The sequence below is a fragment of the Sorex araneus genome, chromosome 2, assembly GCF_027595985.1.
Source record: "Sorex araneus isolate mSorAra2 chromosome 2, mSorAra2.pri, whole genome shotgun sequence".
NCBI lineage: Eukaryota > Metazoa > Chordata > Mammalia > Eulipotyphla > Soricidae > Sorex > Sorex araneus.
Genome location: NC_073303.1, coordinates 343,137,206 through 343,209,294, shown reverse-complemented (window position 1 = coordinate 343,209,294; position 72,089 = coordinate 343,137,206). Strand labels below are relative to the sequence as shown.

Here is a 72,089-nt window from a genome sequence, read left to right as displayed (position 1 = left end):
CTCCTTATATGGGGGAACCCAAACCAAATTTAATTACAGCAATTAAAGGGGGCCACAAAATTTGTACAATTTTGTTTTGTTTTGGGGGCCACACTCAGCACTGCTCAGGGCTTACTCCTGGCTCTGTTGTCACACCTAAAGTTTCTCTGGGAACTCCTATGCACAGGACCAAATGCAAGACAAGTACCTATCCACTGTTCTAAATCTGTGGTCCCCATACAATATTTTTGGAAAATGACATCTCTTAAATGACATCTCTTAAATGTCAAGATAATCTAGAAAAATCCCTATGAAAGCAATTTCTTGGGGAGAGGACGGTTGACCCACATCCTGTGGTGCTTGGTGGCTCCATTCTGCTCTGGGCTTCGGGTTGTTCTGGGTGGTGCCAGGAATGGAACAGAGGTTGGCTGCATATAAGGCAAGCACCTTAACCCTGGTACTGTCTCTTGGTCCTATAAAATAGGTACGACCTAGGATTTAGTTCGAAAATAAATCATGAGTTTGAATAGGTTATAATTTTTTTAAAAAATAGCTTAGCATAATAATCATTGACTAGAAGAGCAATCGTTAACTAAAGTATCATGCTTAACTGAACAAAAGGAAATCAGGTTGGAGTCACTGAAACTTAGAAACTCAGGGGAGGGGAGTGGAACGTGACCTCTGGGGAGGGGCGCTGCCAACTGGGACCACTATCTCTGTGGTTGAGGCGCAGTGACCATGAAGTTGGCTCTGCAAATGTTGGGAAAGCTGCCAGCTGGAATCAGATGCTACTGGAGGCAGGAACTGCAGCTGCCATGGTACAGAGAACAGATAGTCTCTAAAAGGTCCAGTGCTTTCTCCTTCTTACAGTTCATCTAGCTCCCCCTGTTGGCGTATGTGTGGTTTACAGAGTCCTGTGGCTTATAAATAAAAGTGATGGAATTGAAACAGCGTTCATGCAGGAGCAAGGAAGAGCAGCTAACATTTGATACCTAGTAGAGACTCAGTAAGTCAGAAGCCAGGAAAGGTCAGCCAGTGGAGAGCAGAATATCCTGCTCGCAGCTCCCTACATCTGAAGGTGAGTTAGCACCAGGCAACAGACACAGTTAAAAAGCTAACGCTTTAGAAAAGACTGTAAGTTTTTTAAAATCTAGGTTATAACAATGAATAGATATTACCCACACAGATTACAATAATCTATTCAATCTTCACTATTCAGAAAAAAATGGGGAGTAAAAATGATGAAGCCATTTGGCTTGGAATTTGGCTCCCTGCTAATATTTGAAAATGAAGCACAGCTGAAAAATAAGACTGTGGCTGCATTAATTCATTAATGTGACTGCAGCTGACTCTCCGTGTTCTAAAGAAGCTCAACCTCACCTCTGCAATTTGTTCTTAATAAGCACAAAACTCTTTGTGAGCCAGAGAGTCACTTTTCCAGATAAAGTTCAATTAACAGCTGCAAATACATTGGCTATGCCTCAAACACCTTCAATGGTTTCCTGAAGTCCATGATGGCATCAAAAGCCATCTTCAAAGTTGGTGTCTTGGAGCATTTTAGTCCTACAAATCGAAATGCAACAAGCAAAAGCACGGACATTAGTATTCCAATGTGCTTAAAGCCAAATTCTAAATCTGCCTTCCCATTCCTAGAAGAAAACACAGTAAAGTCTCCTGACAGCACAGAAGTTCAATGTTTGGTTTCTTAAGACACTTTTCTAGTTCAGTGTCAGACTCTAAGATTACTGAGCTGTTAGTGTTGGTACCACTAATACATGTGGTTTACATTAATGCTATTCATGATGTTTATCTTAACTCTGCAGGAAGCAGCTCACCATATGGTATTCATGTTTGTGTGTTGCTAAAATACAACAGAATCCCCATTCTAAAGAAGAATTCATCAATTACAATGTAAATAAAGCACATGTCTCTGATTTTGTTATTGCAAAGACCATTTCCAGAGGAGAAATACTACAATACTGCTGGCAGAATTAGATATTAAAAATTAAACAATCCAAGCCTGCTCCATGAGTTGGGAATCTGATCATACCTGCAAAACAAAACAGATGCTTAGAAAGGGGAATTTCACACGAGTGAGAGTTTGGTGGCTTCAAGGAAGAGAGCGAGTGATTCGGTGCAAAAAGGGTAAATTTCCCCAGCACCTTCCTAACGGAGGACATTGTGCTCATCTCAGGCGGATACTAAGTGGTGCAGTAAAGCAGCAAATTAGAAGAATGTAAATTCTTTAGTAGGAATTGCACGCAGGGGAAAAATGCCTCCTAATGCTCATATTTGTTTTCATGTAAATAATGTACACTCTTCCTAAAATCAGACTGGCACAGGCCTAAATAAGATGTCAAAATCGACCATAGATAATACACTGGACTTCAAACTGTCAGGGACACAGTTATCTTCCTTCATGGGTGCATTTCTCCCTGGCAAATGAGCAATATCTCTACCCAGTGTTGAAATCCAGCAGTTTCGCTCTTTTGCTTCCTCTCATTCTTGGTAGGCATATGTGTTCTTGTTCTCATTCTCTCTTTTTCTCCCTCTCTCTGATTTCTTATTACACTAAATTGTATGCTAATTGGTTGAGTGATCCCAGATGATATCATTTCTATTTTAATTGGTGTAACTGCTATTGTTATTCCTTCCTCATCACTCTGTGTGTTGCCCTTTGCATACATCTGATGATGCCCAGAACTCTCTGGGAGGTAAATCAGAGTCCCGCTGTCCCGCCAAGTCTGGTCCAGACCTAGCCCAGTGTGTGAATCTGAGTGGCCGGTATTTGCACCATCAATCAGAACCAAGAGAATCAGGACTAGAATTCAGAGCCTCATCTCCAAAATGTCTTTAATCAGCCTCCTATTAACCTCGCCTTCATTTTTTGACACACTATACCTGAACTCCAGTCAGACTGGAGCGATAGCACAGTGGGTAGGGTGTTTGCCTTGCATGTGGCTAACCAGGGTTTGATTCCTCTGTTCCTCTCAGAGAGCCTGGCAAGCTACCTAGAGTATCCCGCCTGCACAGCAGAGCCTGGCAAGCTACCTGTGGTGTATTCAATATGCCAAAAATAGTAACAACAAGTCTCACAATGGAGACGTTACTGGTGCCCACTCGAGCAAATTGATGAACAACGGGACAATAGTGCGACAGTGCTATACCTGAACATTTAGCACCTAATTGTAATGTGACTTGTACTTTCCACTAGAGACATCTTCTCAGGTAGGGTTAGTGCTTTCACCTTCCAAGAAAACTTCTCAAGGATAAGAGTTGTGCATGGTTGCTTCCTGATTGCTCCTGGCAACAAAGATGATCCAGTCTCACCTCTAGGGGAGCTCACAAGATGGGGACCAAGACAAAGGATTTAATATGGACTTACAATGCACTGCTTAGAAAGCAGTTTAGCCCAGATCCCAGATAGGATGCTTAGGACAGTACCTGGTGTGTTTGGGGAGTCCAGAGTTTCCTGTATAAGATAGAGTGAAAAAGGTCAGCGTGTAGGGGGAGATATCTTTAGAGCACAGGGGATCCCAAAATGATAAAACAAAACAAAAACATCCAGAGAGATAGTACAGTGGGTAGGGTACTTACTTTGCATGTAATGGATCAGATTTCATTCCCTGCATCTCATATAGAGGCCTGAGCACTGCCAGGAATAAGCCCTGAGCAGTCAGTTGTTCCCTCAACCACCACCATGAAAGAAAGAAAGAAGGAATGGGAGAAAGAAAGAAAGAAAGAAAGAAAGAAAGAAAGAAAGAAAGAAAGAAAGAAAGAAAGAAAGAAAGAAAGAAAGAAAGAAAGAAAGAAAGGAAGGAAGGAAGGAAGGAAGGAAGGAAGGAAGGAAGGAAGGAAGGAAGGAAGGAAGGAAGGAAGGAAGGAAGAAAGAAAGAAAGAAAGAAAGAAAGAAAGAAAGAAAGAAAGAAAGAAAGAAAGAAAGAAAGAAAGAAAGAAAGAAAGAAAGAAAGAAAGAAAGAAAGAAAGAAAGAGAAAAATGAAGAACAGCATATATTCAAAGCCTACATGCTTGGGTTGAATTATAGGAAATCAACTCTCAATAAAAATTTTCTGAAATTAAAAAAATATATCATTGTATTTTCCAGGCAAGCTTTCTATAATTTATTCTTTTATCCCAATATAGGGATCAAACTCAGAAGCTCACACATGAAACTCATGTGCTCTACCACTGAACTACCTCTCTGGGTCCTAATTGGCTTTAAAATTCTCCTTGATAGGTAGTAATTGTTCGGTAGCTTTCATCTCACCAGAGAGAAGAAGTTCAGTGGCCTGACTGAGAATGTAATTCTAGGGGACAGTTAGATTTTGAAAGTCTCTAATGGAATCTTTACCCTCCCCATGAGATTCTAAACACACTTCAGCTATCTTGATGGCTGATCAACTCTAGAGATTTTCTTTGTTAGAGCAAGGGATGTGAGAAATGATTTTTCACTGGTGAAATGACTGGTGATCAAGATGCGTGTACTGACCGAAATATTGTGCAAGCATTCTCACTCATGCATGCTCGGGGCTGGAGAATCCAGTGAGCCCAATAGCCTATGCAATTAGAAGTGGTGCCTGAGGCCAGATTCAGAAATTGTCCTGGGTCCAGCTGCTGACTCAGAGGATTCTTCTTGTCTGAATCTGGCTGGAATGTTAGCTGAATCCTGCTGCTAAATTACTGCCTCTCTGCCTCTAGCGAACCAGCCATGCAAGGAGCTACTGGAGTCCTCAATCCACCCAGCACCAGGACTCTCTCAAGTTCAGGAACAGGGAATACGACTCTCTTTGTGTTTCCTGACTGAAAACGTTAGTCTGTGAAGTATAATTAAATCTGAGTCTTGCTGTTATTAAACCTGACATCATGGAATCCCACCACCCTTCAGCTTTTGAAGGCTATTGATATTTCTCCAAAAAGTTTAACCAGCATGATCAAATTGTTTTAAATCAGTCCACAATATCCCTCTAGTAGCTCTCCTAGCATAGTCAGAGGGAGGAAGTGGGTAGACAACCAAGGTTGTTAGTTAAATCAAGCTCTGGGAGATATGGCTCCTTGGTAAAGTATATGCTTTGCATGTATGAGACTCTGGGTATGATCACAGGCATCACCCCACACTCACGAATATGATTTTTCAGTGCAACATTCTCCAATCCAGCATCCCAACAAGAAAAGTAAAAGAAGAGTCATGGCCCCATGCTCAGAATGAGTTCTAGCTCTGAGCAGGTATAACACTATGGAATTCTATCCTATTCTTCATATTTAAATTCCATTAATGGGCCCTTGGGTACTTATGGTGGAAGAGCTTCCATAGGGAAGACACACCCCTTTTCAGAGGACCCCTTAGTTAATAGAGAGGCAAAGTTCCTCTCATCTCACTGATGATTTGTGACAATTTGCACTGTGATACAGGTTTTTGAGTGCCAGTAAGGTGTTTACTTTCATATTTGTCAGACATCACAATTCTCTGGAGAGCTTGTTGAAACACAAAACACTGGTAAATCCTCAGAATGTCTGGTTCAAAAGACCTGGGATGGGACCTAAGAATCTGCATTCCTAAAAAACTTTCCAGGTAAAAGTGATGCTGTAGATACAAGACTACTCTGAATGTGCGTAGCTAGATTCCTTTCTTTCTCCTTCATCATCATCATCCAAATATGGAAACTAAACCTATGCACCACTTTAGCACCCAACTTCTCATGGTGAAGTTGGAAGCTGTGCATTCTTATCACAGATTCAATCAACAGATAAATTTTCAGTTATCCTAAAGCATATTCTTTTCCTTGAGAAATATCTGGCAATGAGTAAAGCAAGCTGCATTTGAGAAAGCTTTCCAAGGGCAGATCACATTTTGTCTAGAATACTACGTTCGGGAACAAGACAAACTAATTAGTCTCAATTTCAGCACGTTTCCCTTTATAAGAAACCTCTCAGCCCCAGGCAAACAGGATAGTGGTTCCCCCCCTATAAAATCTGTAGTTGGTAATTTTAGATAATAACATCCAGTGCCTCCCCTTTTGACGCTACTGAGATGCTACCCTGCTTTATTGGATACCAGGCTCAGGGAGACAAAATAATATACACTCCAAATTGTCACAGTATCTGAGGGACAATAATAAGTATCCAACACATTTTCTTCTTATATATGCCCTTCAATTGAAGGTGTTTCTATATCAGACTTAGAAGAACAAGAAATTGCTTTGTAAGAATTAGGTGACTGAGAGAGATTGGGAAATAAGAAAACAGGTCAGTTCCAATGAAATATCTGCATAATAAGGACTGCTAAATATGTTCATAAGTAAAATGACAAAGAAAAAACACAGAAGAAAGTAAATAGTTCTCAATTGGGCTGGATGGTAATAAAACAGAGATGGCAGAATTCCCCAGAGAGGTTGCGTTTGAATTACCCTTCCATTTCTCATGGCAACCTTCCTTGAGAGGGAACACTGTGGAAATCATCAGGAAGCAAGAGGGGCAAAAGTGTGAAAGCGAGTGAGAATGATTGATAGAGATGGCCTCTGCGTGTCAAAAGAATCGAACGGCAGAGCTAGAGAGGACAGCCTTGGGTAAGGAGAAAACTTCGTTTTCCTCAGAGATCAGAAGGCCTCTGTGTCTCTGAAGACCCTAATCTCCCTGTGGGAAGCCCATCAAGGTTCTCATTCTTCTCTCTTTCCCTGAAATCCAGATGTATCCCATGGAACCCTGCAATCATCTCATTTCTCTGAGTCACCATTGACCTAGTTATAAAATGGAGATAGTAATGCTTACCTAAGTAAGACTCCTTTGAAAATTAAATGAGAAAAGTCTCAGAAATAGTATCTAATATGTAAGAGTCACTATTCAAACAACTTTCATTCACACCTTCCCCTTCCATGAAAAAATCCTATGATAGAAGCCTTCTTTCCTTTATTATTTCAGAATCCCTATTAGTATTTTAAAAAAAAAATCCTCAGACTGGAGTGATAATACTCCAGTATAAGGCAGGGCACTTGCCTTATACATGGCCAATGTGGGTTCAATCCCTGGAACTGCATATGCTGCATGTGGTCCTCTGAGCCTGCCAGGAGTGAGAAGTAAGAGGAAGAAGTAAGCCCTGAGCACAGCCAGATGTAAATCAAAACAAAATCCTTCTAACTGCACTATCTGCATATTACCTCTCTAGAAAATTCTAATCAATTTTGCATACAATTTTAGGGGGTTGGCTGATGATTTAGAACCCATCCATGGATTTTTCTAGATAAGACCCTCAATGGACTGGAGCAATAGCACCGTGGGTAGGGCGCTTGCCTTGCACACGGCCGACCTGAGTTTGATTCCTCTATCCCTCTTGGAGAGCCTGGCAAGATACTGAGAGTATCCAGCCCACACGGCAGAGCCTGGCAAGCTTCCCGTGGCCTATTCGATATGTCAAAAACAGTAACAATAAGTTTCACAATGGAGACATTACTGGTGCCTACTTGAGCAAATTGATTAACAAGATGACAGTGCTACTGGAGTGCATTGCAGTTCTAACACCGCAATATTTTATGATTATTTTTTATTATAATTTAGGTAAATAGTTACAATAGTGTTACTATTTAGGTTCAAAGTTACTGCACTCTCATCAATGTGCCCAACATTTTCTACAACTGTCCCTTTGTCACCTCTAATCACCTCTTCCTTTCCTTCATCCTTCCCACCTCTGCTTAGAAATCTGAGTTAAGATTTTCAATTTTAAGGCAAGAGTCCATGAAGTAGAATATGCCATATATGCCATCCAATTCACTGAGATTTTAGGAAACTGTACAGACCATGTATATATATATATATATATATATATGTATATGTATATATATATCACTGTCATCTGGTTGTTTGTTGATTCTCAAGTGGGCACCAGTAATATCTCTATTCTTCTCAGCCCTGAGATTTTAGTAGCCTCTCCTTACTCGTCTTTCCCAACTATTGGAGGCTCTTTCAGGGTCAGGGGAATGAAACCTATCATTACTGTTTTAGGCATATTGAATACGCTACGGGTAGCTTGCCAGGCTCTGGCCGTGTGGATGGGATACTCTTGGTAGCTTTCCAGGCTTTCCGAGAGGTATGTATATACTGTCATCCCGTTGATCAGCGATTTGCTCAAGCAGGCCCAGTAACATTGCCATTCATCTTAGCCCTGAGATTTTAGCAGCATTATATTCTTTTAAATTATTCTGAATTATGTTCAGAAATAAGTTTGTTCTATTTCCAAGGCAGGTTAGTCTTTAGTCTAAGGACTAAGTCTTTAGTCCATATACCCTTTTATGTCTTATAAGGTCTTCCTACTATAGCTTGTATGTGGGAACATAAACTCTTTGTGAGTTCCAAGAAATGTTTCACTAAATGTTACTAAGCATTATTTATCTAATTATGTAAATTTCCTTCCATGTGTATATAGTTCAGCAGTAGTCAAGGTTCTACAGTAAATCCTATGAGGACCTGAGTTCCTTAGTGTGCATATACATATATATATGTATACATACATATACACATACATACACACAAATACACACTTAAGTTTTCATTGTGACTTGTGTATTAGTATATGCTATATTTCTCAACCCTTTTCTGACCATGACTCCCTTTCTATCTTAGTTCCTTCCTGTGACCACTCCCCATCCTACTAGTTGGTCCCCTAACTGTGTCACTCTCATTTAGATGATTTTTACCAGTGACCCCTTTGGTATATCCTAAGGGGCCCACTGCAGTCATATGAACTCAATCATTAGAAACAGTGCTCTAATACAAGTAACATTGGAACAACTGTGTATGATATTTTAACATTAAGATGGTGATGAGATAGTACAGGGGGCAAAGCAACTGAGTTGCATGGAACCAACTCTGGTTTGATCCCTGACATCCAGTTAGTCCCCTGGGCACCGCCAGAAGTGGCCCCTAAGAACCACTGAGTGTGGTGAAAAAAATAGAAAACAATGGAAAAAATAGACATATTCGGGTTCCTTAAAAAATAATTTAAAATCACAGCCCACTCAGAGGAAACTCACATTTTAAACTAAGATTTAAATAATAAAAGAATATAATTAAATTTTAGAGTGACCTGTACATGAGGAACACTGGCAGACAGGAAGGATTTGAGGCTTCTCTGCTTGTCTTTGTGGTATCCCTGAAGGCACCCCCATGAGACTGCTGCCTGCTTTTTTTTTCCTCTCTCAGCAAAGCCCTGGGAGGAAGGAAGAGAATGATTAGTATTATCCAATCCCACAAAGACAAAGAGAGAAGAATTATTGCTGCTCATCACTTAGGACCTCTCTACCCTGCCATCATCCATTCCCCTTTAAACAAATGCTGGTTGTCATCAAAATGATTATTATGACTATGCAGGCCAGATCCTCTGATGAATCAAAGCAGATGAACACTCCTCTCAAGTAAGGAGACTAAACTATTCCCAGGTGGCCTGATTTATTCCCTGGAAGTTGTGGTTTCCCAACTGGAACCATAATCGCTGAAAAGCATTCCCTCGTTGCATTTGCATGGAAAGTTAACCCTGAAGAGTACGTATCTCTGGAGCAAAAATGCAGGATGCATACAGGTGCACGTGCAGGTGAGCAGAAAAGAATGTGATGCTTTCCCATGAGTATCCCTGCAGCAACAGGAATAAACTTAAGCATCTACTGGAGAGCCCCATGACTTGTTTCTTGGCTCTGATGCCCAGGGATTTGTATATCCTAGTAGACCCTATGGATTTGCATTTGTAACAAGCTCCCCAGGAAGGCTAGACTTCTGGAGCAGCCATCACTCTCTGAGTGACAGCTGGCACCCTGATCAGACACCCCAATCAGTGTGACTTCAACTGCCCCACTCTTTTGTTATCACTCCTACCTTGCTCTCTGCTTCCGCTTCCTTACTATGCTATCTGCTGGAATGATCTTTCTGAAAGCAGCACATCATTCTCTTAATGAAAATAATGTTAGCAGTGCATTCCAATTCATTCTCCAGTACAAATACATAGCATTGTAGACCAAACTGGCTATTTCTTGTTTTACTTTTAACTCCCAATATTGGATCTGCAATATACAATTTTTTTAAACATTTATTTCACTTGAAGCACTGATATTTACAATACTATTATCTATAGCTTTTCATGCATATAGGGTCCCAACAGCACACCCTCCCCCAGGTGTCCTCCATTCTTGTTCCCACTGTCTTGGGGTCCCTCCCAACCACTCTCCCCCCACCCAACCCTACACCCTTTGACTTACATAATTGAACTGACAGTGAACTCAGATTTTTCTCTTTTGGCATTTTTGCCCCTCCTGTCAGAGAAAATTTGTAGAAGTTCAAGACTTCGCTAAGTCATATGAGATCAATACTGTTACACTCACTAACCAGCTCTGAATCCTGGATTCTCCTTCATTAAGACACTTCCCATGGGCATACAGCCATCTTATTTTTCAGTCTGTAGACATCAGTATCTTTGCACTAGGACCCTGTTAATAGTCCTATTGTGCTGGGAGGAGGGGAGATTTAATCATTCTAATTTGTGGAGAGCAACAATCCACTATAAAATAGTCTACCACCATGAGGAATTTGACCAAAAGGAATTCTGTCCAAAGATTTATTTGGGTAATCACCAACACAACTGAGAGAAGGGAGAGAAAGAGAGAAGGCTGGCTGGTTTGTTGGTTTGTTGGTTGGTTGGTTGGTTGGTTTGTTGGTTGGTTGGTTTGTTGGTTGGTTGGTTGGTTGGTTGGTTGGTTGGTTGGTTGGTTGGTTGGTTTGTTGGTTGGTTGATTGGTTGGTTTGTTGGTTGATTGGTTGGTTTTTAAAAGAAAATTCAAGGACCAGAGAGATAAATGCAGGGGTTAAATCTCTTGCCTTGCATGCAGTCAACTCCATTCAATCCCCAGCACCCAAAAGATTGCCAGGAATGATCCCTGAGTACAGAGGCAGAAGTAAATCCTGAAAACTTCCAGGTTGACCCCAAATCAAAAAGCAAACCTATAGTATAAAAAATTAGATCCCCCAGATGAAAGCATCAGAAATTCTAAGATATCCTTCACCTGGAAAGTGTGGCAGGCAAAGGTATCCAGGTCTTCTCATGCATTCTCAAAGTTGGGATGGCAGCAGTCATATCCACAGAGCGCCTTTAGCACCATGTATGTGCACCTGCACAATTAACCTGCCAAAAATTTAGGCTATTGGTTCAAGCAGTAAGTGAAACCTCTGGATAAGAACTGAGTACTGGGGCTGGAGAGATAGCACAGCGGGTAGGGCGTTTGCCTTGCACGCGGCCGACCCGGGTTCAAATCCCAGCATCCCATATGGTCCCCTGAGCACGGCCACGGGTAATTCCTGAGTGCAGAGCCAGGAGTAACCCCTGTGCATCGCCAGGTGTGACCAAAAAAGAAAAAAAAAAAACTGAGTACTGAAAGTAGGTAGAGGGGCAAATACGATAACCTTTCAGTACCTGTATTGCAAACGAACCATGATGCCCAAAAGTAAAGAAAGAAGAAGAGAGCGAGAGCGAGTGAGAGCGAGCGAGCAAGTGAGAGAGAGAAAGAGAGAGAGAGAGAGAAGGGAGAAAAGTGTCTGCCATGAAGGTGGACGGGGAGAAGGAGACTAGGGATTTGGTAATGGTAAATGTACACTGGTAAAGGGATGGTGTGAAACATTGTATGGCTGAAACCCAATCATGAACAACTACTTTGTAACTGTGCTTCTCACAGTTATTCAATAAAATAATATATTTTTAAAAGTAGGGCAGAATCCTGAAATTCCAACATCCTACTTTCAGCTCTGCCTCCACATTCTGGTCCCTCTCCTGATAATCCAAAAATCACAATTTTCAGGAAATTTTTTTTTTGCTTTTTGGGTCACACCTGGTGATGCACAGGGGTTACTCCTGGCTCTGCACTCAGGAATTATCCCTGGTGGTGCTCAGGGGACCATATGGGATGCTGGGAATTGAACCCGGGTCAGCCACATGCAAGGCAAATGCCCTACCCGCTGTACTATTGCTCTAGCCCCTCAGGAAAATTATTTATTAAGCTTTAGAACTTCTTTTTCCCATGAAATTGTGGATAGATATTTCTTGCCCAGTTGATCACTTTGAAACTTAAGTTTATAGCAGGATTTAATTATTTATTTATGTAACTAATTATTTAATGTTAAATTAAGTTAAATAGTGCTTGACAATACAAAAACAGCTGGTGTTGGCGTGGATGTGGGGAGAAAGGAACTCTCCTTCACTGCTGGTGGTAATGCTGACGGTTCAGCCCTTTTGGAAAACAATATGGACGATTCTCGAAAAACTGGAAATTTAGCTCCCATTTGGCCCAGCAATACTACTCCTGGGAATATACCCCGGAGAGGCAAAAAGGTATAGTAGAAATGACATCTGTATTTCTATGTTCATTGCAGCACTATTTACAATAGTCAAAATCTGGAAAAAAAAAAAAAAAGGGTGCCCAAAAACAGATGACTGGTTAAAGAAACTTTGGTACATCTACACAATGGAATACTATGTAGCTGTTAGAAAAGATGAAGTCATGAAATTTGCCTTTAATAAGCAGATCAACATGGAGAGTGTCATGTTGAGTGAAATGACTCAGAAAGAAAGAGATAGACATAGAATGATCGCACTCATATGTGGAATATAAAGTAGCAGAATGAGACACTAACACCCAAGGGTAGTAGAGATTAGAACCAGGAGGTCTGCCCCACAGATTGGAAACTGGCCACACATGCTGGGGGAAAAGGCAGCAGAGACAGAAGGGAACACCTAGTAGAGAATATTGGGAGGACCCACTTGGTTTGAAAGCCGAGTACCAATAGTGGACTATAGACCAAACATGATGCCCACTCTTTTGCAAACTACAACATCCAACAGGAGAGAGAACAAAAGGGAATGCCCTGCCACAGAGGCAGGGTGGGGAGTTGGGGGTTGGGGTGGGGGTGGTGGGAGGGATACTGGGAACATTGGTGGGGGACAATGGGCACTGGTGGAAGGATGTAAAGCAAATACAAACATGAAAGTTCATAAATTGGTAACTGTACCCCAGTGATTTACTAATAAAAATTTTTTTAAATAGTGCTTAACAATAGATATTAAAGCTGTTCCCTCAACACATATGCATATTAATACATAGAAATAAGTAGCTACACACAGAGGAAATTTAATTCGCTGCTAAGAAATCATACGTATATTTCTATATACAGATACACATGCAGGAAACTTAATTCACTTGCTACTTTAACAATCTCTTTGGTACTCTCTTATCTTTCAAGAATGGTATGGTCCACTGCCTTTATGGCCTCATTTAGCATCTCAAAAGGGGCCCTTCTTTGTTGAGTCGGGTTACAGCATGACTCAGCCACTTAGTTAATCTGACTAATTAGCATTTGGTTGCTCATTAACAAAGTTAAAAACAAGGACTGGGGCTCTACACACATTTCAGATTTTCAAACAGACCTTTTCAATGTCAAGGACATTTGTTGGCTCTCTAACCTTGGGGAATGTTTGGCCTAATACCTCAGGAGCAACGCTCCTACTGCCCTTAATAGAGAAGGCATCATTTTAAATGGTCCCCTAAATTGTACCATCTTTTCAGAAGTACAATTCCAGATTAAAATTCTGTGTCAGAAGAAAAACATTTACCAAACTATAACCGTTCTTGTGAGCCTCATTTAACTCAGGTGCATAAAGTTGAGAAGGAAGATTTACCTAAAGCTAGTTTTAAGTTTTGATGTATTTTTGAGCAGGAGAGGGGATTAAATATATTCAGAACTATAGCTAAAATTTAGGTATAAAATTACAAAATTAAAATTTAGCATTTGCTCCAAGGAAATGAGGAGAAGGAAAAGGGGGGGGGGGGGGAAAGTAGGCAGTAAAAGGGAAAGCAAGTAGCATATAGATTTCACATGATGCAAAATTATTAGTTCTTTCTACATTCGAAAGACTTACATAGCAGTGTCATTGAATAAAGCGATATTTAAATTACTTGTGAATCAATGTGGTTTTAAGTATTCTTGAATCCTCATTTATTTTTGACATAACTTTGCTGTAAAAATGTGGGGAATGGAGGCTCGAACCATAGTATGCTTTTCTTGCACACAGCTGACCATGTTCAAACCCCGACACCCAGCACCTACCAGGCATGATCCCTGAGCACAGAGCCAGAAGTAAACCCTGAGCACAGCTGAGATGAACCCCTCTTCAAAAAAATGAACTGTGAGTCACTGTCATGTTGCTCATTGATTTGCTCGAACGGGCACCAGTAACATCTCCATTGTGAGATTTATTGTTACTGTATTTGGCATATCGGATGGGTAGCTTGCCAGGCTCTGCCATGTGGGTGAGATACTCTCGGTAGCTTGCCGAGCTCTCCCAGAGGGGTGGAGGAATCAAACCCGGGTAGGCTTCATGTAAGGCAAACGCCCTACCGATGTGCGTAAGGAAGTACACTTACTTCAAAAAAAATATACAAAATAATGAGCAACATTACAGCGGGCAGAGCTCTTGCTTTGCATGTAGTTGACCCTCAGTTCTACCTTGGGCATCTCATATGGTCCCGTGAGCCCCGCAAAGTGACTCCTGAGTACAGAGGCATTGCCAGGTGTGGCCCCCAAACCAAACAAAACAAAACAAAAATTCAGGGGAGGGAAGGAGTGTTGAGTCACTGTACTGCTGACAGGGCTTGTTCATTTAATAAGTATGCTTGTATAGTTTGCCCTGCTTTCATACTGATTATTTAGAAAAAGATTTAGACATGATCACTGACATATAGAACTCTCATCAAGGGGAAACAATCAAGAGAGACATAACATAATGGAAGTAGGTAGACAAAGAGAAGGCAAGGGGGCTTGGTCAGGAAATGTGTTCCAAAAGAAATGACTAAGGAAATGAACTTGGGATTTTCCTCTCCACTTCCTTTAGTGCCCTACAAGTTTTATTCTCATCTAGGACATTTATCTAATAGTAACTAGGTCAAGGGATTGGGCTAAATATGCTCTGTTTTATTTTGTTTTGTTTAAAATTGTTTTTCCCAAGTATATATGCAAAAATTTTAATATAAACCTCTTTGTTATGAATTAGATTCATATATTAAAATTTCTACCAAATTCATATATATCGAAGCCCTAAATCCAAATACCTCAGACTGTGACAATAATTTGAGTGAGATAGGACCTTTTAAGAGGTAATTGAGTTAAAATAGGTTATTAGAGTGGGTGCTGATCTCAGACAGTCAGTGTACTTATAAGAAGTAATTAGAAGCATAAGGAAAATAGCTCAAAGGCTGAAGTGCATGGATTTTTTTGTGGGAACCCCTTGTTCCAGCCCTGGCACCATATGTTCTCCTGAACACCACTGGGAGTAACCCCGAAGAACTGCACCAAGAGTAATCCCCAGAACTGCCAATGTGTAACCTCAAAACAAAACAAAACAAAAACAGAAGTGCTTAAGACATAGGGCATGTATACAGAACGATGTCCATGTGAGGACACAGCAAAAGATGGTCATTTGTCCGTGAAGTAAAGAGAAGCTTCAGAATAAACCAAATCTGCCAACTCATTGATGTTATAGATGCAGTCTCCTGAACTGTGGGAAATAAATCTCTGTTGTTTAAGTCACTACTCAGTCTGTGCTACTTTGTTATGGCAGCCAGGAAAACTAATATGCATTCATGAAATTCATTTTAAGAAATAGCTGTCTGTGTCACTGGGAAGATAGGGCCAGTGTGATATTGTAACTGGCAGAGTACTGGGTTCGATCCCTCACAAAGTCATCACTTGAATATTCCTGGGAGCAAAAATCATCACCACCAGGTGTGCCCTCCCAAAAAAATGTTAACCAAAATTTAGAGAAAAGCTGGGGCTGTCTGATATGGGCTTGCATCTATTTTTGCTATATATGAGGAGAAATTTTTCTTTATTGGATAGGAAAATCTTCTCTCTTTTTAAATCTTTCAGCTGATTAGATCAGGTCCACCGAGAATGCATAAGAAGGTTCTCCCCATGTGAAGTAAACATCATAGATTTTAGTCACATCTACAAAATGCCTCCACAGAAATAATAAATTAGTGTTTAAGTTGAGTAAGTGGCTGTAACCTAGCCAAGTTGACACATATAATTGACCATCTCATCATGGTTTATGTCATGAGTACATCTTCTTCTTGCCCTTGTACTGATGTGCTTTAAAATGACAAAAAGTTCAAGAGAGTTCAGTAGGACCCCAAAGTACCTTAGAATGATTTTGAAAACCATAAATTATAATTGTGTGATATTAATGTGTGAAATAAAACATAATTTTAATGTGGAATATGAAACCTGTTAGTATAATTACTCAATAGCTTTAATAATCCACAGAGATGACAATAGTATATTTAAAAATGTTTGCCATAAATTTCACATTTACTCTTAGCAAAAATCCTGTGCACAAGACACTGGTTTAAATTGAGGCCACGGCAACTAACAAGGCACAAAACCTGACATCAGGAAGTTCGACTGTGAACTTGATTTACACCAGGCTTCCCCAGTCACCAAATGTTGGGCTGCATTGATTGGGTTTGAACATAGTCCACCAAATCAGGTGAGTGGGTAAAGAGTCTCTGCTTGTTAACTTTGTTTAGGGGCCACACCCAGTGGTGCTCAGAGCTCACCCCTGGTTCTGGACTCAGGGATGGCTCCTGGTGGTTCTGGGAGACGACATGTAGTGTCGTAAGTCAAGCTGAGGTCAGGCTTCAGCAAGAGCTTTAACCCCTGTACTGTCTTCCTTTAATATATATATATATATATGTATATGTATATATATATTGAATCAATGATATACACAGTTACAGAGTTGTTCATGATTGGATTTCAGTCATATAATGTTCCAACACCTGTCCCTTCACCAGTGTACATTTCCCACACACCAATGTCCCCAGTTTCCCTCCTGCCCATCCACTCCCGCCTCTACGGCAGGTACTCTCTCTGCCTCTCTCTCTCTCTCTCTCTCTCCCTGTGTCTCTCTCTCCCTTTGTCTCTCTCTCTCTCCCTCTCTCCCTCTCTCCCTCTTTCACTCCCTCCCTCTCTCCCTCCCTCCCTCCTTCCCTCCCTCCCTCCCTCCCTCCTTCTTCCCTCCCTCCCTCTTATGGTTTGCAAAATAGATACTGAAAGATTTTCAGGTATATCCCTTTACCTACTTTCAACACTCAGTTCCAGTCCAAAATGATCACTTCCAACTATTATTGTCATGTTGGTTCCTTCTCTATTTTAACTGCCCATTGTTCCACACACACTCTTGTGGCAAACTTCCAACCATTAACCAGTCCTCCTGTACTATCTTTCCAGCTCCCAATTTATACCACACACAGCAATTGCTACCACTTTTCCTTCATACATCTCTTTTCCTTCCCTTTTCCTTATGCACAGAGATTCCTCATCTCCTGATCTTTTGATCACTGTTAAGCTCTGTAAAAAGACTCAAAGTTAAAGAAAACATCATGATTCATTCTCTAACCTATTGAAAAAAAAGAGAACTGCTTAAGGTTTTCATGGGTGGGGGGATAGGGGAGTCTACAATAGTCTTTAAAGTTTGTTGATATAATTTTTTAATGATGTTCAATAATTATTTCATGTTGATGGTAATAAACTCAATGACTGTATTCTTTTAAGAAATTTATTTCATGGGGCTGGAGAGATAGCACAGCGGGTAGGGCGTTTGCCTTGCACGCGGCCGACCCGGGTTCAAATCCCAGCATCCCATATGGTCCCCTGAGCATGGCCAGGGGTAATTCCTGAGTGCAGAGCCAGAACTAACCCCTGTGCATTGCCAGGTGTGACCCAAAAAGCAAAAAAAAAAAAAAAAGAAATTTATTTCATGCCCTACCACAGAGGCAGGGTGGGGTGGGGGGAGATGGGATTGGGGGTGGGAGGGATACTGGGTTTATTGGTGGTGGAGAATGGGCATTGGTGGAGGGATGTGTTTGCGAACATTGTATGAGGGAAAAACAAGCTCAAAAATGTGTGAATCTGTATCTGTACCCTCATGGTGATTTACTAATTAAAGAATAAAATTTTTTTAAAAAAGAAATTTATTTCAGGGGCTGGAGCAATAGTACAGCAGGTAAAATGTTTGCCTTGCACTCAGCCGACCCAGGTTCGACTCCCAGCATCCCATATGGTTCCCTGAGCACCACCAGGAGTAATTTCTGAGGGCAGAGCCAGGAATAACCCTGAGCATTGCCGGGTGTGACCCAAAAATTTTAAAAAAAGAAATTTATTTCAGGAAAAGATAATCATTTCTATGTTGCAGCATATTCTTTCTTATGAACATGTGGTTCTTTCCAACCACTTTTGCTGCCTTCAATTATTAAATGTCTTCTGAAAAAGAAAATCAATACTTTATAAACTGAAACTGTACAATCTCCACCCTTATTGAGCATCAGACAGCATGCAATCATGCATGTAAACTTAATTGTGAACAAATAATTCAGAATTCTGTTATATTAATTTAATTATACTCTCAGTGTTCATCTATTGAAAAAATGTGCATGTAAGTCCTTTAGGACAATAACATGGGTTATGAAATCTAATTCATATGAGGAAAGAGTTTTCTGCTGCTGTGTTTAAATCACTTAATTTTTTTTATTCCTCTCAGAAAGCGTGTAAGCAATTTTATTGCATTTAAGAGAAGAAACTGAAACAGATATACTACTAAACTAGAAGATTCCTACTGAACATTACAGGATATTCATTTATCATTTTCCATCTAGGCATCAAAATATCCATGTGATGTTGTGTGCTATAAGGCAATACAGAATCCCAACACTGCATTTTCCCTGACATTTTTGTTGAACAAATACCCAAAGGACCCTCCCAGGTGGATGTAACTTGGCTTTGGGTAATTAGTGTCCAAAGCCACATTAATGTTGTCTTCCTGAATCTGCAACTTGACAGTCTGATAAACAATAGCACTGAGAGAGGTGTGAACTTCCACTATTTATCTCAATGGGCTGTTAACTTTGAAACCTAATTATGATCACTTAAATGCCAACACTGTTAATCATTTCATTGCTGATCACTGTACCAGAAACATCCAGGCACAGAAATGTGTTTCTTCCTGGGGCTGCTGGACTCAATTGCCATGTCCTGATGTGCTTTTTCAGAAAGTCCTCTTGTTAGGAGTGTCAACCTCGGGCTGCTTAAATGGGTATATCTAGCGTTTGAGCTCTTGAGTAAGCAATGCACTGATTTCTCTGCTTTAAAAAGGGGGAAAAATTTGTTCCATTTTATTTGTTGCTTCTTAAACATTGGTAAAGGTCAGTTTTCCTTATGATATTCTCTTAAGTCCCATGAGTTCTTCTGAAGAGCTAAATCTTTTGGAATATAAGAGTCAACATTGGAGATATAGAATGGGGCCAAGAAAAAAGGATTGTTTTCAAAAGTAGCTGGAATGAATTTGCATTATAAGTTAATTTGAGAAATTTACAATCATAGGCTCCCAATTTCCATCCAAACTGGGAATCACTTTACACATTTTGATCAAAACCAGGCAGGATCTCTCTGAATATTTGTTGGGTTTATTTATTGCCTCACAGTAGAGCCCTAGTTTTGGTTCTTGGAAGGAACTTTTTCCTATTTGGAATAATTTTCCCTTGCATTTTTTTAAAAAAAATATTTAGTTCTAATTTACTTATTACACAGAAAATATTTATACCCTATATTTAAATACTTTTATCACAATTTTCAGAAATCTCTCATCCTAAATACTAACAGCATGCTTACAACAGCCTCCTTTGTTAAATATTGATTATGAGATATGCTCTTTATTTTGCTTTTGAGGTAACATTGGTTCACAAGAACATATGTGTCTGTAAATTTTAAAGGTACAATATTACCAGGACACAACACACCCACCACATAGGAGCTAAGTTCTTTACATATTCTGGCATTTGATCACAAAGTCTCTTGAAAATAGATATCTTATGATTATTTACATATTAGGAAGTTAAACTCTGAAAGAATAAGAGTCATGGGCCAGAACTATAGTACAGCAGGTAGAGCTCTTGCCTGCATGCAGCCAATCTAGATGTGATTCCCAGTATCCCATATGTTTCACCGAGTTTACCAGGAATGATCCTCGAGTGAAGACCTAGGTCTGAGTCCTAAGCATTGCTGGGTGTGATCCTGCCCCTGCCCTCCCCCAAATATCACCGAGAAGAATGAAAACTAGTAAATGAATCCCAGATCGCTCTCTCATTTTCCCACTACACTGCCTTCCAGCTAGTTTCTCCATTATGGTCTCTTCCTTTTTGAAGCCAAAAATGTCAGCTATCAATCACGAATCACGAAATCCTGTTAATCACCGATTTCTCGGGCGGGCTCAGTAACATCTCATTTCGTCCTTTCCCTGAGATCTTAGAAGTCCATCTCGCCTTCCTAACGATGTTGGGGGCTCTTCGGGGTAAGGGGAATGAGATCCAGCTTGTTACTGGATTTTGCATATGAATACACCATGGGAAGCTTTCAAGGCTGTCCCATGTGGGCAGGAAACTCTCAGAAGATTGCCAGTTTCTCCCAGAGTGAGAAGAAGGCTAAAGATATCGCATGGCTGCAAAGCGGCCGTGCGCTTCTGAGAGCTTGCTTTTAAGTCTCTCTCTGGATGTTTTCCGTTAATGGGATTACACACACCTGGGTTCCTCTGCCGGTACCTTCATGCATGAGGCCTGTCTGAATGAGTGGAGAGGGGCCTCCAGCATGGCTGTAGCTTGGTTCCGGTGGTCTTCAGATGCCGGGAGCACTGCTCGGGGTGGGGAGGGAAGCTGGAGCCTATCCCCTCCGAGGGGCCCGGGGGAAAACAGCCAGGCATGCGGGCAAGAGACTCTCTGCGTCAGCTATCAAATAAATAATATTTCTAAGAGGACAATGAGGATCAGAAAAGTAGTTCTAATTCTTCTATTAGTATTTCACTACTCTTTAACATTTCCATATCCGATTGCTGATCTCTCCTCTTTCAACAACACGTTTTTGCAGATAAAATATAAAAAACAACAATTTCAGAGTTTGTTAGTGTGAGCTTAAATGCAGCCATGGCTCTCTATAAGTTTCAGCATAGCCATAACATGATGATCTTCCTCTTTCCTACTAAGCTCAGGTGCAGTCAAAAATCATTTCAGCCTAAGACTTTATGCCAGCACTTCTCAATGGATGTGTGTATTAGTGCATGTGCAGTGGAGGGGGGAAGGGGGGTGATCACGGGGTGTAGGATGATGGGATATGGTCCCCAGTGGACCCTCAAGACATTCTAAGAGAGCCACTGATGAAATTCACAGGGCCACAGGAGACTAGAGGGCCAAGTAGTAGGAAATAAGAGGGGACAGTGGCTAGGGAAGATGGGAGGAACCAACCCTGTTTGTCATCCCAGGTCATCCAACAATGGTCACTGATCTCTTTACAGTGTTGAACTGCAGACAACAAATTTCAAACGTGACAATTATAGTTACAACAAGATGAACAAATTATATAATGAGAAAAATGTACAATGAGCTGATAAATGCAATTTTTACAGAACTGAATGAAATTGGTCCAGATGGAATTAAGAGCTGGAGGTAAAACTAAACCCCTTAAGTTCCACTGGACTTGGACTGTTGAGAATGTCAAGAATGCTTGTTTCCCTTATCTGGTCTTTCAGATAGAGGCTGAACCCTTATGCCTCCGAAGGTCAGACATCAGGGAATTTATTAACAACCCTTGTTTCCACAGTGGACAATCTGCTCTTTCTCATTATAGACATTCTTGGATTTCTATATATGCTGATGCTTCTATTAATGCTGGCAAGAAGATTCTTCAGGGTATAATTTTCAAAATCCACCAGCTTCAAACTTGCTGGCTTCTCAATAACTTCTTTTCCCCTCTCTACTTCCTCACCCCCTCACTTCCATCCCCTATCCCCAACCCCACCCCATCATTCAGTCTCTGGATTGATGGCCCTATCAACAGCGTGGAAATTCAACCTTGGGGATTACATAAAAAGCATTTTTTTTACTAAAAGTATAATGGAGACGTTACTGGTGCCCACTCGAGCCAATTGATGAACAACAGGACAACAGTGCTACAGTGCAGTGCTAACTAAAAGTATACATCCAGAGGGATCTTGGCATTAAAAGTATGCAAATTGAAGCTGTAGAGACAGTACAGTGGGTGGGCACTTGTCTTGAATGCAATCAACCAGGATTCATCCCAGGCACTCTTAAGACATCTCATACCTCACATCACTAATATTCCAATAGTAACATACCACAGTTGATGGGGTTTAAAGTAGAAGGCAACCAATCTTAGAGGGAAATATGTTTTTACAGATATATTATATATACATATATACATAAGCACACAAGACTCAACTTTTAACAACATATTAGTGATCTCTTATAGAAGGGCTTAATGGAGCCTGGGTGAAATGCAACAATCTTTACACACTTTCGTCTAAGGAAAGTTTTATGGATCATTTTCAGTGGTTCATTCATAATGAACAATGCAAAATAAATTACTTTGGTTCTGTTTGGGGCCAGGAATTGGGATTTGTGATGGAAACATCCAAAATATGGTGGTGGGAAGGTATAATGGTGGTGGGATTGGTGTTCAAATATTAAGCGTAATCAAATATTGTGAACTACTTTATAAAAATAAAAAATAAAAGTTTTTCTTAAAAGTATGCTATTCAAACTGGGAATACAGCTCAGTGGTAGAGAAAGTAGCTTAATCCCCTACCCTGCAAAAAAGTAATATGCAATTTGTTGATGTACATACTCAGAAATTTAAAGGATAAAGAACAAAATAAAACTGACTTCTTTCCACACAAAAAAGAATTTAAGTAGTCAATTGCTGACATTTAGAAAGTTAATAACACACATATATTTCAGCTAGAAAAAAAATTTACTTAAGAATGAATAAGCAGGGGGCCGCACGCATGTGCAGCCTCTCTGCAGCTGCACAAGCGTGAATCCAGACCCAGCAAAACCTCTTTCGGCGTGGGCAACTCCTCGCAGAATGTCTCCAGCCTGAGAACTAAGCCTCGGTCCCGTGCCCGCCCGGGAGGGGAAAGGTATTTCTCTCTCTCGCCTCTTTCTCTCCGGGGATGAAGGGCGCGGTGGCCGCCATATTAAGACGACCACAGATTGGGTTTTCAAGCCTGCAATTATCTAATATCTGGAAGAAATCTCCCTGGACTTCTTGTTAAAGTACAGAAATTCAAAACCTTATTTGTCTTCACAGTAGGTCTGAATCTAGTGGGGTACTCCTAACAACAATAGTGAGGTTTGTGTTGAAATATTGAATGTAACCAAAGTAAACAGAATGTAAAATGAAACGTATCAGTTACAAGGTAGGGGGTGGGGGGGCGGGATGGGAGGTGTACTGTGTGGGTTTTTTTTTTTTTTGGTGGTGGTATATGGGCACTGGTGAAGGGATGGTTGTTTCAGCATTGTATAACTGAGACCTAAGCCCGAAAACATTGTAATCTTCCACACGGTGATTTAATAAAATAAAATTAAAAAAAAAAAAGAATGAATAAGCATTGCTCATGTGCAAAAGAAGAAAGATGAAGCAAGAAAAAAAACAGAAAAGCTTTCATGAAAGCCTACAACTGAGTTCAGCTGCAGGAAAACAACTGCAAGCAAAAATCATCTGGAAGTGAAAGAAGGCTCTTTATCTTCCCTAAGGCAAATATGGAAAAACACTTGAAAATTTTACCTTTCTTAATGAACTCCCCCAGTCAGGCTATAGACTCAGTGCAGTTCCCCAGAGAAGCTCTGGAAACTGTTTTTTAACCTTTTTACACCTGCAGACTGGCATCTGTTATGCTCAGGGGCCCACAGAGCAGACATTATACATGAAGCGTCAGACCACTGGTTTTTGGCTTTTCTCCACCTATGGACGGGCCCCAGTCTGTGAACTGCTGGTTGATGACCATTGATCGAGGACAGAGGTTCCAGCGTATGCTCCTCAATCCTGCAACAGCAGAGGCACTATTACTTAGAATTGCAACTTCTCTGGCCCACCTCAAACTAAGTGAGTCAGACACTCTCATGGGGCTATGTGAGGCCGCACCAGCAAACTTTCCAGAGCATTCTGATACTTACTGCAGCTGGAGAATGACTGGTCAACAGAAGTCTAGTGACCGAGCCAAGACTGGCCCAGCTACAGTCAACATTGTTATTCAAAAACAGCTATCAACTAGTTTGCTGCACCTATTAGCATTAATTCAATTGAAAAATTAAAAATATTTGAGATCTGTGCTCTAATGGTCACTGACCAAACCCTGCCAAGAAGCCTGCATATTTTGCTACTTTTTTTTACATGGTAGCCTGAGTTCTGTGCCTGAGCTGCTATGCAGAGGACAGGGAAAGATAGACATGTGCAAGAAATTTTAAATATTGTGGCTAAAACCTTGGGTTCATCCTTTCATGTGTATATTTCTTATATATTCCTTAAGTAAACATTCTAAAATCTACAGAAACCTGTTGGAAACCTAAATTCTTCCATCCCAAACAGAAAATGCACAATAGTCAGAGTTTTTGAAATTAAAATAAAGTTAGTACACTTTGCACGCTAATTATCACTTTTTTTTTTTTTTTTTTGCTTTTTGGGTCACACCTGGTGATGCACAGGGGTTACTCCTGGTTCATGCACTCAGGAATCACTCCTAGCGGTGCTCAGGGGACCATATGGGATGCTGGGAATTGAACCCAGGTCGACTGCATGCAAGGCAAATGCCCTACCCACTGTGCTATCGCTCCAGCCCCTAATTATCACATTTTCTAAATAAACCTGAAACATAGTTTTCCCAATCATTTTCCTCCAAAAATGAAATGTCATTTAGTACAGGATGGCTCTTCTGAAACTCTGACCTTCTTGATAGGAGTTAGATTCAAATCAAACTCTAAAATAACAGTGAACCTAGATTGAATGATTTTTCTCTGAGTTCATTTTATCCATCACAATGGGTCCACATCCCTAATAGGCACCATCAAGACCAGACAGCCAAGTACCCTTCTATTCTGGAAATTCAAGTTAAAAGCAATGCTTAATGATATCCTGAACCAGAACTACATTTCTAGGCTATCTGAGTCAAATACTTATTTTACCTGTTTTGTTGTTGTTGTTGTGATTTGTTATGGCTGTTAGTTAAGAGGAAGAACAAAGATTGCCATTAGGAGTATACTACCTTATAAAAAACTAAGGCACGCCTCGGGCCATGTGCACTCACGGGCTCTCCAGGTGGCTCTGTCTCACCGCCCATGTTTGGTGCCCTGGAACCGCTATGTGTGGCTGTTGGTCAAGGGCAGGCAACAGAAGGAAGAAGGCCAAACTGGTTGTTCGATCAGTTTATTTCATTCTCTCTCTCTGCTTCTCTCCCGGCTCTCGATCTCTCTCTGGATCTCTGGATCTCGCCCCCCAACCCACTCTTACAGCCTAGTTAAATCCCCCCAGCATGAGGGGGTTGGTGTTAGGTGTGGTAACAATCAATAGGGTAAGGTTCCTTTCCCTCAGGGGATGCTTCTCCTAGGACTGATTCTCTTTCAGCAGGAGGATCCACCCAAGGGTGGAGTCCCATGAGTGTGTTTCTCCTCTCCTCATCCAGCAAACATATAAGCATTCATAATGTTGATCATTTTGTATGGACACAATAAGAAATGCATTAAAGCTTAGAGAATTGCTCTCCTGGGGCCATCTCGATCTCAGACTACAGTGCTCAGGCCAGATCAGTCTTTCCTATCCCTAGCAGGGTCCCAATCTCATCATTACTTTTGGATCATGACAGCATTTGTCTATGATCAAGCTCTTAACTTATAGTTAAGAATTAGGCACTTTGGCCAGCCCATCTCGATGCCAGGGTAGCACACAACTCACCACTTGCCCTGGATCCGTCCCGTCCCTCGTCGGGACCCTGCTTTTGGGGTGCTAGGAACTGAGGGCAACTGGGGCTTAAGTGGAGAAAGCAGATGCCTGGGAATGAATAATATTCGAAGCCAATTAAGTTCCAAGTTACAAAAGCATAATATTGTCTTCTTATGTCTATACAAAAAGGACATTGCTTTAAAGTAAATTATTCAAAAGGCATAAGGAAAGGAGAAAGGCAATATTAACTTATAATATAAATTCAGTATCCTAGGAAGGTCTGACCTTACAAATTAGCAGAGTCAGATTAGGGAAAGAAGCTGATTAACTCTTTTGGGGAAGAGAGCACAGAGAAGTGATTATAGCTAAACAAAGGGATGGGAGAGATTCAGGAACACCTTGATGGGTGAGACTGGGGTAAGCCTAAACTCCGGGAAAAACTGGGACAAGCTCCTCATGGCAAGGGGGGAGAGGACAAAGTAATGTCATCCTACACTACCTGGAAAGATTATCAAAGATATTTGTATTGATAATTCATTAAAATAAAAAAATATTTAAAAAATATTTGTATTATTGAAAGGCAACTAGTTCTCTCTTGGAATGGTACTTATCTTTTTTTGTTAATAGAAGATAGCATTATAGAATAATAATGAAGTTTCAAATAAAATAATAGTGCTTTATCACTCCAGTCCAAGAAGTTGAATATCAAAAGTAATTAGAGACAGTACTATTTATTTCTAAAATCATGGAGGTAGATATAAAATTCAGAAGTCAAATATGGAACCAGAGAGATAGTACAGCAGGAAAGGTGCTCGCCTTGCAGCTCTGTGTGACCCAAAACAAAAATAAAAATCAAATGCATGATCTGCTGTTTTACATGAAGCAGATTAAAAGTGACAATTTATGGACGAAGTAATTTCTTTCAGCAAAAAGTATCACCTACACAGTAGATGTTCCATGAAAATTGTTTTTCTTCCATATCTCTTTTCAACCATGTAAAACCACAGGAAATATTTTTGGCCTGTAGAGCTCTGTCCCAGTTATCCACAGTTTTTCAGCATTATTTGGATAAAACTATGAATGTCGCACTGAAGCATAGTACAGCAGGTAGATTGCCTGCCTTGCATGTGACCAAGCTTAATCCCTAGAACTTCATATGGTCCCCATAGCCCTACCAAGATTGATCCCTGAGCACATAACCAGGAATAAGCCCTGAGCACAGCTGTGTATGAATCTTCCCCCACCCCCCAACACACACACACACACACACACACAACCAATAGACTTCAGCTAGTCTTGGCGTCAGAAAGCTGCTTGCCTTGCATATGGTAGACCTAGGCTGGATACCTGCCATCCCACATGGCCCCTGGAGTACTGTCAAGAGTGATCCCTGATTGCAGAGCCTTGAGCATAGCCAGGTATAGTCCCAAAACCAAAAATGAAGAAAAAAAAAAAACCGTAACAGTTCAATGCCATGATTATTTCACTGCAAATGCCACAAAGCTGGAAGAAACAGATAATAGGCTGGACAGCCAAATTAGTGTCCTAGAAGTTTTGAACAATACAGAAATATGGACAGTTCAAAAAGCACAAAATAACACTAAGTAGGGAATCAATAAGAAGTCTTTCACTTGGACCCAGGTCACAAAAGTTTACTCCACATATTAGATGATAGAGTTAAAGGTGATCAGGTGTTTACAAAAAAAAAAAAAAGTGAATCGTGAAGTTCTTTAAATACCAGGCTCCGAGACTGCCACACTCCTATTTGTTTTCTGGATTCCAACTTTACTTAAATCCTAGAATTTTGTATCCAGGGGAGCCACATCCAATACTTTTGGATGACTGCCTACTTTAATACACTTTACACTTCCTGAATGGCATTTGGCATGCAGTCCCCTTGCATTCAGCTGGGAAAACTTGCAACAGAAGGTCTTGCCAAGGGACTCCAGTGGCATCAACCGAGCCACCCCGGAGAGATGGAAGGTACCTTCCCTCCTCGCCAAGGCTGAGCGCTCACACTGTCTTCACCACACTCCCCTGCTGCTACTCAAAAGCTATTCTTATATTCTCAAATTATTAAACAATTTCATTAAAGAAATTAAATTACATTTAAATTATTGACATTTAAAGAGACTTCGTGTTATTAGTATCAAATGAGAGAAAGAGAAAAGGACATACTTAAAAACCAATTATCTTGACTGAATTCAATCTTACAATTTGCCTGCAATTCATAAAACGATTCCAGCTGTGTTCCTTTTGGTTTTTGCTGCTAGGAGTACTTTACTGAATAGTCCCCAGACCTATACTATGTCTTTCTTGATTCCCCTTAGGAATATTTGTAGCAAAATCTCCAGTTTTTTCCTCTCTGAAACTTCAGAACGATCACATGATAAATTCAAAAGACTGCGATGCTATTGTTGGAAATAACAAAGGGAAATGGGCCTGAAGATCCCCACTGAATTTCAGAAGTGCTAACTCCAGATTCCAGAGCCTGGAGGCCAGAGGAGCTCTTTAGCATCCCTTTCCCAACCATCAATTTTTCCTTCTGGTTATGTTCTTCCTGATTCCCTGATCTCCTCATCTCACCCTGCTCTATTAATGAGTGCGTGAGTCCCCCCCCCCCCAAATTGCAGGCTTGGATATACCCTGGACTCTGGAGAAAACCTTATTATCATTATCTGAGATTCCGGGTTTGTTATGTCAGTCCCAGAATTCTTCAGCATTAACACAGCCTAACTTTATTCTTCAGGACCTTGTGTCTCAGCAATTAGGTGTCTGACTCCAAAATGTTCAAACTCTGACTCCTTGTTCTCACAACCTACACACCTCCTCAGTTTCACTCGAAAACTGGGACCTGTTTTTCATTTGGTAGCACATTTCCTATCCAGCCCCTAAAGCAGCTGCAGCTGTAGAGCTGAACTCAAGAGAGTGGTGAGACGTAGTAGAAGGAAGATTACAGTCTGCTTCCTGCTACAGTCTCAGTTCCACCCACACCACCCAGGGAAGCTGGGTTTTTTTGTGCTTAAGGCAAGCAGAGGCTTCTTAATTACCAAATTCAAATAGAGAATGTTTAGTTCTAAATTCAGTCCATATTTTTTTCATTACTCAACATGCCTCTTTCATGAGCTTCTTTCCTACCAAAGAAAATTTAGTGTCTTTCTAACTCCCAAATACATATCCCATTTTGCAGTTAAAAACCCCACCGTCTTCCTGGGATTCCATGAAAAGTAGGAGATATGGGGTTGGAGAGATAGCACAATGGGTAGGGCGTTTGCATTGCACGCGGCCGACCCGGGTTCAAATCCCAGCATCCCATATGGTCCCCTGAGCACCGCCAGGGGTGATTCCTGAGTGCAGAGCCAGGAGTAACCCCTGTGCATCGCCAGGTGTGACCCAAAAAGCAAAAAAAAAAAAAAAAGTAAGAGATATTTTTTAAGTATTCCACCTATCCACTCTTCTATATTCATCTGTCATAAGTGTTATTGATCTTACGACCTAAGAGCTTACTTCTTCTTTTGATCAACTCTGTCTTTGCCTTATTTTAATTCTCGGTATGTCTTAGATATGTTCCTTTCCAAGAGCCTTCTAACCTACTTCCCCCCCTGCCCCGCCAAGTCCATTCTCCAGCTCACTGCCAGGAATAACTTTCTAAGTCACAAGAAATGTCAGGAAAGATCCATGTTGTGTGGAGCTGAAGATTATGCATGCAATTTACAGTGCATTCTCTATAATGAAGAACTTCTTTCTAAAAAGTTACAAATTTATATGACCTTCAGCATATTCACAGGATCTTAGAAAGGTCAAGAAAACCTGGAGCATCATTACTTCCATGACAAATGTATGCACAGCACATGCAAATTCTACAGTTAATATTCACCTTCTCTGCATGAGCAAGGAGATAGTATTCAGTGTTTTTTGTTTGATTTGGTTTGATTTGGGCGTCACACCTGGTGTTACTCATGAGTTTAGTCCTGGCTCTGCTTGGGGACAATAGTGTGTATGGGGGATTGAACCCAAGTAGGTTACATCAAAGGAGGCAAGCTCACCCTGCCCTCTGTACCTCTTGCCCCTCAAAATGTTTTTTTAAATACCCATTAGTTATCACTAAATATCTACCTTTTCATTTCCCCTGATATATTCTGCATTCCAATGCCTGACATTGTTATTATTTTCTGAATATATGATGCCTTGTAATCTCTTTGACAAGGTTTGTCTGTATCTGTATTGCTTCTTAATGTGGCCAAATCTTCTGAATCTTTCAGTTAACAGGCAACTCTGACCTCATTGACCATATTTTACAGGGCTTCTTGAGTTTGTCATATCTTTCCACTAGATTCATAAAACTTTGTATTTACTTATACTTTTAAAACACAGCCCATTGTTTAAATTTGCTTCCATTCCTGAACTGTGATGAAGAGACCATGTTTTATTCATAATATATTCATAATACTGTGTATAGAGGTTGCCATAGACGGCATTTAATGTTTAATGAGTGAGTGGGTAAATAAATGATTCTAGGTCTGGTGCCTCCTGCTTCAAAACCCATAGACATAATGCTCTGTTCAGCCTACTTAATGACCCTTTTCTGAACCACTCTAATAGAGACCAACTTCCAGAACTGCTACCTGCTGCCTGTCATCATACTCCTTGAATAACTTTATTCACCTGGCTGGATTTCCTGTCTGAAAATTAATATACAGAATCCCTATTTAAATGAGGTCAGAAGTCTAGAAGAGAGTTCCCATGCATGCACAATCAGAAAACTACAGACCCTAACATGTCTTGCATCTCCAAAGGGAGGTATTCTTGCTCCTTTGCCCCAGTAGAGGGAATGAGCTACTCTACCCAAAGGGAAAAAAAAAACCTGGATTATTCGAAAGGCTTTAACAGGGGATGCAAGCTTTGGTTTAATAAGTGTACATTGTCTCAATACTGAAACTGTACTTTCCAAATTGTCTTTTTGTTATGTCTGTTGCTGAAATAACGGTTTGCTTTTTGTTGAAGGTCAACACCTGCTATTTCCATCATTCTATTTCCCCAGTGTATGCTTCACCCTGATGAGGACTTTTTACATATGTGTAGTACATTTTTACATTTATATACATGTAGCAATACATGCTTCTTTCTAGTTTTTAATCTGGTAATTATCTTTAGGAAATAAATGTCACTGTGCAAAAAGGGCTAATGTAAATAACTGTCTCAATAACTATGTTTGATGTGTCTGTAATGTAATAGGAACAAATAAAACTGTAATAAAAGAACTGACTGCATCCTGCTGTGAACATATTCATCTTTTATTTTATATGCACCATGTGGTTTAAAACACTGTTAATTGTAAGTTTTCTTGCATACAACCCAGCACCACACCCTCCACCAGAATATCCACTTCCCTCCACATTGTCCCAGAGGCCCCCTCCCCACCCTCCAGTGTTAAGCTTCCTACTGAAGACCAATTCTCAGTTCCTGTCGCCTTTGGGCATTTAGTGTCTTCCTGCTATGTTTCTTTATACCCCTCATATGAAGGGATCATTCTGCGTCTGGCCTTCCCCCTGTCTCCACTCAGCATAATACTCTCCAGATCTATCTACATACAGCAAATTTTCTTGAAACCAAGTAGTATTCCGTTGTGTTTATAAACCACAGCTTCTTTATCCAGTCATCTGTTCTGGAAATAAATAGTGAATTTACCTATACTTTACTTTTGTTGAGCCATCTTATTTTTGTTGAACAGTTTTCTAATTAGAAAAAAAAAAAGAGGAGGAAAATAACCACTGCTTGGGGCTGGATCAATAGCACAGTGGGTAGGGTGTTTTCCTGGCACTCAGCCGACCCGGGTTTGATTCCCAGCATCCCATATGGTCCCTTGAGCACCGCAAAGAGTAATTTCTGAGTGCAGAGCCAGGAGAAACCCCTGTGCATTGCCAGGTGTGACCCAAAAAGCAAAAAAATAAATAAAAAAAATAATCACTGCTTTTTGCCCATTGGATTTATAATCTAGGTCATTTCACTAACTTCTTCCATCTTAGGACAAATGAGCTGTACAGTATATTGATTGAGATATGTTAACCTACAACTTGCTCCTTGGATCCAGATCAATTTATATACAAAAAACATTTGAGAAACTTAATTATCCTTTGAACTGTATGATAGTATTATCATGCAGAATAGATAATAGCCAATCTAAATTTATGTCAACTTGAACTACCTGGAAGATAGTTCTAAAGCTATCATTATATAAAGATTTTGTCCTCTGGAAGTTGGAATCTTAAGAAAATTTGTTATCAGTTCCTGTTGCCATAGGACATTTGGTGTATCTCTGCTATGTTTCTTTCAATCCCATACACCAGGAACTGGTAATAATAATCTAATAAATTGCATTAATATGTGCAACTTTTTGGACTGGTATTTTTTAACTTCTCTATAAGTGCTCATCTGAGGATAAATGTAAGATTAAATAAGATGGATGTAAAGCATTTAGCACAGAGTTTAATTAATTTTGTTATAATTATTAACCCTTCTACTCTTGGCTAAACACATACACAAAGAACTGCTTTATAAAGTAATTCAAATGCCTTTTGAATAAATCTTTTCCTTTTAACTACAGCTGAAAATATTTGCACAACTTAAATGTGGTGCTTTGGATTCTAGCTCTAAGGTGTTTGTCACTGTCACTGTCATCCTGTTGCTCATCGAGTGGTTTGAGCAGGCACCAGTAACGTCTCTCATTGTGAGAATTATTGTTACAATTTTTGGCATATCCAATATGCCACGGGTAGCTTGCCAGGCCTCTGCCATGCGGGCACGATACTCTCGGTAGCTTGCAGGGTTATCCAAGAGGGCGGAGGAACCGAACTTGAGTCAGCCGTGTGAAAGGCAAACGCTCTACCACTGTGCTATTGCTCCAGCCCAAGGTGTTTGTAACATCAAATTATACCAGCATAGAAATGAACTAGAGAACAAACCTTAAAGAAACAATATGTATTACTAATTCAAATTATATTGATGGTCATCAACATGAAATAACCAGTAGCAACATTTTGCCTGATCATGATTGCTAAACTACTGAATATATTTGTTTATGCACTAGAGAAAGTTTGCAGCATTGAATTTGAAATAAGGACCTTGCATTTGAATTATTGATGAAGTGATACTCAAGACAGAATGACATCCTGACTTTCTTCATCTTTTTTTTCCCTTTGCAAAACCACTTAGACTACATCCTTTCCCTCTCCCTCTTCCAAAGGAAGAGGAGAACGATCATCAGTGGTAAAAGGCAGTTACAAAAGCAACACCTAAAACCAGCTTCATGCTCAGGAGGGTATGCTCTGCTCATTCTCTTGGTTTTAGGTGCTCTGTATAATCAGGGAAACATCTCTGGTAATGAACTATAGAAACTATAGAAATGATCCCTGAAAGTATAGTCTACTTCATCTCTTTTGATAATACCCTGTTATTTCAAGCCCAGACATATTTTTTATTATTTTAATTTAAAATTTTAACTGTTATTTACAGAGCTATTCATAGTTGAGTTTCAGATGTACAGGGTTGTATCATTAATCCCACAACCAGTTTCAACATCATTTTACTAATGTCCCCAGGTTCCCTCCCACCCTTCTCACTCCCAGTCTGTCCCTTTAACAAGCAAATGTTTAAGTTTGGCTGTTGTCATTTGGATATCATGTGTACAGTATTATTAGATCTGTAGTTTAGATGTATATATATCCAACGCTTTATACCACTGATGTGCCCAAAGCACCTTACCCCTGTTGCCTCCCATTCATCTCCTCTTACTATGTCTTTATTTAAATTTATATCTCTAAAGTTACAATTACAGATCTTTTGTTGCATGGCCTTTATTTTTATTAACTGAAACACTTTGCAACCAACTGGTAAGATCTAGTCCTTTTGCTTTGAAAACTGAAGCAAAGCAAGCAAATCTAAAAGTAATTCTATACAAGTTTTACCACTACTATTTTAACCACCCCAACTGTGAGCTTTCCCAGGAGATCGACAACTTGCAGAGGCTCTTGTGAGGCAATTGTGTCTGCAGAGTCCCCAGAGTTGGCAAGCCAGCCATGAAAAGAGTTTTGAGATTGGCCTGGAGTTCATGATAAGAGGAGAGATTTCATTGCTCAGGAATAGATATTCCCAAAGATCCAAGTTAAACACAAGCCAAAACTACCCAAACTTGGATACAAATTATTTAAAGGAAGTTGTTTGAAAATTTTAAAGAAAATTAACCCAATGTCTCTAAAATATAATGAAATACAAACTATGAAGAGCTCATTTTCTTTTAACTGAAAGTTTTTACCAGATTAAACATAATTTAGGAGGTACTGCCGTTTTCTTTTCTCTTTTTTTTGTTTGTATTGTTTTGTTTTGGGGTTCAGAAATACTCAGGGCTCACTCTTGACTCTACATTCAGAAATTACTCCTTGTGGTGCTCAGGGGACAAAAGGAGTTGTCAAGGATTGAACCCTGGTTGGGTATGTGCAAGGCAAGTGCCTTCCCACTGTCCTATCTCTCTGTTTCTGTTTCCTTAACATATATCCTACTGTATTAGTTGGCTTAAATTTTTTATGAAATAAAATAAATGACTGAGTGGCTGCTAGCTTTGTTGATAGAGCACTTACCTTGCATGTGTAAGACCTTGAGCTTGATTCTGAGCAATGCATACACACATGCACATGTGCACACACACATATACATAGATGATAGATAGATAGGTAGATAGATAGATAGATAGATAGATAGATAGATAGATAGAGAAAGAGAGATAGATAGAGAGAACAAACAAAAAACACACTTTTAGTTTAAATGCAAGATATTTAGAAACATAATCTCACATCGTGGACTAGAGCTATAGCACATCAGGTAGGGCATCTGCCTTGCACGCAGCCAACTCAGGTTCGATTCCTCCATCCCTCTCGAAGAGCCCGGCAAACTACTGAAAGTATCCAGCCTGCATGGCAGAGCTGGCAAGCTACCTGTGGCATAATCAGTATGCCGAAAACAATGACAACAAGTCTCACAATAGAGACCTTACTGGTGCCCGCTTGAGCAAATCGATGAACAATGGGATGACAGTGTGACAGTGCTACAGTGCATCTCACATCAATAATAAATGGCATATATCAAAGTTTAAAAACAACCAGACAACCTGTGTTGTTGGAAATATTGATAGAAATGCACTCAGTGCAGTCTCTACTGAAGAGTATTGGAAATAGATCTTCCATATTACTCAGCAATCCCACACTTATCCCTAAAATACAGAAATAGGGCCTGGAGAGAAAGCAAAGCAGGTAACACACTTGCCTTGCATGCAGTGGAACTTGAGCCCCAGCACCCCATATAGTCCCCTGAGCTCCAACAGGACTGAATCTTGATACAGAGTTAGCAGTAATCTCTAAGCACAACCATGTGTCCGAAAAGAAAAGAAAGAAAGAAAGAAAGAAAGAAAGAAAGAAAGAAAGAAAGAAAGAAAGAAAGAAAGAAAGAAAGAAAGAAAGAAAGAAAGAAAGAAAGAAAGAAAGAAAGAAAGAAAGAGGAAGGAAGGAAGGAAGGAAGGAAGGAAGGAAGGAAGGAAAGAAAGAAAGAAAGAAAGAAAAAAGAAAGAAAGAAAGAAAGAAAGAAAGAAAGAAAGAAAGAAAGAAAGAAAGAAAGAAAGAAAGAAAGAAAGAAAGAAAGAAAGAAAGAAAGAAAATCCAAATCACAGAACCATTAAAAAAGATATGCATTATCTATGCTCATGACAACAGCTAGGATATGGAAACAAACCAAATGACCATCATATGAGGCAATTAGGCTGTGACATTTGTCATCCCATTGATAGCCAGGTTGAATTGGCTCATCAGACTGACTAGGTGGGTGCCCCCTTCCTCCCTTATGGCTCCATGTGTGTCCCTTCCCTCTGGAAGCTGCACACTCAGTGAAAGAGGACAGCCTTGCCGAGTAGAGACAGACCATTCTTTGGTATAAAGTAGCTGTGCTTCCATGGTAGAACCTCCAAACAAGCTCACAAATATCCAATTACAGATGAGTGGATAAAGATGTGGTATGTATACACTATATATATATATATGTGTGTGTGTATATATATATATATGTTTGTATAAAAAGTGTATTTGTTGTTACTGTTTTTGGCATATTGAATATGCCACGGGTAGTTTGCCAGGCTCTGCCATGCAGGTGGGATACCCTTGGTAGCTTGCCGGGCTCTCCAAGAGAAACAGAGGAATCAAACACGGGTCAGCCAAGTGCAAAGCAACGCCCTACTTGCTGTGCTATCGCTCCAACCATAGGCTGCTATCAGGTTAAATTCACAGTATAGGAGTGATACTTCAGCACAAAGGCTGGCTAAATGTGGACTTTGGCCCTCAACAAAACCTAAAAGAAAACCAAAGCAAACACACTGAAGTAAAGGGTAGAACAAGAAGTCAATTAACTAGCAAGAGCAAGTCTCACAATGGAGACGTTACTGGTGCCCGCTCGAACAAATTGATGAAGAACGGTACAACGACAGTGTTATAAAAAGTGCATACCACATATCATATGATTAAAATATTAAAATTTGCCACAACTCAGGTGCATATGAGGGTTTCATATTAAGCAAAACAAGGTAGAGGGATTATGACAAATAATATTATCTCACTCATCAAATTTACAGAGAAAATCAAACATGGGAATAAATAGTATTGAACAATGACAAACTCTTGGCCTTGGGTTACAGAACTGAGATTACCAAACAGTGGGGGTAGGTGGTATATGGGAGGAAGAGGTGAATAAGAAGAGCTATAATAGGACAGTGATAGAGGTTCCTGGGTACCTTGATGGTGGTGAAGGTGCAATAATTGTACATCAAAACCATAAGCATGAGGCAGACTCGGGCTGGGGCTGGAGCTCGAGCTCCGGCCAAGATTCGACCCAGGTGGCCATGCCTCTGCACAGCCGCATGAATGCCGAACGAGCAGGAACCAGAGGCAGCTATAAGACTTGGGGTTCTGGCAAGTGCTTGCAACCATGTATGCGGACTGTGAACTAAGCTTTTGCCCCACGCCGGCTAACGGAGGAAATATCCTTCTCCCTTGGTCTCCCCTCCCTCCCGGGGGAGAAGGCGTGGTGTCTGACATTTTATGGGTCCTTTGAGCAGGTATGAACTTTGTGGCACGGAAAAAAAATGTGTGCTTTGAACTTGAAACTGGGACACCTGGGCAGGCTCAGGCCGGGGCCGGAGCTCGGGCTCCGGCCGAGATTCGACCCGGGTGGCCATGCCTCTGCACAGCCGCGGGAATGCCGAGCGAGCAGGAACCAGAGGCAGCTATAAGACTTGGGGTTCCAGAGAGTGTTTGCAACCATGTATGTGGACTGTGAACTAAGCTTTTGCTCCATGCTGCTCCAGGAAGGGAAATGATTCAATTTCCAACTTTAATCTCCCTGGATTTAATTACTAAAATACAGAAATTGTAAGCAACTTTCTATCTCTTCATTCTCATCAGTGGAAAACTCAATATCAAATATTTTCTTGTCAATAGGGCTATATTCTTGGGGGATAAATTCCAACAAAAATAGTGAGTCTGTTGAAACTCCAACAACAATAGTGAGTTTTGTGTTGAAATATGGAATGTAATCAAGATAAAGAGAAGAGTGAAATTTATCAGTTACCCCAGGGGGTGAGGGGTGGGGGTGGGAGGCATACTGGGGTTTTGGGTTGTGGAATATGGGCACTGGTGAAGGGACGGGTGTTTGAACATTGTATAACTGAGACATAAGCCTGAGAACTCTGTAACTTTTCACATGGTGATTCAATAAAATAAATTAAAAAAAAACATAAGCATGAATACTATCATAACCATGTCACCTAAACTATTTTTAATATGCTAAATTGAAAGAAGAAAAAGGTATTGAAAACTTCCATAATTTTATTTTTGTGTTAATTCCCTAATGCTGTTCAATGAGATTTCAGTCATCAAATATTTTCAAATATCCTTTCTCTAAATTGACACGAAGTGATTTTTCAGTATAATATTTAAGCTTAAAAGTAAACATGCTGCAACATGGATGAAACTTGAAGACAGTTTGTTATGTGAAATAAACATACACATGCACACACACACACAAATGCTGTGTTTTCACTTACATGAAATAGGTAGATTAGCAAAATTAGTAGAGTCATAAAGTAGACTTGTTGCAGTTGAGGTTAGGACTAAATAAGAGATTCCAGTTCAGAGCTTCAATTTTTGATGAAGAAACTGTTTCAGACAGGTGGGGATAAGAACAATATCACCGTGGGAAGGATTACACATGGCTTACACATGGCTAACCCAGGTTCAATTTCTAGCACTCCATATGAGCCACAACCCAAGTTTGGCCAGGAGTGGTTCCTGAGCTCTGAGCCAGGAGTAAGCCCTGAGCATCGGTGGTTGTGTCTTCCCTCAAAGAAAAAAATTTAATGTAAATTTTAATTGACTCCCAAATTTCTTTTTTTTTATCATCATCATCATCATCATTATCCTGTGGATGGTCGAATTTCATAGGTTTTTTTTTTAACTATGAAAAATATATGCGGGACAACTGGGGACATTGAAAGATGGCCTATATATTACAGTACATATAACTATTATCAATTTTAGTAATAACAATATTGTGGCTGTGAAGAATGTCCCTCACAGTAAATGTACGCTGAGTAGAATATCTACAACTGACTTTCACAATATAAACATTGTTAGCGCAAAAACATGGCAACATCTTAACCATTAGATAACCAAGGTGAAAGGTTTATGTCGAACATTCAACTGTTATAGGTGAGGCAGTGAGGGTAAACTACTATAAGAAAGGGCAAAAAGAATTATCATATATATATGAATATATACATCCCATATGGTCCCCCGAGCACTGTCAGGAGTAATTCCTGAGATGCAGAGCCAGGAGTAACCCCTGAGCATCACTGGGTGTGACCCAAAAAGCAAAAAAATTAAAAATAAAAACAAAGGGGAAGATAAGGAGGGGTAGGAAGATAATACAGCAGGTGGAGCAAGGTCTTGCCCACAGTCAATCCAGGTTTGTTCCCCAACAACCCAATATTGTCCCCCCAGTCAGGCATGATCCCAGAGTGCAGAGCCCAGGAGTAAACCCTGAGTTCTGCTGTTTTGGCGCCAAACAAATTTTAAAAAATATGAAAGAGTCCAGTGGAGGCAGTGCAACAATGCACAGGATTGGGAGCATGCTCTGCACACGGGAACCTCTGACTTGATGCCAGACACCACCTGTCTCCCAGGAGCACTTGAAGTGATCCCAAGCACTGAACAGAACAGGCTCTGAGGGGGTGAGGTGCTAACAAATAAAAGATCTTAGGGGGCACACAGACAGCACAACGGGTCGGGGGTTTGCCTTGTATGCAGCCCACCCAGGTTTGATCCCATATGTTCCCTAAGCACTACCAGGAGTAATTCCTGAGCGCAGAGCCAGAGTAACCTCGAAACACCACTGAGTTAGGCCCCAAAGTCAAAAAGTATGGGGCTGGAGCGATAGCACAGCAGGTAGGGCGTTTGCCTTGCCTGCAGCATCCCATATGGTCCAACATCCCAGAGTCTTTTGCCCACATGCCTGGCTGTCTTCCCTGGGACCACTCGGAGCAGAGCTCCCGGCGGCTGAAGACGACCCAAACCTAGCCACAGCCATGCTCAAGGCCGCTCTCCACACGTTCAGATGAGCCTCATGCATGAAGGTGCTGGCAGAGAAACCCAGGTGTAATTCCATCAACGGCCAACATCCAGAGACTTAAAAGCTTTGCAGCCGCGCAATATCTTATAACATACCTTTCCCTCTGGGAGAAAGTGGCAAGCTTCTGAGAGTTTTCTGCCCACGTGGGACAGCCTCACAAGCTTCCCATGTTGTATCCATATGCCAAAGCCAGTAACCAGCTGAATCTCATTCCCCTAAACCTGCAGATAGGATGAATGTAGAGGTTACTGAGACTGCTCGAGGAACTCGATGATCAATGGGATTTCATGATCGTGATCGTGATCCCATATGGTCCCCTGAGCACCGTCAGGGAGTAATTCCTGAATGAGCCAGGAGCAACCCCTGTGCATCGTTGGGTGTGACCCAAAAAGAAAAAAAAAAACTACAACCAAAAGTCAAAAAGTAAATGAATAAAAATTTTAAAATTACAAGTTAAAGAACTAAACAAACTTGAGTCACACTTGTACAAATTATTATTCAAGTTAAAATCCTTAGGTTTGTTAAGAAGGTATTGAGCAGACGGCACTAACCTTGACCTGAGCTGACATAGGAGGAAGCCCTGAACACAGTGGGTGCGGCCCTCACTCCCCCTCTCAAATAAATGAAATGACATTTAAGATAATAAAATAAGGGCTGGAGAAACAGTACAGCGGGGACAGTGCTGCCTTGTCATGGCTGGTGCAGGTTCGAGTCCCCACATCCGATATAGTCTCCATAGCTCTGCCAGGAGTGATTCCTGAGTGCAGAGGTAGGAATCACCCATGTGCATCACCAGCTGGACCCCAAAACCAAACAAACAAAGCCAAAAAAAATTAAGTTGGACTCATAGGACTCATATCGCTCATGGGCTAGAGCAATAGCACAGCGGATAGGGCATTTATTTGCCTTGCATGCGGCCGACCCGAATTCAATTCTTCCGCCCCTCTCAGAGAGCCCAGCAAGCTACTGAGAGTATCTTGCCCGCACGGCAGAGCCTGGCAAGCTACCTGTAGCGTATTTTATATGCCAAAAACAGTAACAAGTCTCAAGTGGAGACGTTACTGGTGCCCGATTGAGCAAATCGATGAACAATGGGACAACAGTGCTACAGTGCTACAGAGAACATCAACACGGCAGAGACCCCTCAAAGCTCTTTTTCAAAATATATAAAAATTCTATTTTTTAATTTTTTAAGTGTTTTTTCCCTTAAACTTTATATGCACACTATGGTTTACAAAGTTATTCATGAAAATTTGTTACAGACATTCAGTATACCAACACCAATCCCACTGCCATTGCACCTTCCCACCACCATCATCTCCAATTTTTCCCAACCACCCCTTAATCCTGCCCCCACAGCAGGTGCTCAATCATTTAATTTCTATTTCTTGTTAAAATAACTTGCTTAAAGAATAGATCAAAAAATCTTTCCTTAGAAGAAAGGTAGTGAAGATTGTTGTATCTCACCAAGGAGCCATTAAACCCTTGTATAAGAGATTACTAAGACACTGTTGCAGGGTCAGCCCTCTGTTTTTGTATTTTGTTAATCGATGGTGGTTGTCTTCTACATTACATTCCATCCCATCTGACTTATCAGTGTTGTAGAGTTTGGGATGTTGCTCCAGGAAGTCCAGAATTTGTAATAGGATGACACAGTTGTAGTTAAATTTTTAACTGGGCGGCAGCGTTAGAGCACGAGCATGTCTGCCAGGGCTCCTGGAAGTACAGGAAGATGACGGAGGTAACCCATCCCCAACTCTGTGAAAGCCTGGAGATTTTAGTCACAAAACCCACATACCTGAGGTGTTTTATTTTATTTTTTTATCAGATTCATTTCTAGATGAGACTCCTTCCAAGCAGAGGAATATGACCAGGAGCATGGGGACAATTGTGGAGTGTGGAGGCTTTTGGCTGCTGGGGTCTTTGGGGCAAGTGCTGAACTCACCCACTCACCCAAACCTCTCCAAGGTGCCTTACACAGGGTCCGGAAGAATTTCTACAACTTGGTGGTCTCTTTCTAGATTTATTTATGAGTCTCTGTATCATGGCTTACTTCAAAATATATAAAAATTCTAAACAACTTTATTTTACCTTAATACATACTTAGGGCTTGAAATTTAGAAAGGGGGAGTTAGGGACAGAGAGATAAGATAAATGTTAAGTTGCATGCCTTTAATGTGGGCAACACCCTGTTTGATCTCTGGCAGTGCATAATCTTCTGAACACCAACAACTTTGGCTCCTGTGCACCACAGGGCCAAGTGCCAATGCATCTGTTAATGACTTGGGTGGGGGAGCATTCCCAGACTTCACTAACACTGCTTGGTAGCTCCCCCACGACCACCACCAAGAACAACAACTAGAGGAAAAATTGACATCCAGAAATGAATACAAATGTTGGATTACATTGGTTTGTCCTCTCTTCCCCAACAGAGATCTTAAGTTTATGAAGTTACTCAAAACAGTGCTCCTGAGGCACACTCAATTCCATTAGGCACTCCCAATCTTCTGTGTTTATCTTTAACCTCTCCTTTGTTTTTTTTTTTATCTGGACTTTATTGATCTAACAAAATTATATTAAGAATTGAAATGAATTATACATTATTGTGCTCATGTTTCCTCCATACAAAGTTTGAGAACCCATCCCTTCACCAGTGCCCATTCTCTACCACCAGTAAACCCAGCATCTCTCCCACCCTCCCCAGTCCCGTCTCCCCCCACCCCACACTGCCACTATGGCAGGGTATTCCCTTTTGTTCTCTCTCTCTGATTAGGTGTTGTGGTTTGCAATAAAGGTGTTGAGTGGCCATTGTGTTCAGTCTCTAGTCTACATTCGGCACGCATCACCCTTCCCCTGCATGACCTCTGACCACATTTTACTTGTTAACCTCTCCTTTGTGCTCTTCTTCCCCTATCTGTTAATCACTGATATACCTAAATCAGATCCTGTAACTTGTAAAGGCAAATTCTTCTGAGGGCTCTGGATTTTATAAATGAAATGTTGCTTTTCTCTTTCCTTTATATCTTTTGCACAGTTTACTTTAGATCAATATCCTTTTTGTAGAGACAAAGGAAGGCAGTTAATGCTATGCTTATAACATGGGAATTAACTGAATCTGATTAATATTTACTCTTGGGCATCCATCATATTTACTGAACTTAAGGCTCAATTATCCTTACTTTCTAACATCCCCAAAAGGAGGGTTCCAGCAAGGGACAAGGACGGGCCCAGGGCAAGCTATAAGCTACCCTGGTATCAAAACAGGAGAGGCTAAGTGCCATAAAATGTATAGCAAGATAAGAGCATGGTCATGGAGCAACCTCTGTCATGACCCAAAAAGAAGTAACTGAATAAGGACTGTTAGGGTCCGGTGTTGATAATTTCCCCCTCTCTGAACCTGCACAAAGAGTTCAGCCAGTAATGTAATACAGAAGCAAAGTTTATTAAACCAGCTAGCTAGGACTAAGCTTCTAGGCACAACAGGCCCAAGCAAGACAATGAGCCAGGGAAAAGTTGCTAGCTTTATAGTTATTTCTTACATCATAGCACACGCTTACAAATTCAAACAAAAACGTAAGTGAAAATTGCGTTTCATAATTCAGAAGAAAACATAATTTTAAATAGTACAAACAAATAGTTACAGATAGGTCATCTAGACATGTTTTTAGAACATTCTGGCGGCTGCTCACCCCGCCTGCGTCTCTTCTATAGATAGCAGGTAGTGGTTATGAAACTATTTGTCAAGGCCAAGTTTTCAACCCAGTTGTCCTTCCCTTGCAGATGGACAGCGGGGAGAAGCAGGGTTTTAAGAAAAACAAAAAGGTTTAAGTAAAACAAGACATGAAGCAGGAACCAGGCATGATGGAGTTGCTCCTGCCCTGCTCCGTGTCCAACAGGACCCTACTGGGGGTAGGAAAGACTAACCTGACCTAAGAACTGTGGACTTAGATATAAAGCAAGATGTCCCCAGGAAGCGCCACCCTTTAAGCTTAATATATCTCTTTAAATTAAAGATATGTAGATTATAAAGATTATATTATATTATCAAGATTATATTATAATCTTTTGTCCCCATGCCTGGATGTCTTTTTCGGGGTCCCTCGGAGGGGGTGGGCTTCAGTTTCCGTCCCCACCACGAGCAGAGCCCCTGCAGCCGAAAACCTCCAGAGCCCAGCCATAGCCATGCACAAGGCCCCTCTCCACATGTTTGGACAAGCCTCATGCATGAAGGAACCGGCAGAGGAACCCAGGTCTGTGGGACCCGGGGCTGAGATCTCCAAGCCTGTTGGGATCGGGGTTGGATCTCTTCTGCCCAGATCCCCCATTTTCCAGTAGCTAGGTGGTCACACCCAGAAACTGCCCCTGGCACTGTGTAATCCCACCAACGGCCAACATACAGAGACTGTAAGATCAATCTCCCAGAAACGCGTGGCTGCAAAGCATCCATGCAACATCTTAGAGCCTAGTTCTCCCTGTGGGAGAACCTGGCAAACTACCGAGAATTTCCTGCCAACATGAGAGAGCCTCACAAACTCCCCATGGTATATTCATATGCCAAAACCAGTAAAAATGATGCATCTCATTCCCCTGACCCTGAAAAAGCCTCCAATGCAGCACCATTGGAAAGGACGAGTAATGAGAGGCTTCTAAAATCTCAAGGCTAGGACAAATGGAGACGTTACTGAGACCACTCGAGAAATTTGATGATGAACGATGATGACTGTGTTCATACAAAATGACTAGAAACATCAGTAAATGGATTACTAGTTAAGAAAAAGAGAAAACAATACATCCTCAGACTGAATTCCACCCTTGGGCGGATCTCTTAGCAGAAATCTAGATTTTTGTCCTTGAGGTAATCCCCTAGAAGAACTTCCCCTGAAGGAAGGGCTTTACGTTTGGTTGTTAGTACGATATCATTCAACCACACCTATGTGTCATTACTAGTCCCAGCCCTTCATGATCTCTCTATAACTAATGCTGTGAAACTTGAATAAATGGCCATGATTACCCACTAGCCTATGGTCCCATTCCTTCACTTATCCATCACTGTTTGCCAACCAGGGGAATGGTGATCGACTCTGAAAGCACCAAGGGGACCCTTGGGTCACTGCAGGATGGTGATCACCCCAGAAGAGTGACACCTGGTGCCCCAGGTCCTCAGACATACGAGATCCCTTTCTCTTTATTCCTCTACTGGGGAGGCCTGAGGAGGTGGTTTTTGGCCACTGAACTCATCGCTGAACTTCACACCCTTTAACTCACATGCAACTTAAAGGCAAAAGTTGAATAGAAGCTAAACCAAACAGCCTAGAACATCCAAAGTAGGAATTAGCGTTCTATTTTATTCTCCATGGGCTGGAGCAATACTACAGTGGGTAGGGCATTTGCCTTGCATGCAGCCGACCTGGGTTCGATTCCTCTGTCCCTCTCAGAGAGTCTGGCAAGCTACCGAGAGTATCCAGCCTGCACAATAGAGCCTGGCAAGCTATCCATGGCATATACGATATGCCACAAACAGTGACAAGTCTCACAATGGAGACGTTACTGGTGCCCGCTTGAGCAAATCAATGAGCAACGGGATGTGAGTGCTAGAGATATTCTATGGAGAGAATGAGTACCAGGACCCTGGGTAAGTGGACAGTAGGTGAACAGACTTCCCTTCTGGGACCCAGGAAGTACTTTGCAAGTGAAAAATTAAAATATACATATTTTTGCAATCTTCATCCTTCCAGAATCTACATGGCTTCCAACATCTGCCTGGAGAGATTGATACTGAAAAATAAAAAACCCAAAAAATCAGAAACCCAGCCCATCTCCAGGAGTGGATATAGGCAAGTCCTGCTTTTGCAGAATTTATAAAATCCAAACAAAAAGAGTTGATGGGAATGATCCCGACAGGGGCATGCCACCATCCAAGGTAACTAGACTCCAGAAAGCAGCAGAAAAGTAGGGCTTTATTGCTACTTTATTTGGCTCTGCTATTTCAAGAAATAAATTTAATTCCCTGTTCAGTTTTCCTGGAATTTCCTTGCCTCTTTGCGGGAACTGGAGGGGAGGAAATATTGGGAGGTAATTGTGGCCTTTCCTCCCTAACCCAGACTCTAAAAAGATACTTCTTTTTTTTTTTTTATTTTAAAGGTTGGATTACTATACAATCAGTTTTATTTGGAGGAGGAGATGCAGTTTCGTTTTATATTTGTAAACAGAGCACCCCAGGTTATTTCTTATTAAGGTATATCTCTAGGTATTTCCAGCCTTCACAGAGATATACACTTCTTCCTGCTTTGGTTGGGCATTTCTGAAAGTTGTTTATTTATGTTCTGACGATTTACTGAAGAACCTATTCTTCCAGTTCCATGACCTTTCCCTGTCTCTGACCGTTATTCTCATCCCTGTTCTAATAAGTTGCTGCTTCTACTAAATGTAACTCCCAACATCTGACAGTAAAGAATAAAAGACATTTATACACACTTTCCCATTTAAAAGAGTACTGCTAATTTAAAAATTACATATTGACCTGATGAAGTTCCATGTTTTGCATATTAGAGAGTGGAGATTGATTTCAGAGAATAATCAATAGTGATAGTAACTGTATTTAATTATTTTGCCTTTTTTCTTCAAAAGAAAATTAATGTTGGAGTCACACGCTGCAGTGTCCAAGGGCTGGCATGTGATACTCAGAACTAAACAAAAGGAATCATACATGCAAGTTGTGTGCTTTGCCACTGGAATGGCATCCCATCCCTGTATTTTATTTTTTCTCTTTTCTTTTTCAATCATTGCTCATCTAAGAACACGTGACCTACTTTTAGAAACTAGATTCTGTCTTCAAATTAGCTTAGATCATGCCTTCTCTACCAGAGTCAGCAAATGAGAGGCTCCATGGAATGTCTGTTCTCTTGCTTTATAACTATAATTAGAAGAGAACCTTTTTAAAAAGTGATTTACCAAAAATAAAAATTAAAGTAAAATATTATTTACCAGTAAATCTTAGTTCTGTCCTCTAGAAATAGAGCTGATTCTTATGATTCCTGGCTTGGATTTAAATTTTGCCTTCTTGGGGCTGGAGTGATAGCACAGCGGGTAGGGCGTTTCCCTTGCACTCGGCCGACCCGGGTTCAAATCCCAGCATCCCATATGGTCCCCTGAGCACCGCCAGGAGTAATTCCTGAGTGCAGAGCCAGGAGTAACCCCTGTGCATCGCCAGGTGTGACCCAAAAAAACCCCCCCAAAAAAAAAATTTTGCCTTCTTGTTGGAACATTGTACAACTGAAACTCAATCATTAATAACTTTGTAATTGATGGTGACTCAATCTTTTAAAAGAAAAATAAAACTTACTTGCTCACTAAAGTTAATTTATTACCTCTCTTACCTCAAATTACTGGTAAATGCCTAAATTCTCAAGGTCATTTTCCAACACCTGAAGAGTGGGTGTTGGAAAGTGAAAAAAAATCTCAACAGGGGCTAGAAAGATAGTACAGTGAGTACTTGCCTTGCATGCATTTGAGTTTGGGTACTGCAAACGGTCCCTGAGCCCTGCCAGGAGACTTCTGCAAACAAAGAACCAGAAGAAAGCTCTGAGTACAAAACTTGAAGATAGTCCAGTGATCCACTTTTGTCTATGGTCCTCAAGCATAAACAAAATCAATAAAACAAAACAAAACCAAAATAAAACCCAAAACAAAAAACCTCAACAGGCAAGTTTCCTGCTGAGTCAAAGAACACAACAAACGCTCTGCATTCTTGCTTCAGCTTTCATATGACATGAAATTATTCTTTTCATAGTCATGTCTTTTGCATTTCATGTTTTTTGATCTTGTTTATTTTACTGTTTAAAATGCCCCCCGAAGATGTCTGGCAATCCTACCTGCAGGGGGATTGTGTCCTATATGGGGATATTTAAGATTTTCCACTCTGAAGTAAAGGTCTTTATGCTTTATCATCAGTAAAACTTTGCTTTGCTTATATATTTCATAAACTTATACCTGGGGTCATATAAAATTTTCTTAAGTGAAAAGGTGTTGAAAATGGAAAAAATACATAAGAAGCCCAATATTAGAGATGCTCATTCTGGAATGAATTATACTGCTATTGGCCATGAGTTAAATGTTAATGAACCAACACTATATATTAAATAAGGCTCTAGAAGGTACTTGCCTTGCTTGCAGGTAATTTAGGTCCAGCCCCCAGCACAGTATGTAATCTCCCAAGAACTTCCAGGGGTCACTTCTGAGCATAAAGTCAGTAATAGCTCCTGAACACCAACAAGTGTGGCCCAGAAATTCTTAAAATAAATAACCGTACTAACAAAAATATACATCAAACAAGGTTATGTTTTATTTGATAGCAAAAATAATTGTGAACAGAAGCTAGCAGGAAACTCACCTTGTGTTTGTGTTTCCCCTGGATGCAATGGCTTGGTATTCATTAATTCAACTTTATACAACAGAACTGTTGAAAAAAATGGACTTAGTTATTCATGTTGACCAAGAATTCAGTTGGTATCAGAGAGAGCGAACAGTCTCTTGTAGTTTGGTTATTTTGGAGATGGAATAGAAAGGGAAGAGAACAAATAATAGTGGAAAGGAATGGGAGGAATTAGTGATGGGAGTCAGCTTTGCCTATTTCCACATTCTCATTAGAAATGCAAAGGATATCTCTCAGAACATGATGAGAGTCAGAGACCAGTTAGACAGAACATTCCAAAATAAATTGTCATAATAATCACATCACCATGATATACTTTACATTTTATAAAGAAGTTTTCTAAGGCTTACTTCTCATTCACTTTGCATCTCTAGCTCCACTGTATGGAAAAAGGTTGTTATTATCCCTATTTCTCAATGAAATGTTGAGTGTGCCACACAAGAAGCAGATGGGCCACTTCAGAGTTTATCCATAGCATGAGCCAGACCCTTTGGTGCAGCCTGCTCTTACAATATCACTCAATATTGTAATTTTTAGAAGGAAGCTATGTTCTCAAATCTTTTGGTTTCTACTATATCATTCTTGGCCTTCAATTCATATACATTTAAATATAGTACTTTTTTTTAATAAAATACCCTCAGGCAAAAATTTCAGCACCTTATTTGCACACACAACAACTTAGAAACATCAATAAACAACTACTGAGGGCAGGTTACATGTCCAGTTTTAGACAAAAGAGACAGTTGAGGAACTTTTGCTTACCTGGGAGAACAAATTTGGCATACTTAAAATGGAATAGCATTAGAAGGGAAAGAGGGAACAGAGAGGAATGCTCTGCCAAAGAGATGGGGTAGGGAGGAGAATGGGGTGGGAGGGGGTGGGAGGGATGATGGGGTCATCAGTGAAGAACGGGTACTGGTGGAGGGATAGATACTCAAGCTGTATATGACTGAAACACAAGCACGAGAATATGTAAACCTGTATCTGTACCCCCACGATGATTCATTAATCACTGTCAATGATCACTGTAATGCCGTTGCTCATCGATTTGTTCGAGCGGGCACCAGTAACGTCTCTCATTGAGAGACTTATTGTTACTGTTTTTGGCATATCCAATACGCATGGGTAGCTTGCCAGGCTCTGCCGCTTGGGCTCGATACTCTCGGTAGCTTGCCGGGCTCTCCGAGAGGGGCGGAGGAATCGAACTCGGGTCGGCCGCGTGAAAGACGAATGCCCAACTGCTGTGCTTTAAAAATTAACCCCCCCCCCAAAAAAAAGAAAGAAAATGGAATAGCATTTGTTTCTTTGATGTTCAATCAAACCATCACTACTTAAGTCCCTTCTTATTTGGCAACCTGGAGATAACAGTGATTTGTTGGCTAGCTAGCAAAGGAAAATTAAGCTTGTAATTGAAAGTACCTCTATTCATTAGCATGCAGTATAACCAAATCCCATTTAGTGCCGAAGATGTATCCCAGAAAATGCAAGTGTTAAAGACAATCGGCAAAGACTAGTGGAGACACAGTACTAACATTATTTCTGTGTTCTGTGACCTTCAATCAAAGCATCAATAATCAAAGTAAATAATCAAGGGCCACTACAGACTTAATGGCTGATGTTTAAATGTCTCTGTAAGCAATAGAGGTCAAATTTACCTGACCAGTGATTGCCTATAAAAGATCAAACTTGCCTTTGAACTTGCCATCTCTAGTTGATCGTTAGTGGCAATGCTATTTTTACTTATTCTTAATTAAATAATCAAACTACTTTTATGAATTAAGAGATAATAAATAATAATAATAATAATAAAAGCTATTACTGGTACACAAGAGGATAGTTGTGTAAAAAGAGATGAGCTTGGACTTCACACACTGATGACGTAAAAGTCTGACAGTCTCCACTCATTAACTACTCTATTGGCTGTGGGTCTTAAGATGTCATGGCATCATGGTTCAAATGCCCAGAGATCTGGTGCTCAGAACAGCCCCACCCTCACACACCTTCAGAGAAGCCACTTGCAAATTCTGGAGAATGCATAGGGCACTTTGGAAAAGGATCCTCCAAGATATATTATTTTCTTACGCATATAGCAAAAAAGGAAAAATTTTAAAATGATAGTGACTGAATATATCCTCAGTTTACCTGCATAACTTACTACATCATCCAGTTTTAGTCCTTAAACTGTGCACAGAGGGGAAACAGAGATGGGGAATGTGCATAATATCCCTCTATGTAGTTCCTCATCAGGAGTGCCATTTGTCAGGGTTGGAGAGAAAATACAGAAGGTCTGGCACTTTGCCTTGCACACAGCCAACATAGTTCTATTCCTAAAAGACCATAAGCCCCCTTGGGAGCCGGCAAGACAGTACAATGGCTAAAAAGCTTGCCTTGCAAGGGGCTGACCCAAGTTTGATCCCCAGCACCTTATATGGTTTCCTAGTCAAGGCCAGGAGTGATCCTTGAGTACAGAGCCAGAAATAATCCCTGAGCACTGCTGAATGTGGGCCCCAAACAAAATGTAAAGTAGTCCTCCAGGACACCATCAAGGGTCAGTCTTGGGCATGGAGCCAAAGGAAATGAACCTCTGGACATAGCTGGGCCCCAAAATAAGCCAAAAAATGTGCACTTCACCGGTTAATGAATTACACCTGATGAAGCTAGCACTTGGGACATCACAAGCAAGAGTTTGAAACCCCCAAAATGAATATATATAAGGAAATATTCAGGGCTAGTAAAATTTGGAAAGATGCCATTTAGGCTTTTTAGAAAATTTTTGAGAAATGGAAAACATGTATCTATTTTTAGTTAAATGCTGGGGAGGGGGGTGTTTGTTTTTGTTTATGTTTTGTTTGGTTTTGGTTTTGGTGTTGGGCCAAACCCAGCAATGCTTAGAACTTACTCCTGGCTCTATGCTCAAGGACCACTCCTGACGGTGCCCAGGGGAACATATACAGTGCTGGGAATTAACCTGGATCGGCCACAAGCAAGGCAAGGGCCTTGCCCATTTTACTATCTCTCTGCACATAAATGTCAATTTGAAGGGAAGACAAAAAGTATATTTCAACCTACTCCTTTATGCTCCTTTTCTTACCTGGGAAAAGGAGGATAGAGATAGTCAATCATTGAACCCAGACCGTTTACTGCAGGTGCTACTGCTGTATGTATGTCCCTTCAAACTGGGAAAATGTCTTGATATATTCACCTAATCAAAAACAACCTGGATGTCCAAAAATCATCAGGAAGTAATAAAGGTGGGGGGGAATGCCCCATTTTATTTGTAGAGTTTTGCACCGGGTAATCTGGAGACTTGAGGTTTTACAGAAGAAAGCGACTGTGATTCTGGGTATACCCCTCTGAAGGGAAAAGGAGGAGGAGGGAGGGTGAGCGGCAGGTCACTCGTTTTTGCCTTTCTGACAGAATGTGACATTTATCCTTACCACTCTGTCAGATGCCTGAAATTCTCATGTCTTTACAAAATATTTTTCTATTTAGTTGAATCAGGCAGCACAACTACAATATGTCTTCTCTCTGTGACTGCCTTTCACAGCCTTTGCCTTCACGAGACTTAGATGAGGTTTGGGTGATTCATGGCGCTTAAACTTCTCCAGAGCACTTTTTCAATTGGAAAATTCTCCTAAACTGAATGCATCATCAGCACGGCTGTCCATGCATAAAAGAACTAGAAGCAAAACAATGAGCACCATTTTTTAAAACCTACGCTTAAGCCAAGAAAAACAGTTATATCACAAAATGTTAAAAGACCTTATTTTTCAGTTTCCAGGAATCTTTCATGGAGAACATGGCCTATCTTCGTCTTCAAGCTCCTTATTCCAGGCTTTCTAAATTACAAATAAAAGAAATAGTTTGTATTCAGTTTAGCTTGTTTTCAAGCTATTAACATGATATATAACAATGCAAGTGATGCCACCTGCTATATTTATGGAGAATTGATAGTCCCTCGACAACATTAATTCTTCTCTTTTTTTCATTCTTTGGGGAAAGCCTTAAATTTTTTTTGTCTTTATACGGTTTTATCACTAATATTTTTATTTATTAAATAAAAAGATAATTCTTTAAATATTTTCATGCAGAAGCTCATCTTTTTTAAAAATACAAGTTTTACTCATAATACAAAATCTTACTGGAACTTCAAATTTACATAGTCACCTATATTTTAATCTATAGGTAAGCATTGGACAGGTAATGAGAAAAGTTCCTTAGTTAGAGACAAAATAGGCTCTAGAACCTCTCAGTACCAACTCTGTCTCCAGAGATAAAAGTAGGCATTATCAAAGTTTTCCATCCCAATATCATAGCAATTTATTGTTCATTTAACAAATGCTTAATGAGGACAACTATCAATCAGAAGTACAGCTCAAGAGACAGACATGGGTTAAGTTTGTTTTGTTTGTTTTGGAGTCACACCCAGCAGTGCTCAGGGATTACTCCTTGCTCTGTGCTTAGGGTGGGGGGGGTCACTCCTGGCAAGGCTCAGGTACAATTCTCCATTTATAAAAAGTTAACTAGCTTTTAAGTTTGTGAGTAAAACACATAAACATGTACCTTGCAGAAAGGATAAACATTCAACAAGTAATATGCATCATAGATGCTGGTTTTAGTGGTCATTAGAGAGAGAGATCAACGTGGCCCTTGTCTCAGGAAGGCTACACACAAGTGTGAGGTCAATATGTAAACAGAAAATCAGTCACATAATTTCTGTAATAGAAAGCCAAATAAGAATGGGGTGAAGGTGAAGTCTTTGCTGCTAAAATCCATTGGAAAAAAATTAAATTATTCTGTTTTTCTAATGGTTATTTGATCCAAGTTCAGCATGTGCCATTGCATTGTACCTTCTTCTTGCAAAATCAAAACGCTTCACTCTAATAAAGCATTAGAAATATTTGTAACAGATTTGAAATCATAATGTTTTATTTTTGGTTTTGGGCCACACCCGGCATTACTCAAGGGTTACCCTGGCTCTGCACTCTGCAACTGGTGGTGCTTCAGGGATCACATGGGATGTGGAGAATCGAACCTGGGTATGCAGCATGCAAGGCAAATGCCCTACCCACTGTGTTATCTCTTCAGCTCCATATCATAATGCTTCATATCTATAAGTTAGAACTCCTTTTTTCTTCTTTTTAATTGTTTGGGTTTTGTTTTATCTTTTTTTGGAGGCCATACCTGACAATGCTCAGGGTTTACTCCTGGCTCCATACTCAGGAGTCACATATGGCAGTGCTCAGAGGTTCATGCTGAGGATCAAACCCAAGTTGGCCATGTGCAAAGCAAACACCCTAAGTACAGTATTGTCTCTTTGGTCCCAGTTAGAACTCCTTATATTTGTAAAGGTAAAAGAAATTCAAATCACTTTCATTCATGCAAAAAGAGAACTCAATATTCTTGAAACAGAAAAATTGAAGAATTCAGCTAGTTTAAGGTCAAGCCCTCTCTCCCTCTCTCTCTCTCTCTCTCTCTCTCTCTCTCTCTCTCTCTCTCTCTCTCTCTCTCTCTCTCTCTCTCTCTCTCTCTCTCTCTCTCTCTCCCTCCCCTACAATTGGCCCTTTTCTACTGATGAGTTGGCACCAGGTGCTCCAGGATTGTGTAGCCCATGAATAATCCATTTAATAGCCCCAACAAAAAAGGGCTCCTCTCTCCCACAATTACCAGCAAGGGCTCCATTTGACTTGCATTGACCCGTCTTGGGTTGTTTGTTCTTTCCTGAGTCAGTAGGAGGACTGAGCGCTCTTTTAGTCACGTATCACTTACAGAAGCAGCAGGAATACAGGAAGTGAGGATAAGAAGTGAACAGTTCTCATAAAGAAAATGGATGATGGGTTCTGTAAGCAAAAATAAGTAAATTAAAAGCTCAAGACCTAGCTATAACTTTAGTAGCATGTAACTTGGGAAAGTGACAGAAATTTCTTGAATTCCAGCTCCAATATCGAGAACTGATGGATCTTAAACTAAATTACCTCTATTATCAGTATGCCTTTAGAGTTCTCCAATTCTATTGCCCCTACTTTTCTAGGAAAATAACTAGTACATAGCATGTTGAAGGACATTTAGTTCTTAGATATAAGTTATACTCTAAGAGACAGTTTTTATGAATTTTCCAAAAAGGAGCTCTGGCATGGAAGATTAAAGATGAAATGAAGTCAGATCTAGATCTCAGACACAACTTCCTCTTGGGGATATCTTAGACATCAGTAAAATATGACTCAATACATTCTATATCACTTCTTTTCAAAGATCCACCCCCAAAATAGCACTATCCTAATAAATTTTGATAGCTTTTTACAGATTTTTCCTGAGGAAGTCAGATGAATCTAGTGCAGGTATTTATCAATCTTATTGCACAAAAAGAGAAACTGAGATAGAGTTGGATCTGTGTTCTGAACTGATATAATAAGCCTACTCAATGGTGCAAAAGTTAATCTAAAACTACCACTGGTTAAACCATGGCAAAAGTGAAAAGATCAGGTCACACACATTTGGACCATACACACATATCATCCTTTTATCAAATTAAATTCACATAAAGGATAATATGACTTTCTTAATCTCTAGAATCTAAATAACAACAAGGTTAATCAGAAGAGTTTCAGAACAATTTATACAGTTTCTTCCCCAGATTTTTAATTTTTCAATTTTTTGCCATATTAGATGTACTTATAGGGGAAGAAAAATAATTTTAATGAATTTTCTGTGTACCCATCTGGACTGTGAATAGTACTGGAATGAACACTGGAGTACAATGTCTCTTCTGAACAGAGATTTTTGGCACTTAGGGTAAATGTCAAAAAGTAGGATTGCTGGATCACATGGAAGCTCAATTCTTAGTTATTTGAGAATTGTCCATATTGTTTTCAAAAAAAGCTGGACCAGTCAACATTAACTCAAGCAGTGAATGAGGGTTCCCCTTACTCCTACATTTATGCCAACGCTGGTTTTTTTGTTGTTGTTGTTGTTCCCTACGATATGTGTCCATATTACTGGTGTGAGATGATATTTCATTGCCTTTTTGATTTGCATTTCCCAGATAATAAGTGGTGGAAAGCATTTTTTCACCTACCTTTTGGCTGTCTTCACTGCAGATGTTTTTGTTCATCTCTTCAACAGAATTTTGATGAGGTTGTTTTTTTCCCCCCCTGTAAAGTTCTTTGATATTAACTTTTATCAAATTGAGTAGTGGCAAATATTTTCTCCCTGTCTGTCTCTTTATTCACATTTCTTTTTGCAATGCAGAAGCTTCTTAGTTTGATGCAGTCCTGTCTGTTTGCTTCCATTTGCTTAGCCAATGGCATTGAATCATTGCCAAGTACCAAAGCTAAGTACCTCTAGCTTTTACCTATGCTTTCCTCAATATCATGTATGGCTTATGGTTTGATGTCGAGGTCTCATCCATTTTTTTCCTTAAATTCGTTTTTATTTAATTTTTGTGCAAAGTGTTAGAAAGGAGTCTCAATTATTTTGCATGTGAACAAGCAATTTTCCCAATACCATTAGTTGAAGAGGTTCAAAAAAAAAAAAAACAACTGCTCCTTTATTAAATAAAGATTGACTGTCCAAATACCTGAGGATCTTTCTCTGGACTCTTTTTTTTTTTTTTTTTTTTGCTTTTTGGGTCACACCCGGCAATGCTCAGGGGTTACTCCTGGCTTTGCACTCAGGAATTACTCCTGGCGGTGCTTGGGGGACCATATGGGATGCCGAGGATCGAACCCCGGTCGGCCGCATGCAAGGCAAACGCCCTACCCGCTGTGCTATCGCTCCGGCCCTCTCTCTCGACTCTTTTTAAACTTTGTTTATTTGCTTGTTTGTTTTTAGTTTGGGGGGCCACACTCAGCTATGCTCAGAAATTACTCTTGGCTCTGAGCTCAGCAAATATTCCTGGCAGTTCACAGGGGACCATGAGATGTTGGAGATAGAACCTGAGTAGACTCTGTGTGCAAAATAAGTGCCCTAACTGCTGTACAACCACTCCAGTCCCTGTCTCTGGAATCTTAATTCTATTCCATTGGTCTGAGAGTCTATCCTTATTCCAGTACCATATTGTTTTGATTAATACAGCTTATAGTACAGTTTGAAGTTGGGGAAAGAGATGCCTCCAATCACCGTTTTTTTTTCCCTAGGATTGCTCTGGCTATTTATGGATGGGGAGTAGATATTTTCTTACAAAACAGGTAACTTCTACTTGATTTTCAGAGCTTTTACTAGGTCCACTATCTTAAAATTACCCACCTGAAATACCCTCATGCCAAAGAAGTATAGTCACTGTGATATATTCTGAGCCACTTACACGCCCTAGATTACAAAATCATGTCTCTAAGTGAGAACTGGTCTTGTCATTTCCACAGAAGCCTACATTTTGAGCATGAAGTATTTCCATATGATACACCATTTATGTTTTCATGACATTTACCATTACCCATGTCCCCAAATTCATAGATTCTAGGTTGTTTTACCATAAGGAATCCTAGATAACCAGGTTTGTTCCGTTAAAGACATTTTATATTCTCCAGCTAGCAAATATTGCCATTGGTTTGTAGGAAGTGTGACTTCAGAATAAGTCACCCCTTTTTTCCAGAATCATCTTCTTTAATATGAGTAAATGGATCGCAGTCTTGCTGCTTAACTGTATCTTAACTCACAATGATTTAACGGTACCAAAATGAAAAGCCAATGTAGCTATTTTCTACCACAAATATAATTTGAGACTCTGGAAAGCTTATTATATTTAATATTTCAAAAATTATTGTATCTTGATCAAGTTACTCTAGACTTTCTGAGCCACAGTAGACTCGACCTGAATATAGTTAATTTTATGTCACCCCCAATTGTACTGTAGCACTGTCATCCCATTGTTCATCTATTTGCTCAAGCAGGCACCAGTAATATCTCCATTGTGAGACTTGTTGTTACAGGTAGCTTTCCAGGCTCTGCTGTGCAGGCGGGATACTCTCAGTAGCTTGCCAGGCTCTCTGGGAGGGACGGAGGAATCGAACCCGGGTTAGCTGTGTGCAAGGCAAACACCCTACCCACTGTGCTATAGTCACCCTCAACTATCCCAACTATTTCATCTATCAGGAAGAATTTCAAATTCTGCACATAGCCCTAGGTTCAGGTACTCATATCTCTAGAAATGTCTTGCCATAAGCGTACTTGGAACCAACTGTTACTTAGATAATATAAAGGACAACAGAAATTATTCTGACCTTAGGATAATTATTCATCAAAGCAAAGAGCTTTAAAGTCTACTTACACCTTGTGAAATATATTTTTGGATTAAATATTAGCCTTTGAATAATAGGCTCTGAAGATATTCCTATAAGCCTTCTCAAGGCTGGTCACTTTGGGTTATTTTAACTCAAGGTCAGCCAAGACCTCCCTGACTCATGAGAAATGTTTACCACCCACTCCCCTCACTACACAGGAGAATGAGAATTTAGTCTCAGGATTTTAGTTTTTACCAGGAACAACCATTCCGGCAAAGAAAATTTCTCAATAAGGCAGAGTAAACATCTAATTACAGAGAGTCTGGTCTTCATCCCTTGAGTCACCCTCTCTATGCATGGATTTTTTTCCAAGGACCTCACACATGTGAGACAAAATGAGCCCACATCCCCTGCCCCACTACCCCATTCTTTAATTCAGGATAGAGATAACTCCCCCTCCCCCATTTTCCCTTGTGTGTTAGAATACACAGCTATTTAGATTCTTCATTTCTTTTCTCCTGATAGTATCTGATACTAATTTGATTGTTTGATTAGCCCTAGAAGAACCTAGAGGGATCTTCTTTAAAATACCTCAAAAGATTAGATAGATAGGGTCATAAATACCTACAGTAAATAGACAATTCACAGCAGCATCTTTAGAAACAGATATCTCCTGAGACATCTAAATAGATATCTTGACAGTAGCTAGGGCCCATAGTACATACTTATAAAGAGAATGGAGGCAAAGCAGATGGTAAAAATAGCCAGGGTACAATGTCATTTATTTAAACAAATTTTAATCAGTTTTCTTTATGTAAATTAACACCATTCTCTAACATGTTTATATTTAAATAGAGAATGGTCAAACTTTTCACTTTAATATATGTCTTCCAGATTGCTTTTCCATTTGACTATTATCTAGACCACTTATTTATTTTTGTAGGTTGGTAGTTAATTCATCTTCCAACACTGCTCATGGCTAGTGTTCCCAGATTAGGTCATAGTCAACCTATAGTATATATGAAGCAAAACAAAGCAAAAAAAACACCACCATTTTATTTTACTTGCTCTGGAAATATTTGGTTTGAACAGGATTGTGGAGCTTTACTTTCACTTTAGGAAACTTTGCAGTGGTAGAGCACTGGCTTTGCATGTGTGAGACCCAAACTCATCAGTGATACTGCAAAAAAAAAAATTAACTATGGACATAAAGTTTGAGAGTTCTATGATTTACCTAGGAGAATAAGAATTAATCCTAAGAAAATTAAAATTATGATAGGCTAGACATTTTTAGAATAAACAGAAAAAATAATGATACTTGTCCAGAGAGATGATACAAGGGTTTAGGCATTTGCCTTTCACTCAGTCAACGGGGTTGATCTCCAGTTGTAGGTGTAGCAAACAGTCATGACTTTCCACAGGAAACAGGCAGAAATTAAAGAGTAGTCACGACTCAACTAAGACCTTTTAAAATTTTTAGTCTTCCAACTATAGCTTTTTTTTACATTAAAGCTTTTATTTTTTTGTTTAGGACACTTCATATCTGGTTTCTGTCATCAAAATTTTTTGTGTGTTACTTCCACTACATTTTTTATACATGTTTATATATGTTTACATGAGAGTGATTACTTAGATGCTAATCTAAATAATACAGCACTTGTAGCACTGTCGTCCCATTGTTCATTGATTTGCCCTAGCGGGCAACAGTAATGTCTCCATTGTGAGACTTATTGTTACTGTTTTTGGCACACTGAATACACCACAGGTAGCTTGCCAGGCTCTGCTGTGCACAGTCGACCCGGGTTCAATTCCTCCATCCCTCTCGGAGAGCCTGGCAAGCTCCTGAGAGTATCCCGCCTGCACACCAAAACCAGTAACAACTAAACTATCTCTTTTAGTTTTAACTAAACACCTGGTTGACCTTACACCTGAATTCGATCCCCAGCACCCCATATGGTATTCCCCTCCCTTCCCTATCCTCTTCTCCACCCCACCCCACCCCCAACTCCCAAACACATACACATAGCATGGCAGGAGTGATCCCTGAGCACAGTGCCAGGGAGAGGCTTGGAACACCATGGGTGTGGCCGTAACAATAATAATGAATGGAGGGGTTAGGAGAGTGCATTGATTTAATGGCATGCCTAGCTGATCCAGAATGAGTTCCCAGTACATGGTCTCCAGGGCCTGTGAGTGCACCCCAGGTCCCCTGAGCACCAATTGGGAGGCCCCCCAAAAAACAAAAGGTAACCAGGGAGTTACAACAAGGGGCTGGAGAGGTAGTACAGTAGGTAGGATTGTTGCCTCATGCACAGCCAGTGCAGGTTGGATCCCTGGTTCCAAATATGCACCCCTCCCCCAGCCTCTCCAGGAATGATCTCTAAGCCTCTTAGTGCAGAACCAGGAATGAGCCCTGGGCACAGCCCAGTATGGATCAAAAACAAAAACTAATAAATGGATTGTGGATTGTTTCTAACACTATCATATGGATAAACCTTGTTTTTCCCTTTTTCCTTCTTATTGCTAGGAATTGAGTTTCCGTTCTTAAACATGTGGAGATTGTGCTTTGCAATTCTGAGCTACATCCCCTGCCTATCCCTTATTTCGAAGAGCAAAAGAAGTGCTTGTTAATCTGAAAGATCAAAATTGCTGTGTAGATAACGTGCCATCATTGATGTCCTTGATCTAAACAATGATAACATGGTTTAAGGGAAGAGTAAACCTGTCATAATGGATCAGAAAAATTCAAACCAGGATAGAATAGAGGCAGAGAAATCACCATAAACTAATCATAAAAATTCCCTTAACTTTTCCTTTTCCCTGTCTCACACGGCCACATATCACCTAGACACAATGTCTTTTCCTAAAATTGCCTCTCTGCTTTCAAAAGAAAGCAACACTCTTCAATATCTGCATTCATTTTAAAAAGCAGTCCTGTGTTGTTTTAATAACCTCTCTTCCTTCTGAAAAGAAAACCACCTCCAGCATCAGAATATAAGGATCTGTAGCTCAGTATGAGCACAACTATGTTTTCTCTTCTCTAAAGTCAGCATTGGTATTAACTTTCTAGAACTCAACAGAGGCACTGTGGCCCCCTAGTGGGGTGAGAGTAGTTCCAAGTAGTTTCAAATTGTCTGCAAACAGATGCAAAGTAATAAACCATAATGGGTCAATACAATGTCTTAAGATACCATAAAATATTTTCAATATAAATCCCATCCTGCAAAAACAGAACAATAATATTTTTTTAAGTCCTGACATTCAAACAATGCAGCCACATAGGAGAGGCTGTACATATCAGTAGTGAGACTTCTTCCCTGTGGTAAAATCCTTCCAGATACTTTGCTTAGCTAGGAAACTTGAGACAGAATAGTCATTGTTTTGTTTTATAAATCACTAGGATGTCTATTTTGAAAAGGTTGTCATTTTCTAAAAGACTGCACTTTTTTGTTTGTAATGTAAAAACTTAACAGGAAGCTTTATTTGGAACTGTTCTACTCTCTGTGTTACCTAATCTCTTCCTTCTTAGACTAACCGTCTTGTGCCCCGGAAGAAAGGCACAGTCAGTTATGGTAACACACCAGCAGTCACCTTGTTTGGCAAACACTCATGGAGGAACATTGACTCCATGAAAACTCGGACTTTATATCAGCAAGGCACTCCCAGATGTGACCTGAGTTTATGTGTATTAGTGTATTTCTTCCCTTTAGCTGTTTCTGTCCCTTAGCTGTTTCTGCTATCTGATTGGTTACTGTATCACTGTATCATTGTCATCCCTTTGCTCATCTATTTGCTTGAGCGGGCACCAGTAACATCTCCATTATGAGACTTGTTGTTACTGTTTTTGGCATATCAAATACTCCACGGGTAGCTTGCCAGGTTCTGCCAAGTGGGCGAGATACTCTCAGTAGCTTGCCAGCTCTCCAAGAGGGGCGGAGGAATAGAACCCAGATTGGCCGCCTGCAAGGCAAACGCCCTACCCCTGTGCTATCGCTCAAGCCCTTTGTAAGAATGAGCTCCAAAAAAATATAAAAGAATGGGCTCCAAAATACAATAATTACAAGTTAAAAATGTGTCTGTCAAGACAGGTTAAGAGATGGGAGGGAACCTAGGGACATTGGTTCAGGGATATGGGCAATGGTGGTGGAATTAGAGCTGAAACATTGAAGACCTGAAATTCTATTGTCAACAACTTTGTAAAAATCATCAAGCCAAACAAATTTTAAAGGCTAAGAACTAACACTTTGGAACCCTAAAGAAAGACTTCCACAGGCCCCTCTGGGCCAGAGTGCCCAGGAAACACAAGAGGATGCCCCCTTCCATCTCCTCTTCATTCAGCGGTTAAAAACATTTTAATATCAAAACATAAGATTACAGAACACTCTTTAGGCTAAGTTTTACTACTTTTGCTACATGGTAGTGATATGGTTATATGCAAAGATATACACTGATATACATTCACAAAGATATACACTGAATAATTTAGGATAAGTAAAGGTTAATTTTAGTTACAACAATGAGGGTATTTCATCCTGTCTATCTACTATGACAGCAGTGGTTTTTTTCCATCCAGAGTACAGATTTAAAGGGAAATTACTAAAATGGTACTGTGGTAAAATTAAAGCAAAACTTTTAACAGTGTATCAATATAAAATTATGACATGCTATATTAAAGAAAGTTAAGAATATTAAAGAAAATTCAGAATAAAACTATCACATTTGAAATATGATGAATTTGAAAGTCTGAATTCTGATATTTATAAAAAATGCTCTATTATTTATTTAAAGAATTCCATGAAAGTGAATAAAGTTGAAAGAGTAACTTTATGACATCTGATTAAGAATAAATCTAATCTAGGGGGCTGGAGCAATAGCACAGCCGGTAGGGCGTTTGCCTTGCACGTGGCCAACCTGGGTTCGAATCCCAGCATTCCATATGGTCCCCTGAGCACTGCCAGGAGTAATCCTTGAGTGCAGAGCCAGGAGTAACCTGTGCTCATTGTCAGGTGTGACCCAAAAAGAAAAAAAATATATATATATGTATACCTTTTTTCTGCTTAAATAAGGTATCCAGTAATAATAAAGTTTCCTCTATCTGGTCAGCAATATATTAAGTAAATATTCTGAATAGTGATGCTTAGGGAAAATGAAGTGATAATTATTTCACTAGGGAAATTTTTAGCACACTTTATTAAGTGATTTAAAAATATTTAAATTGCTAAAGATTTACAGACCTTTAAGTACAACACAAAGATGAAAAGTAACATAAATTTTATTGCTTTAACCAACACTCTCCACCCTCGGCTCAGCTTGTGGGGTTTCACCTGTTGATGCCCAGGGGCTGATGCCCAGACTGATGCTCGGGATGGGTCCAGGCAGTGCTCAGGTGCCACTATTTCCCAGCACCACTACTCTGACAGGAATACAGATGCCTAGACCAGCACTTGTCTGACACCAGTAATGATTCAGATGTCATCAGTGGGAGATGACTCAAGAGGGCTGGAGTGCTTGTTTTGCATGTGGGAGTCCCTGGTCTGATCCCCAGCACCTGAGTACTGCCTGGACCCACCTGATTGGTTATACCCTACGCAAATGATGTTTTGTGGGGCAGATTTGTCCAATGGTGTATGAAAATGACAAATGGAACAAGTGGTGGTCTTGGTTGCTGTTGTTGGTGTCCTGTTGAATCCATTACTGCTGCTAATGATTCCGTGAGAGTTGGCTTGCAGAGATGGACCTACGAGTGCTCTAAATAAAATGTTTAGACACTGATGACATCTGATGATACTAAGAATTACCTCAAATAATGTTGTATTTTTACCGCACCCTCTTCAACTTCTGCTACTAAAGGAAGTGAAATCTAAGGAAGTGAGATGAGTTACCCAGGGATGCACAGAGAGGCTGTTTTGCCACTACACCACATAATTATATCTCCCTCCTCCCGGGGGTTCCCTTAACATCTGGTTCCCTTAACAATTTTCTAGTTTAAAAAAAAAAAAAGAAAATACTTTCAAGTTCTTTTGTAAGTAAAAGCCTTTTCCTTACAAAGGTTTTTTCCTTATAAAGGCTTTTTCCAAGGTGATTGCAAGCCCTGAGGCAAAGACACTCCCAGACTGGAGGGAAGAGAGCTAATGAGTAAGGAGTGACTATAAATGTCAAATCTAAATGAAGTAACCCTGCAGGGTAGTAATTATCATTCCCACTTTTCAAATCAAGAAACTAAGGACCAAGTATCTAACTGTCCAAGGGTTCCTAGCAAATGAGAAGCCCTGAGTTTGAATCCAGTTTTGTCTTCAAAGTCTACATTGGTTCTCATTCAAAACAAGGGAAATCAGAAGCCAGAGTAATAGTATTGCCAGCAGGGCATTTGCCTTGCACATGGCAGACCGGGGTTTGATCCCAAACATCCAATATGGTCCCCTGAGCACCATAAGGAGTAATACTTGAGTCCAGAGCCAGAAGTAAACCCTCACTCAGTAGCATCACTGGATGTGACCCCAAAATCAAAAACATAAAATGAAGGGATAAGTCAAATACAAAAGTACAAATCAATTAAAAAAAATCTGATTCAAAAATATGAAAAGAAGATATGAATATATATAACCCTCTTCCAACAAAAGACACAGAGAAGGTCAACAGGCACTTGACAAATTCTCAACATCAGGAAAATGCAAATGAAAACACTCTAAGGGGTGTGGCTCAGTGGCAGAGCATGTGCCTTGCACATTTGAGGCTCTGGGTTTAATCCCAGCACCACATAAGTCCTTGAGAACCAAAAGGAGCAAACCTTGGCCCCCAGCATTGAGCCACTGAGCCAGGAGTAGCACCATCGCTCTGCACCTGTAGTTGTGGCCCCAAAATTAAACAACAAAAAAGCAATAAGGGCCTGAGAGATAGTTCAACTTGATGTAGGTAGTTTAGACAGGGAAGGGCCCCCATGGCAGTGGAATTCTAGGGAGTAGTAAAACCACCTAGCCTTAAGGCTGTCCAGACCCACCTGTGAGCACAGGAACCAAGTCCTGATAAGGTCTTTACCTGGAGCTAGCCCAGGCCAGAGAAGGTTGGAACCACCATCCAGAGAAGATCCAGCAGGAACAAAGGTCAAGAAAAGGGGTTTCAAAGAAGACCATCACAACTCTACCCACCTTGGCAACCTTCCTAGCAATGGGCTCTTACCTAGCTAGAAAGCCCCATGTAGGGCAGACTGAAGAAACCCAATAAAAGCTACTTTGAACAAAGGAAGAGCGTGCATATGCTGCCCCAGCCCATGTGCCCCTGTGGCCGAGCACATGTGGTACCCAAGCACATGTGTTGCCTTCATCTCCCCTCTTGAGGTGTGTACTGGGGTTCTCTCTGCCTTTGGAAAGGCCCGTGTACTCTTTTGAGCATGTTGCTCTCTCTCCCTTTCTCTACTGCCTTCCCCTTCCTAAAGCTTTCACATAAAATCTGTTTACTCTGCTGTTTGTCTCCTCCTGAAATTCCTTTCTGTGGGAAAAGACAAGTACCTCGAAACCCTGAGTAAGACCGAGGATTGACTCTCATTTTGTGCAAAGAGCAATTCCTCACTCCAGCCTGAGTCCAGGGCTCTCCAAGAAATTGGGTGGTGGGAATTAACTCTTGGGCCAAGAAGACCAAGCGGATGTCAGGCATGGTTTGACAGTCACCTGGCAGGCTGAAGGGGCTCTAGCCCTTGCTGTGCGGGGGCCCATCTCAGCCCCTTTCAGTCCTAGACTTCCCGGCCATTCCCAGGGTGGCAGAGGTGGAGTGGGAGAAAGTGACCTTCTCTCTCCTCCCAACCTCACATAAGCCACATCTTGGACCCCACCAACTCCAAACTGACTGGGCATATGCTTTGTATGCAAGAGGCCTAGGCTTGATTCTGGGTACCAGCATGTCTTCTAGATAATAATCTCACTGGGAGTGATTCTAAAGCTCTGATCCTTAGGGCACCAAGCGTGACATATACACCTGCTCCACACCCCCCCCCCCAAAAAAAAAGCAAAACTTCAACAGGATAGCACCTAAAACTTGTTTGAAAAACTATTCTCAAAAAGACAAAGAATAACAAAAGCTGGTCAGGTTGTGGCGAAAAGGGAGCTCTTACACTATTGGTGGGGATTAAATTAGTACAGCCATCAGGCTAAGTATGAAGATTCCTCAAAACATCAAAACTGGAGCTACTATAAATAACATTTAGCAGTTACACTTCTGGGTTTCTTTTTGAAGAAAATAAAAGCACTAACACACAATGAGATACACACCCTACATTCATCACAACATTGTTTAGAATGACCTTAACATATGGAAATAACCCTGAGCAAATAGATGGAGAAAACATGGTTTATTTCTACAAGGGAATATCATATTCCATCATAAAAATGTATATGAGAAATGAATTCTTATATTCCTACATGAGGAATATAAAGAATTCCTATATAAGGAATTCCTATAAAAAGAATGAATCTTGCCACCTACAGCAGCATAGAGGAAACTTGAGGGCATTGTGCTAAGTGAAATTAGCCAGAAAGAGACAAAAATAATATGGACTCACTTATACGTGGAGTTGTTTGTTTTTTAAATCAAAATCACTAAGCATGTGGATAGAGAATATAAGCTAGTGGTTGGCAGAGGAAGGAGGGTGTTCAGAGGATAGGAGAAACAGGTGAAGGGGATCAAAAATACACCTTCTAGACATAAATTAAGTCTTGGTGTGAAGTGAGTAGCGTAGTGACCATGGTTTATAATGAAGTAGGCAGGTAGTAGGGAAAAGTATCCCCCATGGCAATGAGTGCTTGGGACATAATAAAAGCAAGAGATGGGATAGTACAGCGGGTAGGGCTTTTGCCTTACATGCGACCAACCTGGGTTTGACTCCTCCATCCCTCTCAGAGAGCCCGGCAAGCTACCAAGAGTATCCCGCCCGCATGACAGAGTCTGGCAAGCTATCCATGGCATATTCATTATGCCAAAAACAGTTACAACAAGTCTCACAATGGAGACGTTACTGGTTCCTGCTCGAGCAAATCGATGAACAACAGGACGACAGTGCTATAGTGCTACTCAGTCACTAACCCCAAGCCTCTAAAAGTGTTACTTCCAGAATCCACTTGTGGATACAGGCTTGATAAGAGCTTTACCTAGCACCACTACAGGCTCAGAGAAAGCTGGACACGCCTCCCTGAGGAGCTCAGGCAGGAACAAAGGCTAGGAAAAAAATAATCAAAGAAGATCAGCACCTACTCCCAACTCTCCCTTAGTAATGACCATACCAATGGATTCTTACTTAGTAGGGACGAGTAGTTGGAGGAAAACCCCATATTATCCAATTTGGAAAAAAAGGAGGCACACACAAGTGTTGCCTGAGCATAAATTGCCCTCATCTCCCCTCTTGAGATGTGTGCTTTCGTATTTTCATATTTCAATGCTGGGGTGTGTCCTGGGGTTTTCTCTCTGCCTTTGGAGAAGCTCAGTCTTTCCACCCACCCGCCCTCCACCCTCCCTTCCTCTCCCTGCCTTTCTCCCTCTCTCCTTCCCTTCCTTTCCCCCCATCTCGACCCTTCCTCAGAACTTTTAAATAAAACCTGTTATACTTCACTGCTCATCTCTGATGAAATTCTTCTTGAATTTGCTGTCTCTCTCCTCCCCACTCACAGAGGTCACCTTGGGGACCCCCCCCCCCCCACTACACACACACCAGAACCATTAAAGTCTAACATCCTTCCTGACCAACTTCTGCCCCAAAATGGAATGAGTCACATCATCCATAATCCATAGTATAAGCATATGCCTAGATCTTGGCATTTATCACACTATAAAAGAAGGGGCAAAAGAGAGATTGAAAGTGCTTTTAAAATTTAACAGAGCATTTTTTCTGAAGCATTACAACACTTTATTTGTACTTAAGCTGCTACATTAAACACTTCCACTCTTCTTTACGTAGAAGTTAATGTGAATGCTATCTCTTTTAGCTTATAAGACTCTGAAAACAGAAATTATATCTTTTTGAAGGGTAAATATACACTGACTACATTTTATGGGTTTGAATTCACCAAGGTTAACTAAAGAACATTTTTTTCAGTGTCAATAAGTTCTGCTTGTGCTCATGAACTCATTTTACACTTAAGCCACCTAGCTGTCCAGTATCTATGCCACCATTTCTGCCTTCTATCTTCCAGGTGTTATCTTGAAAGATAGTTATTATTTCTCCTACCTATGAGTGCTACTTTTCATTGTCCAAGTTTCTGATCTCCTCTTCAGATTAATAGGATCAATGTAATCTAATCCCCAAGGATCTAGAATCATGAAATCTTTTATTTATTTATTCATTAATTTTGCCCACCTTGGGAAATGCATCTCATTAGTTGGTATAGTGTAGTCAGAGTTCTTTTTTGTTACATGGGACATAAATTCTCTCATGCTGCATCAAGAAAGTAAAAAGTGAATGAAAGGAAATATCATGCTTTCTAAGGGAAGCAAGAAAAATTAGAATATAAAAAATAGAAAGCATATGGATACTAAATTTCAGCAAATTCTAATTGAGAGTCACATTCACCATTTGGCCTGCTATTATAAGACCAAACTAGGCCCCCCTCAAACCCCATAATTGGAAATATGAATCAACAGCTTCTACCTTGGCTGCTAAAGTTTGTAAATTCAAGCAATATAATCATTGTTTAACTAGGGAAAAAATAAATGAATAAAAAATAGAATACTATTTCCAATGTATGATCTCTGCTTACCCTTCTGCATTTATTGCCTCATGTAGGTTATGATAGTTCTTCTTATGCTGTTTCTTTTACATCATAGCCTTCCATAGAGCAAGAGATGGTGTTGAAGATAGAGTTCAGGGGTAGAATGTTTGCCTTGCTTGTGTGAGATGCTGAGTTCAATGGTTAATACTGAGAAAAAGCAGGCGTTGGGAGCTCAATTCCCAGCACCCGAGCTCTGTGGCACATATTTCTGGTGGCATCCAGCACTTCTATATTGCCAGGTCCAAAGCCTTGAAGCATTCAATTTAGTTGGCCAAATATTGCCAAAAGTAGTCCCAGAGCTCTCTTGTTTGGGAATCTTTGCCCCACTCCAAAACTACAAAATGTAGTTCAGAGCTTAAAGAGAAATTTGCATTTCTTTTTTTATTGCAGCATTACCCACAATGGGTAAGATTTGAATTGTTATTAAATATACAAACATAGATAGACCTAGAAGAATATATGCTGTGAAGTAATCTGGTCACAGAAGGTCAAATCCTGCATGAATTCAAAAGCAGAAGGTGAAATTGTAGTTATTAGGTACTGGGGGATGGAGGGAGGGAAGGGAAACAAAAAATTACTAAAGCATAAGTTATGTAAGTTGAATAAGTTCTAAGAATCTACTGAATCACCTCACATCTAAATTTAACAATTGTCAAATATTTAATGATTTAGTTTAGTTTTATTATAAAACTTCTTGGGCTGGAGCGATAGCACAGCAGTAGGGTGTTTGCCTTTCATGCGACGGACCCGTGTTCGATTCCTCTGCCCCTCTCGGAGAGCCCGGCAAGCTACCGAGAGTATCGTGCCCGCACGGCAGAGCCTGGCAAGCTACCCGTGGAGTATTGGATATGCCAAAAACAGTAACAATAAGTCTCACAATGAGAGACATTACTGGTACCCTCTCATACAAATAGATGAGCAACAAGATAACAGTGACAGTGATAAAACTTCTTAGTAGAACAAAATTAGCTTCCTCGAAGAGAGGTGTAATCTTTATTCCAGCTCTGGGGCGAGCTGTAACCTCTAAATCTTAAAATTTTCCCAGTGATAGGATATTCTTGTGAACTCATGGTGGATCCCTTAGATCACACCTCAGAATTTATGCTCAGAAAACTACTCTTAGCAAAAAAAAAAAAAAAAAAAAGAAGAAGAAAAGAAAACTACTCTTAGCGAAGCCCTAGATAGTTTGTGAGAAAGAGCTAGATAAGTATTGTACCTAAAAACAACCTTAAAAGTAAATAAGTTGTTGGGATTTTGAGCTACATGATCTCCCCAGAGGAGAAAGGGATGGAAACTAAGTTCAATCCTAGAGTTAATGACTCAATAATTCCTACATAATAGCATTCCAATAAATGTTTTGGATACAAAATGGGTCAACCTCCTGGCTGACAGTATTTGAGAATTGCCACACATCACAGCTAAAAGGAAGAAGCATCACTCAGGACTGGCAAGGAACAGAACTATGGAAGATTTACCTTGGAACCTTTTCAATCATCACCTACACCTCTGATTTGAGCTGGATCTGATTTGTATATTTTTGCTATTAATACACACACACACACACACACACAACATTCCAGACATAAATATAACAACTGGGGCTGGAGAGATAGTATAGACAGTACAGGTGTGCTAACAGCTTTGCATACAACCAACCCAGTTCAATGCCCAGCATGGAATAGGGTCCTCCAAACCTTGTCAGGAGTGAGCCCTGAGCAGAGAGCCAGGACTCAGCCCTGAGCACTGCCCCATGTGACCCAAAAATCTAAACAAATAAACAGGGAAACTTCAGGGAGTTGAGTAGTGAATACACAAAGTTGAGGTTAGTCAAAAACAAAGTTGAAGTTTTAGGCAGATTGTTAGAAGTGAGAATGGCTTTGGGTACTGCCAAACTTGAATCTAGCAGCTGAAGAAGTAAGGGCAGCCTTGTAAGTAATGTGCCTTTGACCTTGAGTTTGACAAGATCACCGCACCATGCAAAATGAAATAGAGGAAGATATTTCAAAAACCTTAGTATATAGAAATCATTCCAAATACAAATTAAATTAAAAATTATCAAGGAGAAGATGGACAAATCTGATAACATAAAAATATAATATTTCTGAACAAATAATATCATAAAGAGAATAACAAAATTAAGTTACAGAGAGATAGTATAATTGGTAGGGCGCTTGCCTTACACACAGCAGACCTAGTTCAATCCCCACATCCCATATGGCTTCTGAAGCCCATCATGCATGATTCCTGAATGATGAACAGGACTAAACTCCAAGCATAGCTGAGTGTGGACCAGAAACTCCCAAAATTTTTCATTAAATAAAACTACAAGTGTCAGTTTATAAGAAGCATATATTCTTATAATATTTAATTACCTTACATGAACAGAAAAATGACAACTATATTGCAGTTCATAAAACTACAAATATAGGGGCTGGAGTCATAGTACAGTGGGTAGGGTACTTGCCTGCATGCTCCTAAATCAGGTTCAGTCTCTAACATCCCGTATGCCACGAGCGATTCCTGACTGCAGAGCCAGGAGTAACCCCTGAGCATTGCTGGGTGTGGCTCAACAACAACAAAATCACCTACAAATACAAAAACACATACAAAAATATACATTCTCACTCATAATTCTAAAATGCAAATTTAGCAATTAGTAGTACTTTTTTATTCTTTAGAGAGGAAATAAAACTTCAGAGTTGGCAAGATATGATCAAAGCAAGATTCTCCTAAACTACTCATAGAAAAATGCTTTGGTATAATAATTTCGTTCTTGTAATCTGACAATACTTAACAAAATATAAAATCTGAAATACTTTGAATTCTAGTAATCCATGCTATAAAAGCATTCATTCATTTGCATCAAGATGGGACTGGAGAGAAAGTACGGCAGGTGGGTCACTTGTCTTACATGCCACTGACCGTGGTTCAATCCCTACGGTCCCATTCAATCCCAATATCCCGTATGGTCCTCTGCCAGAAATGATTCCTTAGTGCAAAGCCAGGAATATCCCCTGAACATCACTAAGATGTTAGTGCTAATATATTACTACAACAGATTTAGTTCCAGCAAATGCTATAAACAATATATGTGCACCTGCCAGGCAATGTTAGTAAATAATAATGGGGGCTAGGGATTTGACTGAGTAGTAGAGCGCATATGAGAGGCCCTGGGCTCAATCCCTGATATCTCATTTATACATATAAAACCTAAAAATATTGGACCTGGGTTTAATCCTTGGTTCTGTCCTCCAAAATGAGCCTGGCTGGGGAGGGGGGGAGAAATAAATAATTAACTAAATAATACCTGTGTACTGATGAAGAGGGAGGTCTAAGATATTTTGAAGTAAAAAGGGACATGATTCAATGTGTTTAGACATATATTTTAATACAAATACACGTGTAATATAGGGAAACTGACTAAAGTTACCTCTGAAATTATTAACACAGCGTGGTGGGTACTGCAGACGGGCCTTGGCCTTTGCAGCTGCTTGCCATCAAGGAGGCTGGAAACCTAAAAACCACTCAGGTCTGTTTCTGAACGAGGTTCAGACTAGGAGAGGGGCTTATCCAAAACACTGGAGAGGAAGTAAAGTGAAGGTCATTTTCCTTGCCAACTTGGCTATTTATCTTGGCAAGCAAGCTACAGGAATGGTTTTTGGCAGAAATATTCCAGCTTTCTGGTGTTGACATGCAATTGTGGGGACAGCTGGACCATGTAGTCCATTTTTTGTTTTGGCTTTCTGATCCATGGCTCACAGCTATTGGTGGTTACTTCCAGTTTCCTGGGTGTCAAAGGTTATTCAGCTTCGGGCACACCTACAGTGATGAGTTATGGCACCCGAACTCCTTGTCAATCTCAAACTCAGTAGGGCCTCTACTGAGTCAGTGCTACATCATTGTTCTGGATTCTTGCCTATAATCTATTCCTCTATATCTTTTATTATTCTGTGGGCAATTAAATCCCTTCTATTAAAGTTTTTCATGTTTAAAGTACCCCGAGAGGGCCAGGGGATAATTCAATAGGCTGGAGGCTGACATAGCATGCAGGAGCTACAGGCACAAGCCCAGACACCCCATGGTCCCTCCGAACAATACTGAGAGTAACTTTCCAAGCACAGAGCCAGAATAAACCT

At 40.4% G+C, this 72,089-nt stretch overlaps 1 non-coding gene across 1 annotated transcript; it reads right to left on the bottom strand.

Annotated features, from left to right (window-relative positions):
• Positions 1–33,037: 33,037 nt before the first annotated feature.
• On the bottom strand, positions 33,038–33,259 carry LOC129402721 (small nucleolar RNA U3). Its single transcript, XR_008628781.1, has one exon. It is a non-coding gene; the product is annotated as a small nucleolar RNA U3 (small nucleolar RNA).
• Positions 33,260–72,089: the final 38,830 nt, after the last annotated feature.